The sequence below is a fragment of the Tasmannia lanceolata genome, unplaced genomic scaffold (genome assembly GCF_043159265.1).
Source record: "Tasmannia lanceolata isolate RefF3 unplaced genomic scaffold, GAP_Taslan_0.1 ptg000002l, whole genome shotgun sequence".
Lineage (NCBI taxonomy): Eukaryota > Viridiplantae > Streptophyta > Magnoliopsida > Canellales > Winteraceae > Tasmannia > Tasmannia lanceolata.
In genome coordinates this window covers 24,656,827-24,715,611 of record NW_027518679.1, presented here as the reverse complement: position 1 = coordinate 24,715,611, position 58,785 = coordinate 24,656,827, and the positions used below count along the sequence as shown (strand labels likewise).

Here is a 58,785-nt window from a genome sequence, read left to right as displayed (position 1 = left end):
TTCACTTCCTGGTTCGTATGACAATTTGGTGACGACTTTACTGTATGGCAAGGATACGATAAAGTTAGGAAGTCACAGCATCGCTCTTATCGAATTAGATGAGCAAGAAACATGTTCTTAGTGGAAATGAAGAGCATGGGTTGGTTGTTCATGGTGGGAATAAAAGAGGAAGGTCGTCTGACAGGGGACTTGGTAAAGGCAGGTCAAGATCTAGGATTAGCGGAAAGGGTGCAATGTTACCATTGCAAGGAATATGGCGTCATCAAGCGGGATTGTCCAAAGCGAGCTGACCAGGCGGACAGTGGTGCTATGAATACTGTGGTGGCGACGGATGAGCAGAGCGAAGTGTTTGGAGACGTTCTCACAGTCTCCTCAGGTAATCACACTTCTCATGATGATTGGATTCTAGATTCAGGTTGCTCTGTTCATGTAAGCTCCATGAGGGAATATTTTGATACGTTCCAGGAGACGAGGGCAGGTGTAGTGTCCTTGGGAGACGAGTCTGCTTGTGAGATCACGAGAGTTGGAACGGTAAAGATCAAAATGTTTGATGGAGTGGTTCGTACTTTGGGTGGTGTGGCGTATGTCCCAAAGCTCCGGAAGAATCTAGTGTCTCTTGGCCAGTTGGACTCCAGGGGTTGCAGGTTTTCAGCTGCAAGTGGAGCCATGAAAATTACACGCGGCTGTATGGTTCTGATGAAAGGAGAGAAGTGTGGTGGATTATATCGTCTGGTTGGGGACACGGTGACTAGTGTTCCTAAGATCTCAATAGCTAGATGGAAACAGGGTAATGGCGTGCGCACGCATAGGGTCTCTTTCGCAGTTGGTGCAAAGACGAGTTTCTAGGTTGCAGACGATTGTGAGAGGATGGTAGTACCTGCGTTAGGGAGGATGGATCGAGATTCCTCTCCAAGGTTGACTGTGTGAGTCAACGGGTTGGCAGTTACACATGTGCATTGACCATGTTGATCGAATCAGGAGGAGTTAGAACCAAGGTGATTCAAGGGTGTGTAGCTGGTACTTCAGAAGGCCAATGGTGGTTTGCGGTAATAGTAGACCGGAAATAAGCTAAGGTGGAGATTGTTGGAAAGTTGCCTTATTTCCTACCCACCGTAGCTTGCTTGGGTGGAAAGGCAAGAGGCAAAAAGGAAAGCTACTTTTTTAGGTTTTGGGGAAAACCTAAATACCAAATGAGAGTGGGTTTTCTCTTGTGAGAAGGAAAGCAAGAGAGCACGAGCGAGAGGCTTGGGGTGTGACGGCTACCCTAAGGGAGAGAGAAAAAGAGAGATAAGAAGAAGAAAAGAATTTTTTTCTTGGGTTTCTTCTTGGGTTCCTCTTGGGTTTTCTTTCGGGTTTTCTCGGATTTCTCTTGTGTACGATCTTGGGTTTGAGAAGCGAGGAAAGGGTTGCGGGTTTTGGGTTTTGAGATTAATCCATTGTAATTCTTGTATTTTGTTTTTCTCATAGTGGAAGATCGTGTTTCTCGCCCGTGGAGTAGGCTTGGCCGAACCACGTAAAATCTTGGTGTTCATCTTGTAGCTTGTTTGTTTATTTTACTCTTCCGTTTAATTTATGCACGATCGGATCGGATTGCCCGGCGGATTTTCTCAACAGTAAAATGCTAATTTTGGAGAGTAAAAAGCTAACGTCAACCCCTTTTCTAATTTAGAGCCATGAAACAATCTGTTTAGAGTATTTTCTTGTGGCATGCACATTCTTTGCTTTCACAAGGTAAAAAGCCATTTTAGATGGTAAAAGGCCAATTTAAAGCTGAGAGCCATACAAAGCCCATTTAAAACATAAAATTTGCTCTTTTGCGCCACTGTATATTCATCGATTTTATGATGTAAATAGGCAGTTTAGAGCGATAAAAAGCCAATTTATAATTTAGAGCCGATGCAATTCGCTCTTCATCTTTTTTCCCGTTATTCTTTATTTATGTTATTCTTCATATTTTTTTACACTATTTTGTCAAGGCTTTCACTTTTTTCTTCTTGCTCTATTCTCAATGATATTTAATATAGATTGGCCTTTAATATTTTTATCCTTTCTAGCGAACTCCGAGATGCTTCAGGAAAAAAAAAGAGAGGAGAATGAAAATGAAGGAAAATAAGAAGAAAGAAGAAAAAAATAATCTTCGAGTGGAAGAATAAGAACATGTTTTTTAACCCTTCTCCCGAGCACTTGTACACTTTTTCTTTGGAGAATTAAAAAATAAAAAATTGTGTAGAATGGTATTCCACGATATTCTCCCGTTCCACCCATTTCTCCAATTCTCCCTTAAAAGGGTGCTTGTGGTACTATTTTTTCAAAACAGAGCTGGGTTAGCCTATATGATTATGTTTCACCCGGTTTAGAGAAAGACGAATCAAAAGAGTTGAAGAACATTGCAAAAGGAAGAAAAACAAGAATAAGAGGAATGAGTACTATCTCTTACTTTAGATTTGTCTCAGTTTATGATCTTTGGTTTGGATGGAAGGAGATTTGCCGTGATTCTAAATGGGAGTCTAAAATAGTTCAAGATTGTGAACCACCGCCGGCCGGATTTTTTAAGCTAAACTTTGATGGCTCCAGTTTGCGAAATCCGGGTCCTTCTAATATTGGAGGCTATCTTAAAGATGATCGGGGCTTGGTTGTGTGGGCGTTTTCAAGTCCCACAGACTTAACAGATGCGAGTGAGGCAGAAATGCGGGCGGTCCACCATGGTATAAAATTGATCGAGAACATCGATCTTGATGAAGTGGTGGTAGAAGAAGACTCTTAACGCAATTAGATATTTGAAGGAGTCCCATTCGCATCCTTAGCGGTTTCCGTCACTTTTTTTTATAACATCCAAGATAGACTGTTCGAAGCTAATTTATTTTGCTGTCATGTTCGTAGATCAACTAATGCGGCAACTGACTCTCTAGCTAGGGCTGGGGTTTCAAAGGCGGAGATGGACTTGTTGATTACCTTTCTCGCAGAGCCCCATTTTATCCACATTCTTGTAGTTTTCTCTTGCCCAAGTGGGTTTGTTCTTATTTATTTCTTATTGTTCTTGATCCCTAATATAGACCTCCTCGGTCTTTTCATTGGAATGATATTTATTCTTACCATGCAAAAAAAACAAAACAAAGAGAGGAATGAGATACCGTCGGGAAGAAAAGGAGAAGTGATAAGAGGAAACTGATTGTCACGTACGTCAACATCTTTTGTGTAATTTGGTCTATGCAAAATGGACCGTGATTATTGATAATTTGGTCTTTTCTGTACGACGACCTTGCAAGGTCAATAAGTTGAAAATCGAACCTGGCTGGTAATTTCAAAATATCTAGGATTTAAAGGTCAACATAGCATAATGGTATGAGTAATTCTAATTGGAGGGGTTCGCAAGGATATTTCTCTTTTTTATAGAATTTGCATGGGAATTACGGCTATACAGGCTCACTCTCAATAGAATTTGTCTTATTCATTTAATTCATCCAAGGTAACGGTTCTCTCGTGAAAAAGAGCAGCGAAATGCCTTTTGGCGAAACTCCCCAGCAAGTTCTCTCTTGGGATTTACTACCATCTGTTGCATGATAGAGCAGTAACATAGGCTAAGATTTTGTCTTATTCAAGTAATTCAAGTCATGGTTTTAAATTTCTACCAATTTCAGATTCAAGTGGAGACCGACACCGAAACCACCAAAAACTGAAACGGTCATTTATTTCGGCCGAAATTTCGGTTTTTCCGAAATTTGACCCAAAAAATCTGTTTTTTTTTTTAAAAATTATTTTAATATTTCACCAAAATTTAATATTGAATAAAATATTAGTTTCGATTTTTGTATCAGATTTCGACTGAAATTTCAAGGTCCGAAACCGGCACCGAAACCGAAATTTTAAACCTTGATTCAAGTTAGGTGGTTGCTCTCTCATGTAACAAAACTCCTAGAAATGTCTTGTGCGATGGACGCTACCAAATCTGTCCCTCTTAAGTCATGTCTCAAAGGATCAATGTAGTTTGTACAAACCTCACACAGCTATCATTGGCCGATTAGAAAGGGAGGAGTGCACCAATCAAATGAGACAAAATTTTGATTTTGATTTTGATTTTCATTTTCTTAACACACTATATATTGTTTCTCTCGGTGTATGTACAGACTCATAAGTTCAAAAGACAAGGAGAATTTGGTAATTTCACTCCCCATTCTAAACCCCGAACAAAACAACCTTGTTCCCAACTTCTGGTTGGAATGGCAACTCAACGGTACTACAGAACCCCCGTTAGCGCACGTTACGAGCCGTCCCCTCTGTGGCGTACGTTAGCCACGACCATTGCTTTCCTGTTTACCTTCACCCTCTCTCTCTCTCTCTCTTTCTCTTTCTCTTCTTCCTTTGCTTTTTATTTTTCTTATATACGCGCGTATATACACATGTTCAGTCCTTGCCGTTTTTCTCCCAGACTCTTCTTCTCACGTGCCAATCCCTTTTTTTCTACAATTCATCAGCACTTAGGGTTAGGGTTTCTTTCATTTACTTCTTAGCCTCCTTTCTTCTTTATACTTCTATTTTATAGGGCTTCAAACCCTAAAACATGGAGAAAAAGGGCCATTCAAAGAAGGGGTTTTTCTACTCGAATCTCTTCAATCTTGAGGTTAGTGATGTGGGTTTTTTCTCTTCTGAAATGGGTCTTCTTTGCTTTCCCGATTTGAGGAGTTTTTTTTTTTTTTTTTTGATGTTTAGGGTTGATGGGCTATCATTAAAATAAAAATAAAAATTGAAGGGCTTTGTTAAATTTGTTTTTTTTTTTGTTTTTCCTTTTTTGGGGAGATGGGTTTATGCTTGTTAAGTTATTGTAGTTATTTAATCATGATGTTGTTTTTTTATTTTATTTTTTTGTTCTGTTCTTGGATTGTATGTAGTCTTTGACGAACTTTCAACTCCCTCAACAAGATGATGATTTTGATAATTATGGCAATAGTAGTCAGGATGAGAGCAATGGTAGCCAAGGTAGGCAATAGATTGTTAGATTTTTTTTAAATTTTATTATATTGTTGTTTTCATTCTAAGTAGATATCACAGCCACCCACTTGGATTCTAAGTCTGAAAGCATTCTCTATCTCATAATTTGTTGTTTTCTGTTAGAATTTTGTGGGTTTGATGGGATTAATATCAGTGTGAGCTGCGGAATTTAAGCGGGGTAGGGGAAGATTTGGGGCAGCCAATTTTGTGACCAATTTACCCTCTCTGTGGCTTTGAATTAGGTAGGGGATCGATGGAATACCATGGCAATGGGAATGTTGTAAGGAGGAAGAGAACTCCCATCGAGGCTGAGGCTGGTTCGAATTCTTCTGCGAGGAGAGACGCTGACAGCAACGAAGAAGAAGAAGACAATTATGATACCCACATTTCCGAGGATCGCTATCGTTCAATGCTCGGGGATCACGTTCAGAAGTATCGGAGAGTGAGGTTTAAAGAATCCTCATCTAGTTTAGCTTCTAGTCGAATGGGAATGTCGGTCCCAAAACGTAATCACAGTTCTAAAGGTCGGAAATTGGGGAACGAGTCCTTGATTCCTAAGAAGGAGGAATTTCTTGAAGACATAAAGCCCATTAAGCAGGGGAGTTATTACGAACCGGATTTCACTTCTGAATATGGATTCGATAGGTTTTCGTCCTCTATTGATTCTGCTTTTTTGGATATTGGTGAGGGTATCACATATAGAATTCCTCCGACTTATGATAAACTTGCGGCGTCTTTGAAGTTGCCGAGTTTTTCGGATATTCGGGTGGAGGAATTTTTCTTAAAGGGTACCCTCGATTTGGGGTCGTTGTCTGCAATGATGGGCACTGATAGAAGGTTTGGGTCTCAAAACAGGGCAGGGATGGGTGATCCTCAACCTCAGTACGAGTCACTTCAGGCAAGGTTGAAAGCCTTATCGGCTTGTAATTCAGTTCAAAAATTCAGCCTTCAAGTCTGCGATGTTAGGTTGGATTCGTCCTCCATTCCAGAGGGAGCAGCTGGTGGGATACAAAGGTCAATTATGTCTGATGGGGGTAACTTACAGGTTTACTATGTGAAAGTCCTCGAGAAAGGAGATACATATGAGGTAAGTGTCTTGTTCTCTCCAAGTCATTTTGCTACAATGTCTTTGTTGCTTAGATCCGAACTTGGTATAAATGTCCTTTATGGTACGTTTGCATCTATTATTTTCTTTTTCCTTTCGTTGTTTCTCATTTTGATCTGGCGTTGGTTATAGATTATCGAACGCAGTTTGCCTAAGAAGCAAATAGTGAAGAAAGATCCTTCATTGATTGAGAAGGAGGAGATGGAAAAGATTGGGAAAGTCTGGGTCACCATGGTGCGAAGAGACATTCCCAAGCACCACAAGGTGTTCACTAATTTTCATAAGAAACAATTAGCCGATGCCAAGAGGTTCTCAGAGTCTTGCCAAAGAGAGGCACGTACAGTTTGACTACCGTTTCAAGTTTTACATGTTAATGATGTTCTTCCCATTGTTGCACATATCAGTATTTTATTTTATTTTGTTTAACTCAAAAGCTTGAATGGCCATTGAATATCTTTTCCAGGTGAAGTTGAAGGTCAGCAGGTCGCTCAAATTGATGAGAGGAGCTGCAATTCGCACTAGAAAATTAGCTAGAGACATGCTGGTATTCTGGAAAAGGATAGATAAGGAGCAGGTACTGTTATCGCTTTGGAGTTTGAAATTTTATAGGAATGCATAGTTTTATGAGTTATCAGAGTTTGTATTCTATAAATTTGTTGTTGTTTAATACATCATCTTTCATTACTGATTATATTTCTTCTAGATGAACTTCTTAGCATTATTCGCTGAGTCATTTCACAGACATATGGAAATGGATACAACCCTAACATTTGCTTGCATGTCTTTTCTTACTAAAATAGAACAATAGGAGAAACCAGTGTTCTTTACTATTTCAATTCTCCTCTTCCTAAGACTAAATGGTGCCTTTTTGATTCCGACAGTCCATTGTTGAACTACAAAGACGTGAAACTGTTTTTAATGTTTTTTCAATCTTTCTGTGATTATCCAAATGCTTTCTTTCCTTTTCCTTTAATGAACTGTATTTTTGTTGAAATGAGTTTTGGCATTTTAGTTTGCCCATTCAAGAAATGGTATACACATGTTGGCATTTTAATTTTCCCAGTCAAGAAATGGTATGTATACACATGGAGTGTATTGGTGCAGAATATTGTATTTCCTTCAGTTGGTGTTATGATATAGAAATTGTATATAAATGAGAAATTTAATAACGAAGAAAGACTCCAAAAAAAGGAAAGAAAGAAAGAAATACCATTTACAAAAGGGGTAGATTTTGCTCAATATAACCAATCTACATGCTCTTTTAGCAAAGTCTGTCAGCTATCTCATTAGCCTGAAAAATATATATGAATGTATATCCAAAACCCACTGGGCAAAGCTAAAAAGTTTTCAATGAAACATTCTAATTTCTGCAATTCTATTATTCTCTTCTTTAACTAGTTGCGATAAATAATTTTCTTCAATCCATCAACAACGAACTAACCCAAGAAAAATTGGCAAAATATCTTTGAATACTCCCAAGCCCTGTCTTCATTGGAGTCTGATACCTCTAGAGTCTGGAAAAACTAACTTACATCCATTTGCTCGTCTCTTAGCACCCCTATTTATGTTGTGTTTGAGAGAATCAATTGGGGTTCTTTCCATTTTGCGATGATTCTATTTCTATTTTATTCTCCTTTGACGATCAACTTACATTTTTGATTCGAATCTTGCATGTTGTAGTTCAAAATTCATCTCTGACCAAATATGAAATAAAAAAGTTATGATTTTCTTGAATGATTTGACACGGATTCATCTTTATTTTTTAAGTATTCTTTCATTCCTATCTTTCCAGATGCCAAACATCACGACGTGTGGGAGGATCCTCTGCAAATGTCTCATCTATCGCCATTATGTTTGAAATTAAGTAAAAAATAATGGACAGAAATGGCAAGATCAATTGCATGTTAATCTTATGGGTAAATGGGAGTGGTTGACGGATTTTTTTTTGAACAAATGGGATTCATTAAACTAGAAAGAGGTGGAAGTCAACACAAAAGTTAAAAGAGGAAAAGGAACAAAAGAAAAAAAAAATCAAAAGCATAAAAAAAATAAAATTATAATTGCGGCATCTCTTCCATTTTCACAACATCATTACATTGGGACCTATGGTTGGTTAGTTTATCAGCTATTGAGTTTCCTTCATTAAGAACGTGGGAACAAGAGTTCTCCTCAAAGGAAGAGTACAAGGTCTCAATATCGCGGAATAATCCAAAAAATCTCCATGGGGGTGGACTTCTTTTTCCGGCCAAGCAAAAATAGTCAAGGAGTAGTCGCCTTCCACCCACATTGTAGGACCACCAAACTCTTTCGGCCATTTGATTTCCTTAGCATCATTTGCTCGATCACTTCCACATGGACCTTCATAAGCAAACAACCTTGCCATTATCGAGGACATAAATAATAAACTTCACTGCTATTTGCCATGCATGCGTGTTTATTAGATTTGTCCTTTCACTTTTTTTTTAATGCTGGGATGATTGTCTACATCATCATCACCGTCCTGTCTTTGAACAGGCAGTCGCTTGGAGTTGGGGCACATCGAACAACTAGTGCAAAAACTCCAACAAATCATTCGTTTCCTTGCCAAAATATCCATTACATTGTTGGAACCTCGAAAGTGCTTGAAGGACATGCGAATTCCCTACCAAGATTAAGAATTTCCAAGATAACATTGGCTAGCCTCCACAAGCACAGACTCAATTGCTTGGCCCAACCAATCTCATTCGAATAGTAGCCTTCCACCACAAATTACCCTAATGTTCCATAGCGAAGATGGTCAAGGATTTAAATTTCGGTTTTGGTCTCCACGGAAACCAAAACATGTTGGTTTCGGTTGGAAATTTCGGTGGAAATCCTGTAAAATCACGGAAACATATGAAAACATATGCAAATGACAAAATTTAAAGATGAAACTTTAGGAAATGCTAGAATAAGTACAAATACACACTTAGAAACCATCACATAAACAAGACAATCATCCATAATGGTTTAAAAACATCGAACAACTAGTGACATGCACTGTCGTGACAAGGAAGGGTTTCCATACAAAGAAGGAAGGTTCTCCATTTAAAATCAATAATGTTGATTTCTAAATGAAATTTCTTTGGTCCTTATCTTTCAGAAAAGAAAGAAGAAAGTGTCACAAAATGTTGGTACTAGAAAACCCCAAATGTAGAAGTGTCCAGATAACCATCTCAAACATCTGATAATAATTATCCATAACAAGTAAATATTTTATACTAGTACCTTTTGCACAACCCTTAGGAGAAACCAGCTTAGGAGATGACGTGCTATTCAGACTTTTGTCCTGAACTGAAATGTGTAGTTTTCTAATTTGAATGTATCTGTTGCATCAAATTTTTGGAGTAACTCTTTATGTATTGTTTTGTTTTGACCATTAAGCCATCAAGTGTTTAGGCATTACCTTTTGTTCTTCCATTTTCTTCTATTTTCTGTTTGATAAATAAGAATTTATTAATGAAGAAAGAGGATTACAAGAGGGGCGGAGCTTGCCCACTATATAATGATGATATGCTTCTCTGGGTTGGTTTTGTAGTTTGTTCTCTAGCAATGCCTATATACGCTGTTTCATCTTGGAAACAAGGCACAATTGTATCTGTTAGTTCAGTCTAATTTGCAGAGTGAAATGTTCCTGAAACTGATCCCTAGAATGTATAGAATACCATGTCACAAATATCATTCTCGGGAATTTCTCGGCATGGGAAAATCTCGGGATACATTAACCTTTTTTTTTTTTTTTTTTTTTTTTCGGGTTTTATATTAGGAAAAAACGATAAAATAAAATAATGTATAAATAAAGAAAAAAATAAAAATATATATTTTTTGTAAAAATATCAGAAAAATATTGTGTTTTTTTTCTCAGTAAATGAAAATATCACTATATTTTTTAAAATCTCGGGATTTTTTGAACGGAAATTCTTGGGATTATTACCGGATTTTGTCGTTTTATAAAAACATCGATATAAAATTGCTATATTTTGAAATATCGGAGGTATTTGTGGCATAGATAGAATATCAAAATATGTAGTCTCTCATAATAATATACTTCTTATCATTCAAAATAAAAATAAAAATATGTAGTCTGATGAGTCTTCTTGCAGGCGGAATTGAGGAAGAAAGAGGAAAAAGATGCAGCAGAAGCTTTGAAGCGTGAAGAAGAACTCCGTGAGGCAAAGAGACAACAACAGAGGCTCAACTTTCTACTATCACAAACAGAGCTGTATAGTCATTTCATGCAGAACAAATCAACCTCACAGGCCTCTGAAACTCTGCCCTTACCTGATGGAGAATCTACTGCCTCAGAGGTGCCATTGGGCTCTGCGGATGTTAAACCCGGAGAAGAAGATCCCGAGGAGGCTGAAATGAAAAGAGAAGCTTTGAGGGCAGCCCAACTTGCTGTCTCCCAGCAAAAGATGATAACAAGTGCATTTGATAACGAATGTTTGAAGCTGCGTGAACCTGTTGAATCTGAAGGCCAGGCAAATGACAACTCCATTGCTGGATCTAGTAACATAGACCTACTTAATCCGTGAGTTATACGTTTACTATTAAATATCATACTTTTTATTTAGGCCCTGTTTGGATTGCAGGATTTTCTGGGAAGATTTTGGAATGGAAAAATATTTCTAAAATTTCCTACTTTTTTTACACACAACAAAGATAACTTGAAACAACGTATTTAATTTTTATTCAGAGGGACCATCAATTTATGATGTCATCCTTCCAAATTAACCATAATCATGTTATTCCCTTCAAAGTCGAGGAAAGAAAAAGTTTTCCCTATAAAAAAATTTCATTTAGAAATGTTTTTCTTGCAATCCAAACAAGGCCTCAAGGAATTGGTAATAGAGATTAAATAACACCAACTGTAATAGCTTAAGCTTTTCGAGAAATTGGTTGTTTCACAACTTTTAATATTAAATATCATACTTTTTATTTAAGGAATCGGTAATAGAGATGATGGTGATACAGTTTTCCATTAATATGGTTGGAATTTTGAAATGTTGTTCTTCCATACTTCCAGCTCGACTATGCCCATAACATCATCTGTACAGACACCAGAATTGTTTAAAGGTTGTCTTAAAGAGTACCAACTGAAGGGTCTGCAATGGCTAGTTAATTGTTATGAGCAGGTACTTTGTGAGGGGTCTCTTTATAAACTTCTTTGTTGGTATTCGATTATGACCGCTTTGTTACTATCATAATTATTCCGTTGTCTTTTAGGGTTTGAATGGTATCCTTGCTGATGAGATGGGCCTAGGAAAGACCATCCAAGCCATGGCATTCTTGGCTCATTTAGCTGAGGTGATTGATTCTGCATTCATTTTGAAGTGTTTAATAGCTCTATCTGTTTTCTTCATGGATTGAAATTTCGGTTTTAGCCCCAACCGAAACCCTGGTTTCGGCCGAAATTTGGTAGAAAAAAACAAATTTCGGCCTTTTCCGAAATTCCCTGAAATTTTGGCAAAAAAGTGGAAATTTTGAAAAAAATTAAAAAATTCAATTTGGAAATTTCGGTATGTGAGTGTTTCGGCCGAAATTTAAAACCCTCGTTTTCTTCTTCTTACTTTGATTGAATCTTCTACACAGGAGAAAAATATATGGGGGCCCTTCCTGGTTGTTGCACCTGCCTCTGTCTTGAATAATTGGGCTGATGAAATCAGTCGTTTCTGCCCTGATTTGAAAACACTTCCATATTGGGGTGGACTTCAAGAGAGGACGGTACTTAGGAAAAATATCAATCCAAAGCGTCTATATAGAAGGTAATTTGTGCACACAAGAAATTATTTCTTTGGGCCATCCCTCACAGTATATTTTGCCAATCACCGACGAAGGTTATGAATTGTCTCTTTATTTTCCAGGGAATCTGGATTCCACATACTCATTACAAGCTACCAGCTTCTAGTGTCTGATGAGAAGTACTTCCGGCGTGTTAAATGGCAATATATGGTATTAGATGAAGCCCAGGCAATCAAAAGTTCTAACAGGTAATCAAATGTTGGCCTTCGAAGAGTGAAACCATAGTCAAGCACATTTTCTTCAAATGCAGGTTATATCGGTTTGTTTTTGGATTTATATGTTTACTTATGGGAGTAGTATGCAAGGTTTTAAATGTCGGTTTCGGCCAGCACTGAAACCGAAATATTTCGGTTTCTTTCGGTTTCAGTGGAAATTTCGGCTGAAATCATTTAAAACTTTGACAAGAATTTTGTTTTTTTTTGTCTTTAAATTTCCTCAGAAATGTATGTTTTTAAATTTCCTCAGAAATGTATAAAATTTCGGTCGAAATTTTGGTAATTTTGGTGGACATCTTTAAATTTCAGTGAAAATTTTCAAAATTTCGGTGGAAATCTTTAACATTTTGGTAGAAATTTTTTAAATAAGGGTGAAAAGTGAAATTTCTCTTTCGGTTGAAATTTCAGCGAAATTTTGGAGAAATCCTGTAAAAATCCGATTCAATGTATTTTCGGTTTCGGTGTGGGCTGAAACCGAAATATTTCAGCCAAAATTTTGGATTTTGGCCAAAACTTAAAACTATGGTAATATGCTTATTTAATGCATTTTGTACTTACTGGCTCTCTTTTTCCATTTCTTGTTAATACTGCAAGTCCTTGTACTTAGTAATCACATCTATTTCTTGTCAATCTCTTATTGATTAATTAATTTTTCTCTTGCAGTTTAAGGTGGAAGACATTGCTCAGTTTTAACTGTAGAAACCGCCTGCTTCTGACGGGGACACCCATACAAAATAACATGGCAGAGCTGTGGGCTCTTCTTCATTTCATTATGCCCACCTTGTTTGATAGCCACGAGCAATTCAATGAGTGGTTTTCAAAAGGGTATTCTTTCACCCATCATTATGTATTTATTTATTTTTTGAATGGTTCCATCATTATTTAGTTTTCTCCCACTGATTTGTGCTTTTTGAAAATTTCATCCTTGCTCTACTCAACCTTCTTCCTTGTATATTATCAGCATTGAGAACCATGCTGAACATGGTGGCACTCTAAACGAACATCAGTTGGGCAGATTGGTAATTATGGTTTTTATTTTTCAAATTTTTTCTGATCGTTAAACAGACGAAAGAATTCAAAACTGTGCAATCCAACCCATATCCTGTTGTTGTTCCTTGACAGCATGCGGTTTTAAAGCCTTTTATGTTACGGCGGGTTAAGAAAGATGTGATTACGGAGATGACTGGTAAAACAGAAGTGACAGTGCACTGCAAATTAAGTTCTCGGCAGCAAGCTTTTTATCAAGCTATAAAGAACAAAATATCCCTTTCGGAGTTGTTTGATGGAAGACGTGGGCATCTTAACGAGAAGAAAATTCTTAATTTAATGAACATTGTTATCCAGCTACGGAAGGTATTATGGCTATCTGGTGCTGGTTTCTCTTGGAAGAAACCATTCCTTTTTCTGTGTATTTTCTGGAAAAAAAAATTTATTGGTATTTCATGACATGGATTTTGCTTTTTAAGGCCTCCATGTAAGGTGAATCAGGTGATAGTATGGTGAATGGTCGTTGTAGACTATGTCACAAATATCTCTAATATTTTCAAAATATCATGTTTTTATCGCGACATTATGATAAAACGACAAAATCTCGAAATAATCCTGATTTAAAAAATTTAGTGATATTTTCATTTTTATCAGAAAATATCGTGATAATATAACGATATGTTTCCGATATTTTTACTTTTATATATTTTTTCTTAAATTTATATTTTTAAATATTTTTTTAATAATTTTATTTTTATCATTTTTCTCGATATAAACCCGAGAAAAAATAAAAAAATTAATATATCCCGAGATTTTCCCTTGCCGAGAAATTCCCAAGAACGATATTTGTGACATAGGATGTAGAACATTGATTGGGTGGAGGGTTTTTTTATTACTACTTGATCAATCATTATCTATGAAATGACCTGATTGGTAGAATTTTTCCTTTTGGATTCAATGGTAGGTGTGCAACCATCCAGAGTTATTTGAACGCAATGAAGGCAGCACATATCTGTACTTTGGAGAGATCCCGAATTCTCTTCTTCCACCTCCCTTTGGGGAGTTGGAGGACGTACACTATGCTGGGGATCAGAATACTGTTACGTACAAGGTACTTTCTAATATCTTCTTATTTTTTATGTTGATAATTGCACTCTTTTGTTACTATGTTTTTTCCCTTTAGTTGCGATTGTGGTTTTAAATTTCGGCTGCAATGCTGAAATTTTGGATTTCAGCCAGGGCCAACACCGAAAGTACACATTTCGGTGCCAACCTAGCTTTTGGCCGAAGTTTCCGAAATTTCAGCATTTTTCATTTTTAAATTTTTTTTTTTTTTTGAAATTCCATTTCTTTACCGAAATTTCATTTTTTTAATCCAGGTACCAAAGCTGATCAATCAAGGAATAATAGTCCAAAGTGCCGAGGTGCATTGTCCAGCATTTGGTCAGAATGTTCAAATAGGAACATTTGCAAAGCTTTTTAATATATTTTCTCCAGACAATGTTTATCGATCTATACTGCCTCAAGATACATGCCTAGATGGGTCTTCCGTAAATAGTGGGACATTTGGTTTTGCACGTTTGGTAGATTTATCTCCAGATGAGGTTACTTTTCTGGCAAAGGGTTCTATTTTTGAGAGGCTGTTGTTTTCCGTTTCGAGGTGGGACAGACAATTTTTAGATGAAATCTTGGACTTATTCATGGAAACTGAGGGTGATGATCTGGCATACCTAGAGAAAGGGAAGGTGAGAGCCGTTACACGAATGTTACTATTGCCGACAAAATCTGAGTCTAACTTACTCAGAAGGAAACTTGCTACGGGTCCTCCTCATGCTCCGTATGAGGCATTAGTCATCTCTCATCAGGATAGACTTTTATCCAACATCAGGATGCTGCATTCAGTATATGCTTTCATTCCACCAGCTCGAGCTCCACCGGTAAGCTTGGTTTAATCATGGTTTAAAATTTCGTCCAAAATCCAAAATTTCGGGCTGAAATTTCAGATTTCGGCCGGGATCGACACTGGAAGTACCTTGAAAATCGGTGTTGGTCCAAGATTTCAGCCGAAATTCCGAAATTTCATCCAAAATTCTGGCCAAATTTAATTATTTAATTTTTTCCCGGAATGTAAAATTTAGCTGAAATTTCGCTAAAAATTCGGAATTTTCCGATTGTTTTACTGAAATTTTGGCATTTCGGCCAAAAATTTGATTTCGGCTGAGGCTGAAACCGATACAGAAACCGAAATTTTAAACCTGGGGTTTAATTCTTGCATCCAGATATATCTATAGACTAGCCATAGTGGTCTGTAGTACTTCCTGTCTTGTACTTGTTCTTAGTTTTAACTATTTTTTCATTCTATGCGGCAGATTATTCCTCACTGCTCTAATAGAAGCTTTGCCTACAAAATGCTTGAGGAACTACACGATCCCTGGGTTAAAAAGCTTTTTCTTGGATTTGCTCGCACATCTGAGAGTAATGGCCCCAGAATGCCTAATGGTCCTCATCATTTGATACATGAGATAGACTCAGAATTACATGTTACACAGCCTATTCTTCAACTCACCCACAAGATATTTGGGTCTTCTCCACCGATGCGAAGCTTTGATCCTGCAAAGATGCTCACGGTACATAAACTATTCTTCCTTTCTCCTTACTTTGCAGTTGTTATAATTGATACAGAATACCTTCATATGCTATAGTTATTGGTTTATAATTTTTCATTTATGATTAACGATTATTTGTCTTCTATATCAACTTATTAAAATGGTCATTATCATCTATTTAGGACTCTGGGAAGCTACAAACGCTGGATATATTACTGAAGCGCTTGCGAGCTGAAAATCACCGTGTGCTTTTGTTTGCGCAAATGACAAAAATGCTGAATATTATTGAGGTATTTTTTGTTCTTTGTCTATGGTAATAGGTTGTATCTGTTATGCTTAACAAGCATTCTGCTATGCTATTCCCTCCTCAATCTCAATTATCATCAATAATTTCAATTCAATAATTTTGCTATGCTACTCCCTCCTTAATCTCAATTATAATCAATAATTTCAATATAATGAAGATATGGAAATCTCTTAATTTCAATGTAATGAAGATTATTTTTTTTGAAAGATGATGTAATGAAGATTATGGAAACCTCTGAAAGGAGAAATATAGCAAAGGGCCTCAAGATCTCTGAGAGGGGCCTCAAAATAACGAAAAGAACTAGAGATGATTCCATAGCTACAGTTGAATAAGTTCTATGATCAGAAAATCCCAGAATCTCATCAAATGTTGGAAAATCCTTCATGGAGTAAGGCAGTCATTTCAGCCCATCCAGTAACGTTTGCAGGTGATGGGTTCGTGCCCACAATTTCCAGAATCCAAGTGTGCAGAAAGCAGCACCCTGAGATCTAAAATGTTTACATAACTCCGACCCTGCCAGATGATTTTCATAACATAAAACCACCTAGTCTTTGCCATGATGAAACTCTACAGTCTCCACCATAGTATTAGACTATGTTACCCGGATATGGGTACATGTATCTGGTATGATTAGGGATCGGGTACATGAGTTTCTTACATGGTTTTAAATTTCAGCCGAAATATTTTGATTTAAGCTGCTTACTAAAACGAAATCCACTTGGATTTGGAAAAATATAAGATTTCGTCCGAAATTTCGGGATTCCATTAATGTTGCGGTCAAAATATGCAAAACATGCAACTTTTCAGATAAAAAAATATAGACATTTCGGCAGAAATTCTTACAAAAATCAACTCCACTTGCAGAAAAGAGAAGAACCACAAGATTCCTTTAAGATATTTCTAAAAAAGAACAAAAAATTAAAAGAAAAACCATTGCGGCTGTGATTTCCTACCGAAATATTTCCTTGATTTTACAAGATTTCAGCCGAAATTTTGTACCGAAACCAAACTGTTTCGGTTTCGCTGATAATCGAAACTGAAATTTCGAACCTTGGTTTCTTAAACCCCAAAGTTTTAGGGTATGGGCCCCAAAGTTTTAGGGTATGGGTATGAGAAGGATATGATATGCTTCTGTCGGTATGGGTAAGATTGTTTAGCCTAAAATAGGATACAAATCAGGAGTATCCCCCAGATATGATATGCTTTTGTCGAGGATATGGGTGAGGATCGCTAACTGAGCATATACTTGTCAAAAAAGGAAAGCATAATAGGATATGGATCAGGAGTATCCGAGCCGTTTCCCATACCCTTACCCAAGTATCCTTATCTGATACTTGAAAACTCTAGGTTTCTGAAGGATCCAAGTATCATAGCATTAGACCCAGGTTGTCTTACTCCTATTAAAGTGCATGCTTAAAGATTTTAAGAATCCACATCAGATAACCTTGCCTAGTCATTATTCATTAAAAACAATGCAACTCAAGGTGAAGTGGGTTAAGCTTCCCCTGATGAATTATTAAACCTGAGACGAACCAAGGAAAGATCCTTGATACTTTTGTCAGCGAGTCTGGTTTCCAGTATATTGTATTACTCTAGCGTCTCTTTTTTCTTTTCATATGATTTTCTTGTTTGCAAATTTAACCCTCGCACTTAGTTTTCGTACTGATTTGTCAATTATTTGCAGGACTATATGAATTATAGAAAATACAAATATCTTCGACTTGATGGCTCTTCCACCATTATGCATCGTCGTGACATGGTCAGAGACTTCCAACGTCGGTACGCAATGGAATTTTTCATACGCACCCCTTGATTTGTAATCGCAGTGATGCAAAGCTTTTGTAATTGCTTTGCTCTTTTTTGTTCTTATTATTGTTTAGGACAGGCCAGTCTTCAACTATGTCACAAATATCTCCGATATTTTCAAAATATATCGATTTTATCACGACATTTTGATAAAACGACAAAATCCAGAAGTAATCCCAAGAATTGAAAAAAATATAGCGATATTATTATTTCCCGCAATAATATCATGATATTTTTATGTTTTTTAAAATTTTTAAATATATTATTTAATTTTTTTTCCTGATATTAACCCGAAAATTACAAAAATAATATATCCGTAGATTTCCCTTGCCGAGAAATTTCCTCTTCAACAATGGGTTGCCTGATAATCCTTTTCCTCTTGTTGCAGGAGTGATATTTTCGTTTTCTTGTTGAGCACGAGAGCTGGAGGACTTGGTATCAATTTGACAGCTGCTGACACTGTTATATTTTATGAAAGTGATTGGAATCCAACATTAGATCTGCAGGCAATGGATAGAGCACATCGATTGGGTCAGACAAAGGAGGTTAGTGGGCCCAGTGCTGAAAAGATCAGAAATTGATGATTACTACTTGCTCCATTCTTCTGCCATTTGTTTGTGTTGCTTTATGTGTTCCCTTGCTTGATCATACCCTAAGTAAATGTTTTTGCATTAGCCTAATAGTGCTTAACAGTTCTATCCTTGAATGAAACATGATTTAAGGTGAGTACTTGTTAACCATTTTCCAATTAGTGTAGACAGAGCTCAAGTATGTTCATTTTCAAAACTAATATGCTGCATCACACACACACACATATGTATGTATGTATATGTATATGTATGTATAGAGGTATTCTAAATTGAAGGGCGCCCTTGAAAAAATGGGGTGAAAGGGCACCCCCATTGGCTTGCAAGTGGCAGCTGTGCATTTATGATGGCTGAAAGTCAAAGTGCATTAAATGTACGACCGCCCCTTGCAGCCAATGGGGGCGCCCTTTCACCCCATTTCTGCAAGGACGCCCTTCAGTTTAGAATACCTCTCTCTCTCTCTCTCTCTCTCTCTCACACACACACACACACACATATATGCTGAATTATGCTTGCGGAAGGGTAAAACTATAATTTTATCCACTTATATAGTGTCTATATGGATGGGTTACTCGACTTCTCAATCTCCTCTCTCTCCTTGGGTATCTACATATTCCTCTATAAACTTTCATGGTATGTAGACAGGTTTTGCAATCTCTCTAAAATCAGATCTGTTAAAGAAAGATACTTTAATCTCCTTTCTTCCATTTGTCTCTCCCAAACATCCCTTTTCCATTTACTTCTTCATTTCTTCCAAACCCTCGCATTTCCTTTACCTTTCATCCAAACCCTAAAATCTATCCTCCACTTGAAAACACTAGATCTACTTCCCTTCTGTGTTCACATCCGCTCGAAAGCCCTTTATACACTTCTGTCACATTTAAAACCATCCACTTCCCTTACATTCGGATGCCCTAGATCCACTTCTCCATTTAAAAACCCTAGATGTACTTATACATTTGGAAACCCTTGATCTATTTCTCTTCCATCCAAAAACCATAGATCCGCTTCTCTATTCAGTATTAAAAACCCTATATCTACCAATCATCTAGTTGAAATTCCTAATCCTATTTTTCTTTCATTAAAAAACCCTAGATTCACCTCTCTCTCTCTCTCTCTCTCTCTCTCTCTCTCTCTCTTATTTTAAACCTTTATGTCTCCATTTGGAAAGCTCGACCCTAAAAATGAAATTTGAATCTGAAATTTTTGTCTACAGACAGTGCAGCATGCAATATGGTTCTTTCACCGTTTATAATGTTCTTAACCTGTCTTGTAGCGATTCTTTTCTTTCACTGCTTACACTATTCTAGACATATCTTTTTTTTTTATTGGTAACTTTTCTAGACATATCTCCGAACTCCCTTGTCCCTTTTGTTTTTTTTTGAAGTTTTAGTCTTCTAACAAATTTCTTCATATTCTGAAAATTTCAGAAACCTAAAGCCTTTCAGACGATTCTGCTAAAGATCAAAACATCATAGCATCCTAAAATTCTTTCAAATTGTTAGTCATTCCAATGTCTCCTTATCTTTGAAAATCCATTCATGATATTTATGCTTTGCAATTGTTAAAGTATAAAAGATAAATAACGCCCTTCTCCAACAGCTTAAGCTATTGGAGAAGTTGGTAAGTTAACATGGTATCAGAGCCAAAGGTCTCGAGTTCAAACCTCCCGATAGCAAAATCCCACATGCGATGGTCGGCCCAAAGTGGGACCACATGTGCCATGTGTGCCACGTGTTTGCCAAGTGGGCCACACTTGCGGGGGAGTGTTAAAGTATAAAAGATAAATAACGCCTTTCTCCAACAGCTTAAGCTATTGGAGAAGTTGGTAAGTTAACAGCAATTTGAAGTTCCGGTCATGAAACCTCTTTGCACTAGAGTATCTCAACAGAGTCAAAGGCCTCTTCAATTTTTGCTGGCTTGCTTCAATCCAAAACCCTTTTGTTGACAATTACAAATTCTGCCATGTGTTGAGTGGCCTTGGTAATGATTACAAGGTTTTCATTATGATGACACAAGTTCCCTTTCCTTTCTTCGTTGAGCTCATACCTCTTATTTTGCAGCACAAATGTTTCTTTTTTTAAGGCTCGAGGTCAAGGGGCCAACAGTAGGGTCAGCAAATGAGCCATATCTCTTTGTTCCAATTACTAAGAAACTGCCCTGATTGACCTCTTCAATGACCAAATGAGTGATATCTCTTTTTCCTCACCAAATGAAACTTCTTGCGTCATTGATATGGGTGACAAATCATATCTTCGATGATTTCGATAATTTTTCCTTGTTCCATACAGCGGTTCTTCTCGTATCATCATGGCTGGAAGAACTTCTCTTCCTATCTCTCATTTAGGTTTTGTATCTATTTCTTCTTCGTATTCAAAAGAAATTGTTGTTGATTCCTCAAATCAGTGCTCAGTACATTTGTTATTTATCTTTACACCTACTGTTCTTGTGAAGGATCTTCACTCGGGGAGATATGTTGTCGATGGTTTTCAATTTTGTCACTTAAATTTCTTATCCAGCTTATACAATCTAGCCCTCTCTACATGTCATCTAGGTCATGCTAAATCTTGCATTCTTAATAATCTTATGTCCAGTCAGTTATCTCTAGTGACAGAATGCCGCCAAACCTATAGTTTGTTTTAGTTATCAGCTTGGGAAGCACATAATTACCAGTAATTCATATTAATAAAATTTATTATACCCATGTTTAGAATTACTTATATGTTGTTTGGGCCCTACTCCAGTTTCCTTTCTTTGGATTTCAGTACTTTGTCATCTTTGTTAATGATTTCACTCGCTTCACAGGGATCTTTTTCCATAAAGATAAATCTGACATATTTAGCATTTTTTTCCAATTTCTCTGCATTCATCCAACAAAATTACGACACTCGTATTAAAGTTCCAAGGAGTGATGGTGGTGGAGTATTTATGTCACAAGACTTCTGCTCGCACTATGTTGAAAGAGACCATTTTCATTTGGTCTGGGCTTCCTGCTGTATTAGAGCCAATATTAGACATTTAATGATCATTGTTATTTCTCCATCCTCAACAGCATTGATGATATTCACCTGTTCTTAATGAAGTTGACGGTTTTGCTGTGTAGGTCACTGTGTACCGATTGATTTGCAAGGAAACGGTTGAAGAGAAGATTTTGCAAAGAGCAAGTCAGAAAAATACCGTGCAGCAGTTGGTTATGACAGGTGGCCATGTTCAAGGCGACCTTTTGGCACCAGAGGATGTCGTTTCTTTACTTCTTGATGATGCCCAGCTGGAGCAGAAATTGAGAGAAGCCCCACTGCATATGGTATCTTCCCTTCATATCTTTTCTTTCTGATGGAAGTTTTTTTGTCGGGAATTTTTTTTTCACCACACAGTTTAGAGGGACATGATATGATTATGCTTAATTTAGAGAGATATCATCATAAATTTAGGGTATCTCGAAATAAAAATTAAATAGGGTTGGTTCAAGTTATATTTTTTCATGTGTAAAAAAAGTAAGAAAAGTTAAAATATTTTTCCTTTCCAAACTTTTCTAGAAAATTCTTGCAATCCAAGCAGGGCCTTATTCTACTCCACGCTCATGGACGTTTTCCATTCTTTATTCTTTCTTTGTTTTTGAATTCTGAAATCAATTAAGTGATCATGCAACTGTGGTAGGTGCTTGTGGATGTCGTTGGTGGTTTCAGGGTGCCACAGAGTTGAACCTAATGTTATTATTTTCCTTTTTGTTCTCTAAGGACCGGCAGAAGAAGAAACGCGCGACAAAAGGTATACGGATAGATGCAGAAGGGGATGCATCTCTGGAAGATTTCACAAACCCTGGGTCACAGGGTGCAGGAAATGAACTTGTTCCTGAGGTAGAGAATGGAAATGCTACTAATAAAAAGGTATGCCAAGTATATCTTGATTTTCTGATTTATTTAATGATTCTGGGTATTCTAACAAGGAACAATGCTAATACCATTTGCCCTAAATGGGAGATGGGAAGGAAATCATTACCCCTTTGTTGGTGCAGGTGATGGGATATTGGGACCCTTAGCTTAGCTGTATGTAGGGGACTGTTAGGTGTGTCAGATACAGGTTCCATGCTTGCACCAATTAAGGGTGGTGGTTTATCCTTCGTCCCTTGGGCAAATGGTAGTTGCATTTCTCTCTTAACCAGTATGTGGGTCTGAAGGATTTATGTCGAGGAAAGTAGTCTACAAATTATCTTATTGTGAATGGTAAGATGCTACAATGTGCTTCTAAAACAATCCCCAATTGCTTTTGGGGCCAACGTATGTGTTAAACTATGGCATTTATGTCATCACTCACCAAAATAAAGCCTATCCAAAAAATCCATTTTCAAAGCAGCAACAGGAAATCATGATAAGTTTGGAATAAAGATTACGTCACCTGTCAAGAATAAGTTGTTGAGGTTTGCCCTAAAACTAACGCTCTCCAATAAACAACCTCAAATATCCCTAACACTTGTTTTCATCTTGGCAAACAAGTCTAAGCATCCAAAGGGTCATTATGACCTTTTCTTTTTTTTTTAGCCTAATTGCATTTATGTCATCAATCACCGAAATGAAGCCTATCCAAAAAATTCATTTTCAAATCAACATGAAAGGAGGACAAGTTTGGAATAAAATGCATGTCACCCCTCAAGAACAAGATGTTTAGGTTTTCCCGAAAGTGAGCCCTCTCCCAAGGATCATCACCAAATATCCCAACAATTGTTATTTCCATGTTGCCAAGCACTTCATCTTTAGTTCAAACGGATATATGACAATATCTTTTGGTCCAACTTAATTCATTATTGAAAATAACAACTGTACAAGTAATCAGAAATTTCTTTACAAGTTATTATAGCGAGAATTTTTTTAGTAATGAAAATATTGGAAACTAGTAACTTACACCCAAATTTACGTATATACAGAAGTAACAGAACACTTCTAAGCATCTTTAGTTCAAAAGGATATATGACCATTTCTTTTGCTCCAACTTAATTCATTATTGAAAACAACTGTACAAGTAATCAGAAGTTTCTTTACAAGATATTATAAAGAGAATTTTTTTAGTAATGAAAATATTGAAAACTAGTAACTAACACCCAAATTTGCGTATATACGGAACGCTTCTAAGCATCTTTAGTTCAAAAGGATATATGACCATTTCTTTTGCTCCAACTTAATTCATTATTGAAAAACAACTGTACAAGTAATCAGAAGTTTCTTTACAAGATATTATAAAGAGAATTTTTTTTAGTAATGAAAATATTGAAAACAAGTAACTAACACCCAAATCTACGTATATACTATCTGTATACTAAATATCTTGGCTATTAGAGGGTGTATTGTATAAGTAATGAGTCGGTGCACCTCATTTGCGTTATATTATCCAAGCATCTAATCTTGTTGGATAAAGAGCTTAAATTTAAGAGGGTGTATTGTATAAGTAATGAGTCGGTGCACCTCATTTGCGTTATATTATCCAAATCATCTAATCTTGTTGGATAAAGAGCTTAAATTTAAGAGGGCAAGTAACCCCTTCCTCCCTCCCTATTATTCTCATCCAGGGAAATCTCTTGGCGATATTCTCTCCTTTTTCATATTAGGGAACCTCCGTTATTCTCAATAATTGGAGTGTATCGAGAGTTGGGGAAGACTCTCAGGATTGGGGCAGAATGTCTTTGCTGTGATCCCGTGGATGATCTCCATGAACTCGTGATGTCTCTAGTCGTCGATCACCTTCGGCCCCCTTAGATCTCTCTCTCTCTCTCTCTCTCTCTCTGTGCTAGATCTAACCTGAAGAGTTACGACCACACCGAATGACTGGGCAGATTATTGAAGTTTAGGTCGATATGGCAGGAGATTTGAGAAGCTAGTGGAGGAACGCCACAGGTGAAACCTAGGCGAGTTTGTTTGTAGCAAGCTCTGATTCTCCAACTTCAAGCGGAGAATATCTTGCGGCTGTGGAAAATACTAGTCTAGCATCGATTATAATGTTCCGACAAATTCTGGACAAATGGAAGGTGTCCCTCTTATGTTTTGACTGGAAGCCCAGGCATCCCATGCAAGGAACTCTGCTTTGAAGAGGCTCTTATCCCTCTTCTTGCCCGGATCAGGGGAGCCCCCATCGTTTCCACATCGTTTGGCCAACAATGGCAGATTTTCCGATGACTCTCAGTTGATCCTTCGACAAGGGAAGGTAAAATGTAATTGATGTCTTTGGGGGTTGAATCGAGTATTAACGCTAAAGCAATTTAATATTTTCAATCTAGCCTATGGGCTACCTCTTACAAACACTGGGCGCCAACACAGGGCTTTGAGGAATGGTTTTGGAGATCTGGTGGCTTTAAGAAGAGGCAATGGCTAGATTGGTGGGTCCTATCGATGTGCCCTTAGCTGTTTAACCAGAGGTTTGCTCGGGTGATGTGGTTGCTTGGCTTCTGCGACAACCAAGTTGCCTACTTAGGAGTTTGGAGGTGTGGAACGTGTGGAGCAGTTCTACGATTGTTGAGGTTTTGTGAGATTCGGGGTGTGCCTCCCCACACTTGGATTACTAAAACATTCATAGAGATTAGCAGACGCGTTGGTCAGGTAGTTTCCATTGACAGATCTTGTCAGAGGTGGCGATAATCTAGATTTGGGTCGATGGAGTTTGCCTTGAAACCCGTAACCTTAACCTTGCGGTGGACCACTGCATATTTGAAGTGTTGGTGGAGGAGTCGACAGCAGTTCCCAGAACTCGCTCTGTAGGGGACGGGTGGCTGGAGCAAGGTTGATCAGAGTAGTGCCATCGTCGGCTTAGCTGGAAGTTGCTGCCTAGTAGGTTGAAGTCCTCTATTCAGAGTTTATTTTTGGAAGAGAGGATTGATCTCCGTTGATAAGCACTTGTGTTGTGCAATCTTCAAATTTGGTTCTCTTTCCTCCTTTTGGTTTCTTTAAGCGACTTGGATGAGTGTAGTTTAGGAAATCCGGCTCCGGCTAGCATGAGGTTTTATTGCACGATGCTTAGGGGTGCAACTCGGGTTGGGTCGGGTTTCGTCCAACCCTAACCCAACCCGATATAGCATTTCCTCAACCCTAACCCGACCCAACCCAAGCCTCGGGTTGAGTATTGTCAACCTTAACCCAACTCGCCTCCAAATCGGGTTGGGTTGGGTTCGGGTTCATCTAGGGCCAAACAAAAAAATACAAGGAAAAAAACATAATCCTAAGAAAATCATGAAAAAAATAGAGGGAGGTCGGGTTGGGTTGCCAAGGCCTCAACCCTAACCCAACTCGAAAATAAATCGGCTTTGGCTTTCCCAATCCTAACCCAACCCAAGCCAAAATCGGGTTGAACCCGTCGGGTTCGGGTTGAGCCCAACCCAAGTTGCACCCCTAGCGATGCTAAGAGTGAGGTCAATATGACATTTTCTAGCCCCAACTCGGAGTTTATTTTTGGGAGGGAGGACTGGTCTTTGCCGATAAGCCACTAGTTCAGTGAATCAAACAACATAGTATTCCCTTCGCCCAGTTGAGGGTTGGGAGGTCAGAGGCGAGTTTTCGAGGATGCCTCAAATGTGCGGTCGATTCAATAATAAATATCACACACTATTACCAAGTGGGCAGCGATCCTTCCTGAGTTGTGAGGCTACTCTGATTCATCGTTTCAGAGATATTGCGATGGGATTCTTCTTAGAAGTTAGTGTGGACAAATTGGGCCCTAGGTGGTCCCCTTTATCTTTTGGTTTCTTTGACGAATGTAGTTTATGAAACCAGGGTCCAGCTGACAATGAGGTTTTATTGCTAGATGCTAAGAGTGAGGTCAGTATGACCTTTTCTGGCCCTTTGGGGTTCAAAACAATACGACAGAAGTGTCAGCTCTCCCTACGGGTATTCATCTAATAGATCAGGATCTTGATACCCTTATAAGCCGTTTGGATACTTAGATTTTATAATCCAAATTACTTAATTCTGAAACTTAGTATCTAAAATCTGGATTTTATAGGTTAAATGATAGATTTTAGAAGCTAAAACCCAGATTTTACAATCCTGAAAATGTACAATCTAGGTTTTAGCTTATAAAATCCAGGTTTCAGCTTAGAAAATCTAAGTTTTAGCTTGTAAAATCAAGGAGTTTACAAACTTGGATTATAAAATTTTTGCATCCAAACAGCCCATTATTGTTGAAGGTGATTCTCTCAATTTTATTAGGTGGGTGAAGGGTAGAGCGGAGGGTCATGTGGCAGTCTTTGTGGCACAAGGCTGATTATCTTGCCCGCTCTAGGGTTGCCCGGATGGATTTTTAGACTTTTGACTTCCTCCTTGACAAAGGGTTGTGTTGCTTTGTTCTTTGTTGCCTGTTTTTGCTTTGTTTGTACGAACCATCTCGGCCGCCTTGTTGCTCTTTTTAGCTAATATACTTTGCCATTGAAAATAATAAATCGCGGATGATATTTTTTTCCTCAATTTAGGGAATTACATACAGAGGCAAATGCGAAGAATAGCTTATAGAATTTGATATAAGCCAATTTTGGTCATTGGGAAAGCCCTGCCCCTCTTCTAATTGCCTTTTGTTGTCTCTAATAAAGTTTTTGATATTTATCTAAAAAAAGAGGCTTATAGAATCCCACTATTAAGTACAAATTAATCTGAAAATGGGATGAAATGCTTGAAAGATTTTCCTGAGCCCAATCGAACATAAAAAAAAACTGGATTAGATTTTAACATTAACGCTTTATGGGTTTTGGGATGAAAACATGTTCTTAGTATTGTTCAGTATAAGTAAATTTCACCATTTTATTCCACAAAAACTAAATATGAGCTATGTAGCTAGTTATTAAATGGAATTATTCAATTTTAGTGATGCTACATGAATATTTTGTTGCTCTGTGCAGAGGAAAACAAACTCAGACATGCAAAACCCTCCAAAACAGCAAAATGCCCCGAAAGCTTCCAAGAATGCAGATTCCCGTACAGAGATAAATGAACCCCCCTCATTTGATCACGGCGAAGATCTCGTCAAGAACACAGACCCACAACCGAAACCGAAGAGGCCAAAGAGGCCGAAGAAGAGCGTAAATGAGAATCTTGAACCGGCATTTGATGTTAACACGTCAATGGCCTCAGACCCTGCTGAATACCCACTTCCATATAATTTCAGCACCTTCAGTTTTAGAGAAGAAGCAGAGGAAGAGATCCCATCTGGTAGTCATTCTCCAATCTGATAAAAAAGAGAAGCAAAAACTGAAGAACTCATAATTTGGGTAAGATTAGATGGAGCAAAAAGATGAATCTTTTTTCAGATTTTCAGCAGAGAACTACAAGGCCCAGTGCGCGGTTATGTCTCAACGGGTTGATTCGAATACAATCCAATAAAAAGCCAGGGAAAGCAAGCGTAGAGAGGCCTTTGCAATAATGTGCATATTTTTCTGTTCACTACAGGTTGCAGATCTTTCATGGAGCAGCCAAGAAATGGTAAAAGTGTACAGGGTCGAAGATCGGTTCTCGGGTATCAAGAATTCTCTTTCGGCGGGCCTTTGATATTTTTTAGCAGGCTGTAAAATCTATGTAAATCTAGGTTTTCCATGAACAGCTTCTGCTTCTCAGCACCAATGTGTAGTCAAGACTTACTGTTAGAGTTGAAAAATTGGGTGTTGGAAGCTCTGTATAAAATGGGTGTTAGAGAGGTAACTAATTCAAGGCCTGTTATTTCATCAGCTGATTGATTAATCCTCTTTTTTTCCTTTTGCTGTTACTTTTTTAAGAGATGGAACTAACTAGGCTTAAAGTTTTTTAGAAGCATGATCCGACTTTCCTAACAGATAGCTTCAAATGGACAATTTAAAAATGAAATGCAGATCTCATCTTCAAGACTGAGGCTTAAAAATCAATGGCTTAAGAACATCATAAGGGGATGTCATTTTCATCATGCTTGATCAGAGGTGTAGAATCATTCAGTCACATGGTGTGGATATTCCACCCCCTTCTCTTTTAAATTATTTGAGCCCTGTTTGATTTTGAGAACCGATCGAGTCCAAAACTGATAATTGGACTCAACTAATCACTGGACTGAAAATTTGTTTTGGATTTTGAGAACTGATTGCAAGTCAAAAACTGATTATTGAACTCACAATCGGTTCTCAAAATCGAAAACAAACAGGGCCTAAATGTTATTTTGAGCCCAATAATCAGTTCTGGAGTTCCAATCGGTTGTCAAAATCCAAAACAAACAGGGCTTCAATGTATGATATATCCAATCATGTTTCTAGACCATTAACTTTTTGATAAATCCACCTTTTATTTATTTTTTTGCATATATATTGCCATCTGTAATTGATATAAACCATGTCATTGGTGTCGCTGCCCCTACCATGCTAGAGTCTATGCCTGTTGCGATCACTACAACAAATTCAGTAGGGCTTCGCAGGGGGGTGGGGTGTTCCCTACGCCCTCTCACTTAAGTGAAGTTGCTTGCTGCTCCATAATTGCGCCAGTGGCCCTCTTAGCTCTTATTAGGATTGTAAGTTCCCTTACTGCTTGCTGACGTGGAAGCTGTTGGGTATATAATATAACCCATGTATGTTCTAATATAAGCCCAATAAGATAATGGACCGGTGTAGTGGGCCTATTTGGGCTAGAGCCCACTAATCTATTAAAATCCTAGTGTATCTAATATATATAGGGGCTGGAGGCAACAAACTTGGTATTCCAAATTAGATACCTTGGGTGTAATGCTTCAAGCAACCTCTTGCTTGACCTAATTACTCTAACAATCTCGAAGCAATAATTTTTCAAGCCCTAATTTTGGACGTCTGCTTCTATCTCTCGGCTTTGGTTCTCGTTTTTGAAGGGAAGGGAACTTTTACCATTCGATTAACGTTTGTAGAAGAGTGGGATTTCGACTTTGGATCTCACGTTCAAACCCTCCACAGCGATTTTATTTTGAAGTGGGTTTCTTTCATCGTTATTTGATGTGGGTTTCATACCGGTCAAATCGGTTTTGGGCGTGCTTTGAATCCCTAGAATCGATTTGGGCATGGGATTATTATCTCTCAAATTGAGGTGGGTTTATTCTCACGGTGGATCGTCTGCCTCTCTTAACAAAACAGGGACGTCTGTTGATGTGGTTTCAACAGAATAAAAGAGGGTTATAAGATCGTTTGTTTGCTTGTATTCCACCCAATCGTTGTTTGTATTTCATCCATTGGTGGTTTCAAAAGAAGACATCTGCCATATCTCGCTTTGCCCTTTAGTAATTGGATTTTTATCCTCCGCTTCAGCCACGTACCACTAGAAACCCACGTTTCTTTTGCCATCCAACCATCGTTTTGTTGGGGGTCATACGGGTATGTGCCTCTTCTTTGTCTTCTTCCCCAAAAAGTCTGGTCATATTGGGCCAAGCTGTCGTTTGGATTAGTTTTGGGGCTGATTCTCTTTCTCGTCCAAGAACAACAGATTCTGTTTTGTTGAATGAACTCGCAACCGGATTTCTCATCCTCGTGACAGGCTTACTTAGTGCCCAACTCAATTTCTCACCCAACTCAATCTCTCATCTTAGAGTGTTAGCCGCCAGTTTCAAGTGGCTTTGTTGGCTGATTTTGCAACCAACTTAATTGGTCTGAAAGAAAAATTGCTTTGGGCAATTTTCTTCCAAATCTAGTTTGGCAAATCAGAACTGATTTATGAGATTTTGCAGTTGGTCTGATTTATTGCCGCAGGTAGCGAATTGGTTTGCCTAATCAGTTCACTACCAGTTTTTGGTTAGTTTGCTACTAGTTAGCTTAGCACCTTGCCTCGGTTTTGCCTTGGTTGGTTCTTTGCTTGGTTCACCCCCTATAAATCCCAATAGCTGTTGGTTTTGGGTTTGGGTTATTACCTTGGTGATAATTTTTTTCTGAAGGGTTTCACCTTGGCTGTTGGATTTGGTACGCGACTTGGTTTACCCATTTGGCTTCGGCTTTCGCGATACACAAATCAGGTGCACTCTTTCCATATTTACTTTTGTAGTTGGTCTAAAATGAAAAAAAAACTACTATTCCCTTTGAGATGGTCAAACTTCAATCATTTGGTGGATCTGAGTTTAATTCATGGAAGTGAAAGACTCAATTCGGTCTAAAATATATGAATTGTTTTTACACCGTTTTGAGTACCTTTGCTGACACGAATGAAGAAGTTGATGAATTTCAATGACATTCTTTTTAAAATGAAATGTATAGGAAAAATGTGTAAGTGGGATTTGATGCTCTCAAACGATTCATTCGAATCGAAGATGAGAATCGAGCTAGGAATAACTTGGAGATGGTTAGACAGCAACAGTCAGCTGCTAACACGGTGATATATCCCAAGAACTTTCCTAAGAAATCCAAGTCACCTAATAGTGATATTCCCAAGTTGGAAGCCAAAAAGACTGTCTTTAAGAAAAGAAGGGCAAGTGCTACAATTGTAGGAGATATGGTCACTTTGCTGTAGATTATAGGCAACCTCAGATGGTTAAATCTGACACACCATATAAGGAAGCTACTATGTTGGTAGATAAGGCTGAGCCTAAAAGTTTCACTGCCATGTTGGGAAAAGATAAGGCCAGTAATTCTTCAAATTGGTGGTTAGATACAGCTGCCATCTGTCATACTTGCAACTCAAAGAAACTTTTCACTCGTGTTACCGAAGTAAAGGAGACTGGTACAGTGGCTAGTGGAGCAGACATGGAGGTCACTCACACTGGTACTGCGAACTTGGCCCTTTCTTCAGGTAAACAACTACCTTTATAAGATGTTAAAGTAGTTACTACTATTTTGGTTTATGCACTTCATTTGTGTGGTATAGTAATTTTGACTGTTCACTCAACATATTTTGGTTGTGCATATTTGATAGATGGTATGTATGGTTTGAGTTTAAAAAAATGAGACTGTTAGTCAGGATTGTTCACTGCTAATTGATCCTAAGTTGTTACACAACCGATTGGGACATGTGCACTATCAGAAAATGATCTAACTTACTAATACTCATAAGATACCATTATATATGTCAATTACATTTGACAAGTGTGAGAGTTAGGGGTGATCGAGAAGGAGAAGATACACATTGACAGAGTTCAAGGAATTCTGTGCCTCTCAGGGTGTAATCCTTGAAACTACTGCTCCTCTCTCGCCTCAATCAATTGGCATAGCTGAGTGTAAGAACATGACATTAACTTCAATGTTAAACTCCATGTTAATGTTAGTTGGCATGCCTAGTTGCATTTGGGGAGAGGCAGCTTTGACTGCAAATCACATCCTAAATCTCTATATGCTCCTCCATGTGATAGAGTACCAAAGAATTTGGTGAGGACTTTGTGACCTACCAATTGGAGAATGATCCACCATCCTATCAGGACGTGATGAGATCTAAGGACTTTATGTTGTGGGCAGAAGCCATTCATGATGAAATGAGCTCTCTGTTAGAAAATCTAACTTAGCAGCTAGTTGATTTGCCAAAAGGGGCCAAAACTACGGGCTGCAAGTAGATATTTGCATGTGATTATACAAAGTTTGTTATGGTCTTAATCAAGCACCTAAATTGTGACATTAGAAATTTGGCAAAATAGTCAAGAGCTTTGGGTTTCTGACATATAACTCGGATATATGCCTTTACTATTGTTTTGTGTCGAATAAGGTCATGATTATTTGTTTGTATGTAGATGTTGATTCTTCTTTCCAATCTCTCTCTGTGATGAGAAATGTGAAACTACCATTGGGTAAAGACTTCGACATGAAAAGACCGTGTTGTTAACATCATTCTTGGTATGAAAGTAAGTTTTTTGAAAAGCCGGGAATCACCCTTGGCCTAGCCCATTATATGAAAAACTACTTTCCTTTTTGAGGATGCAGTGAGTGCAAACCGATTGCGACACCATTTTGATTATACCAAGAAGCTGATCTCTAAGGAAGAGACAGTGTGAGAAGAGACAGTGTGAGCCAGTTAGATTATTCTAAACTGATTGGTCGTCTCATATTTGTGTTGCACTAGGCGAGACATAGCCTTTATAGTTGGCATGCTGAGTCATTTTACTAGCACTCCTGGCCATGAGCATAGAAATGCCCTTATGAGGCTGATGAGATACCTTTCGTGTACTCAAGAGTATGCTCTGAACTATGGTGGCCATCCACTTATTGTGGAAGTTTATTCTGATGTATCATGGGGCTCATAATCAGATGACAGCAAATTTATTGTTGTTGTGTGGAAGTTGAATTGGAACTTTATGCCCTAACTTCAGCTATAGATGAAAGCTAAGGGATAAAGAATCTGATTATGGTTATGGCATTCCACTGACCCGATTAAAGATTAGTTCTTTAGTGGGTTAAGGATTAGTTCCTTATGTGTGTTATGTGATAATCAAGCTGCAACAATGGTTGTGAAGAACTCACTCTTTAATGGTAAGAGGAGACATCTTAGGCTGCAACAGGCCATATGCTGAATTATCTCAAGAACACGGGATTATTACTTTGATTGATACGAAATCGAAGGATAATAGGCCGAAGCTCTCACAACAGGGACTGACCAAAGATCAAATATTCAAAATTGTAGGGGAGATGGGGTTAAAGACCGTGTAGACATGTCTTAACCTACATCCATGTTATTTTGAATTTTTCGAATCTTCCTCTGTTTTGGCTAAGATAGGCACTTGATATGTTTCGATGATGTTTACAGTTGTTGTATGTCATTCCACATTTGATGAAATGTCCTTTTTTGGGAAAGATTGTACATTCCAAATTTGATGATACAGCTTAACTCAAATATGGATAAGATGACTGTAACATTCCAAAAAAGAAACATGAAATGGTTCTTTGCAAAAGAAACTATTTGGTTTTGTTCTTTATTGAAACTTGACAATTATGAATGGTTATTTGCAAAAGAAGCTGTTTATGTCTTGTTCTTTATTGAAACTTGACAATGATGCTTATGGTGAGAGTGATACTGATACTTTTTCAGTCATTTTGGAATTGTACTAAGTTCTTCTTCAGGTAGAACTAGATACTTTAATGTTTTACACAAATGATTGGATTTATTTTTATGAAATCTATATTTGGTAATTCACAGGGATTGGCGAAAAAAGGAGGAGCTTGTCTTGATTTGGACTTTGATGAAGATGACTTACTTAAATCTTCTAAAGTCATAAAGACTATGCTTTTATTTCAGTATGTATAGAGTTCACTTTTTTGTGGAACTTTATTTTGGATCTCGATGAGAATCATACCCCATGAATGAATTCCTCTAAGATCAGTGGGGTTCACTTATATGTGAAACTACTTTTTGATTGAGTTTAGCTTGTTGTATATCTAAAACTCTTGGTTTGTCATAAAAAGATTCGTGTTTTCAGTTGGATTACAGATCTTTTATGATATAGACCATATGGTGATGTGGATGATTCAATATTTTGTTGTGAACATTACACTATCTATCTATTGGATTGTGCTATATGTAGAACATAGGAGGAGATTGTTGGGTATATAATATAACCCATGTATGTTCTAATATAAGCCCAATAAGATAATGGACCGGTGTAGTGGGCCTATTTGGGCTAGAGCCCACTAACCTATTAAAACCCTAGTGTATCTAATATATATAGGGGTTGGAGGCAACAAACTTGGTATTCCAAATTAGATACCTTGGGTGTAATGCTTCAAGTAACCTCTTGCTTGACCTAATTACTCTAACAGAAGCTACCCTTAAATACCTACCCACAATATGTGCTTACATTACTTTGAACAAGATTATGGTTAATTTGTGTGTACTGGATTTTTGAATTAATTACTAGAAACGAGAGTATAATTTATCAGCATAGGGACAATGCTGACTAATTGTCTAGCAATAAGATTCATAAAAATTAGAAATTTACAGAGCATTAATTATTATTTGAGCCTCAACTGTATATTGAATCAACAAACTAATTGGATGAGCTTTTTAATAAGGTGACTAGTGCCACTATATTTTCCTTTGAAAATCCCTATAAAATATTAAACTAACAAGGAAAATCTTAAAAAGATGGGCTATTAGACTCCATTCTAATGTCCTTATCGCGCTTGCTTATGCTTCATGTGGGCGATCTGATCCGTTGATACGAAAGGAAACCATAAGTATGGCCAAATGCGGTTGAGAACACCTTGATAGGATGATCTTAAGGCCTTGATCAATCAGGCTTTATTTTGGGTTTCCCCAAGGAAATTTTATCCTTCTATGGACTCACTGAATCCAATTCCTTTGAGTAAATACCCCAGAAGTGAGGTTTTAGCCTGAGAAGGGGACCCAGCTGCAGAGGCAGGTTTGACCCAAAAGTTGACCCCATTTTATGAAAAAAGCTCAACCCAAATTCCAAAAAATGGACCCCAGTTGCACCCCTAATTGACAATGACACAAGTTTTAAAATCATGATCCGAACAGCCTAGACTATAATATTGTCTTAACATTTGGTTTAAAATAGGAAAAATAAGAGATGTAGAGTTGGTTCTTTTTTCTAAGGCACATTGATTATGTGGCATGTGGTTTAAACCCTGGTGCATAATAGAAAACAGTCCTCCCTTTCTCTGCTTGAACAGGCCTTGCATTTTCTTTGCACCCCTGAAAAAAAAAGGTAAAACAAAGATAAGACAATATTCAATTTAATTGATAAAACATGAAAAATTTCCTACAAGAGTTCTACTACTAGGATTGTAGCTGATGGCTTTATCTACTACGCTATCTCCACGATACACGTCACTGGTGGATATGCTGATCTTGACCATCCATCTTGTGTGATGTATCATGGATAGATTACGGTGCGAAATTACAACCATTCGATGTTACCGAGTGTATGGTGGGGATTTGAATCAGGCACTTCTCAGTCAGGCTAGCCAGTTAAAAGATAAGCTCTTTTGAAAATAATTGAAATGGTGTTTTTGTAAGCATTTTTTGGGTGTTAAAAGATCATTTCATGATGGTATTTCACAAGGGAGATAATATCCAAAATAAGGGTGCCTTTAAATTGTTGGAATCATAAAAGCTGAAATGGCATCCTATTCCGATTCTACTCGATTTGATGTTTGGTTTGAATAAATAGAGAGAATAAGGGAGGCCGCGGAATAGATGGGGAAACAAATGCATGGTATTCTGATTCTGCCAGACGGAATTAATTTTTATTGGATTTTTTTTTCATCCCGTTGACAGATGACTCAGAATAGGAATGGAATAGGATGCCGACTTTGTTTCCTGATTCTTCTAATCCATTGGATTGATGGAATCAGGAACTGAAATCGGCATCCTATTCCGACTCTAGGATTTAGATCCAAAAAAAAATGAATGAAATCAGGGGGCAGAAATGACATGAGGTGAGCAGGTTCGATTCCAGAGGTTGCAAGCACTAAAACACGAGTGAAGCAATGAAAATTGCGCGGGTGCATAGTCCTAATGAAGGAAGATGAATGTAATGGAATGAACAGTCTGATGAGGTGGCAGTTTATATTGTGAGAGAGTACATATCAATGTCTCTCTAGAGTTGCTTAGAGGACTTAACTCTGGGCAACTACACATGTGCATTGGCTGTGTTGATAAAGTCATGTGGAATCAAGACCATGATGATTCAATGATGTGTGTGGATGGTTCTTTAGAACAAGTGAGATACTTATATAAGAAATGTAATTCAGGAAAAAAAAAACAGAATAAGAAATCTCGTCTGGAAATTTTTTAAGAGAGATTGTGGAAGGGCTTGAGAGAGGGATTTTCCAGTGTAATCTTTCGCTCTTGTTTTATTTCTGTCATGGAAATCGATTCTTGATATGTGAATTTAGGCATCGATGTTGAACCTCGTATTGTGTGCTTGTGTGTTGAATCTTTCTATTATGTTTGTCTTTAAACTAAATTCACAATATGTTGTATTAATTGTTACGAGAGAAGAAACTTACATCATGAACGGCGTCCCTTAATGCTCTTACTTGCTCCATGGAAACAGTTCGAACCTAAAACAAAATAAAGCAACAAGTAAATGGGTACGTGAATAAAAAAAATCTTGTAAAAAGAAGATATTTCTAGGGAATTGATATCTATCCACACTCACTTCTTAAATAATGACACTTCCCCTTTTTTTTTTTCGATCGGTAAGCTGGGATTGAACCTCCAACCTCAAGGTTGAAAACCAAATCCTTAACCAATTGAGCTACAGGCTCAATCCCTAAAAAAAAGAGAGGGATGCAACACGGGGACTTCCCAGGATGTCAGACGTCGACATCCAAGTACTATTCTCGCCCAAGCACGCTTAACTTCGGAGTTCTGATGGGATCCAGTGCATTTGTGCTTGTATGATCGCATGCGATGGTACTTCCCTTTATTTACATTTTTCTAATGAGATGTTATAATTCCAACAAAGCTATAATCAGCCAGTAAGTTACAAAAGATGGCGATTGAAAAAGGCCGGAAAATGATATTTCCACTCTCTTTCCCAACAGTTTCACCTCCTTTTAAAAAAAAGGATGGAAGTATCATTTCCCAAGCGCGTCCACTTAAAAGGTAAATTTCAAGCTACCTTCTTGGCTATTGTCCAAATTACATCCTCAGTGCATGGGGGAACAGTAAGAGAGCCCATGTATCTGTAATATCTTCTCAATCCAATTTTTATATCCCTTGGATCAATGGTTCCCACCTCTTCACTTGCTCCAATGGACCTGATTTTAGGGATAATCTGCAAAAAAAATACAAAGCCGACTATTATTATTCTGCAACTGGTAAAAGATATACAAACAAATATATCAACTGGAAAAAATTCATGGTTGCCAAACATGGCTTAAGGCGTTTATCTGAATAGTTATACTCATAATTTCAAAAGGGGAAACAGAATTTGTCTAATGAGGTTATCTAAATAAGAGCTAAGATCTAGTTATATCACATACACCCAACACATCTTAGAAGCATGGGCCTACTCGCTGGCACCCACATATTCTTACCAAGTGGTAGCCCCCATTGTCTAATCATATCCATCTTATATGTGATCAATGAGGAGCTGGGGACTGATCGGCCCGTCAAACCCACGGACTGCCTTCCCTGGCTTGGGCATACGGCGATTCGTCGCTCCCGCTCTGATTCATGACTCGCTGATAAGTGAACACTGCCCCCCAGCCAGAACGACCACCATCATTGATACATTGATAGTGGATTAAGTGGAAAACCTATACCATGCCCAAGTGCAGTGATACTTAAGTAATGTTACCCTATTGCTAAACATCTGGCCACCCATATAATGAAGGGGAAGAAAAAGTGCGGGAGGACTCTCTGGAAAAGGAATCAAGCGGTCCCAGCCATTGGAAGAGGAGGCCGCACCTTCATCGTGGAACCTCTTTATTTGGTCCTCAAATTGCCAAACCAAAGTGTCTGCATTTTCCTTGCTCACCTCATGTATTTGCCTGCTACACCTGATCTGTTTACGTACTTACTAGCAACATAAGGAATTCTCTTTTATAAACTGCTTGACTAAACAAAGAAAACTTTGACTAGTAAGGGTGCTAAGCCTTAACTATACATTCCCACCCCATGGCATCCAAGTTGAGAGAGATAAATTGGACAAGTATGGTCGTCCCCTGTCGGGGGATGTATTATGAAACCAAAATTGGGGTAACTGATTCAAAGATGGGAGAAAGCCCTTCAAGGAAAGCAATAAGAAGAAGCCTTAAGTTCTGTTCCACTAAAGCAGCTCTAACTCAAAGCCAACAATAGCAATTAAGGTTTCACTCCTTACTCTTACGCCTTACAAATTGGCTAGAGAGTCGGTAGATCCAAATGAGGATATGAAAGTAAAGTACCATACCAATCAGTACGAATTATTATTTCTTCGAACAATATATTGCATCCTATCCTCTCCATGCCACTCCCTGGGTTGTTTAGGGCGAGCCAATAGCATTTTGGACTCAAAATTAAGAAGCTAATTTAGTATGAGCTTCAACTGGTTTTTTGAAACTTATGCCGGCTTGATCAAAACAGAAAAAATGACCGGTTCAGGTCGGACCGCCCGGTTCAATACAGTTTCTTTGATTCTAACAGTGGTAATTCATGGCCGGTTCAGTCTGGTTTATAAAACATTGATTCTAACAGTGACAATTCAGCTGTCTTTATAGCATTTTATTTGATAAAATAATCTAGTCAACATGAACAGCTTCGACATACAGAAATGTGTGTCAACCAGTTCTTGGTCAATCAATGATAACTAATGATATCAAACCATTTCACCTTTGCAAGGAATGAATCCGGTGCGCCGAATTTGTAGGTAACTGCAACCACTGCTAAGTTTTTATCCTTGCTTGCATGAACCATGTGCAACTCTAATTGATGCCTAACAAAGACCAAACAAATCATTATTCTTACCGCGAATTCGTAAGCTGTTTTGTTTCACTCATATAACTATATGGTTTAGTTCATCGACCCAAATGGTAAATAAAAACAAGAAAGATATCTATTCAATACATTCAACCTCTTTCCTAAAAATAAAGGACATAGGTCAAAGTTCATGTCCAAAAGAATTGCACGTATAGATACTGACAACAAACATGGAGTTAATGGTATTTTATAACTAATAGATTGGGCAGAAGCACCCTTAGACAATTGAAATTTGTCTAGTGTAGGAAAGAAATAAAAGGCCCCAAGTATTCCACAAAATAGCATATAATATAGAAAAGAAATAAGAACCTTGATCCATTGAGTGTGTGCTCAGAAGGTGAATGCCAGTGACACTGTTCTAAGCTGTATTTGGTACCATTTATGTTAATGGACCCTGCCTCTCTTTTCCATTTCAGCTGAAATAGGAAAATAGATCAAATAAAATAAGATGATAAAACACAACCCATCTCAAATACAAAGGCAATCTATGATATGTTTCATTTCATTTTAATTGTTTAATAAATGTTATTTTGAATGATTGGAGAATCTCAATGAAACAAGCAAATGAAGGAAAGTTTACCATGATATCATGTCCCCTGTTATGTAAAACAGCTTGGGCTGGTTTGTAATTTCTTACTAATCTCCCCAAATTTGGCAGAAGATTCACCCTTTCATGGAGGAGATTAATGGGAGATTGCAAATTTCCAATATTGCATACTTTCCAGTCTGGATTCAGCTCCCCCCAATGCTTTGGCCCTGTGCTACTATCTCCCAAATAATTAAAGCCACTCTCATCCTCTTTTTTTTTTGTTTTTAAAAGATTGAAGCCCATTTCAGAATCATAAACAGAACAAAGGGAAAAAAGAAAAAGTTAGATGCCCATAAAAAAAAGAAGAAAAAAGAGCCATTCAAAAAAAAAAAACAAAAAACAAGGAAAAAAAAGGTAGACATTGGAAATGGCACAAATAGCAAAAAAAAGCACAGCTTAGAATGGTTGGAGTAAAAAAAAGAGTATATTTCAGGGCCCCTGATATTGGCACTAGAATGTTTTCATATCTGCACTAAATCAATTTGTCTTTTATTATTTAACCAGCTGTCAAAGTTTAATACAATTCACAAAAAAGCCAGTTAAAATGTCAGAACTCAGAAGCCAGCTTTTTTGTGAATTGTATTAAACTTTGACAGCTGGTTAAATAATAAAAGACAAGTTGATTAACTGCAGATATGAAAACATGGTAGTGCCAATATCAGTTGCCTATTTCAGAAAAAAAAAAAAAACTATCTCTTCTGTGTTCTCTTTACCCGTTAATGGAAGGTCATTTTATAATGTAGAAACCTAAAAAATAGGGCAAAAAAAAAAAAACTGATGAAATCAGAAGACCCATTTGGAGTTCAAATAGGAAACACATTTCAACAAGCTGAAAAGAACAATAAAAAATTTGAAAACTATATTTTATTTTTATTTTTTCTAAGATAAAAGAGATATTAGTAGGAAGAAGAAAACAAAAAAAAAATGTAACAAGTAACAACAGTCTGGTAAGGAAACATAGGTGAGAAGAGAAAAACTTTTTGTTTGTATTTTAAAAAGGCATTGAAATGTGAGGAAGAACAGAGTAGAAAATATAGGGAAAATGGTGGGTTTTATTTTTCTAAAGAGATTACCTGTTTCAGAAGAAGAAGAAGAAGAAGAGAGGCAAAAGGGAAGTAGAGATGGGAGAAGGAGAAAGATGGGGAGAAGGATGTGAGTGCTTTCAGACATGGTTTTGGTTTTGGTTTTGCACTTCTCACACAAGTGTTTAAATAACAACTCTGCAGAAAGTCACTTTCGCCATAATAAGAGATTTTGCCGGGATAGCCAAAAAAAGAACTTAGAGAGGGCCCACCTTTTTTTTTTTGACCTATAATTTACCTAGGACCCGGCCCCCGGGACATATTAATAGACCTGGCAAACGGCCGGGCCGGGTAAAAAAAAATAACCCGGAATTTTATGGGCAACAATTTGGTGAACCCGGACACAGACCCGGACCTCACCCGGGCCAGTTGGACCCGCAGGTCACCTCGATTTTTTTTTTTTTTTTTAATGTTTTTACTCCCACACTATAATAGGATGAACCAAACCGTCCATGTGATGGGACGGAACTTAAATAGGTTGTTCCCAAAAAATCATTTCTATAGATGATTCTAGCCCTATGATCTATTGAGGAATTGCATATGATTATTTATGAAAACCTGTATAGATCAGAGGACAAGGATCATCCTATGAAAATGATTTTTGGTGGGTGACTGTATTGTTCCTTTTTAGGAGCATTTATCGAGTGTTATGGAGCGGATTGATGTGCAAGGGTTGGGCCATGTGGTAACCCATTTTTATGTGTTTGGGCATCATCTGTGGGGCCGGGAACTTATGGAGTCCATGGAGTTGTAGTCTCTTTCTAGTTTGTTGGCCAACAAATCATCTAGCGTTCCAAGGGGCCAAGAGATGGGCATCTACTGCGATTGTCTCTGCCTTGGAGTATAAATGATATCAACACCCTATCTCTTTTGATATATGCAACTGATCTTGAAATGAGGAAGACCACTATCTTGGTTCTAGACCTGGCAAACAGGTGGGTCGGACCGGGTCAACCCGCGGGTGATGCGGGTGCGGGTCACACGGGTCGGGTGAGGAAATGACCCGCATTTTTGCGGGTTAGAATTTAGGTGACCCGGCGGCCCACGGGTGGGCCGAATCAACCCGTGGGTCACCCACAAATTCAAACAGTTGCTTATTTTGGGAAATGTTATCACTGGATTTTGATGAGGGCGGTATGGCCGGCACCGTGGGATGATCCAAACCGTCCATTAGATGGCCCACAGGCTAAATAGGTGTTGCCCCATAAATCATTTCAATTGGTTGATCCTAACCCTCCGATCTATAGAGGGTTAGGATCAAGTGATCAACCCTCTAACATTCAAATCGGAGGGTTGGGATCAACCTATGGTGGTAGCCATAACCTATTCAGGCATCAAGCCCTTAAAAAATAGATTAGCATGACAAAATCACCATCCTTGGCATTAGAAAAAAAAGCCATCTAACTAGATTAGCATAACAAAATCACCACCCTTAAAAAAGTGGGTGCCCGCGGGTTGACCCGACCCGGCCCGTGTTTTTGCGGGTTGGGTCACCCGCAGGTTAGTTTTGACGGGTCACTAAAACTCAGACCCGTGCCCGCAAATTTGCAGGTGGGTCGGGTTGACCCGCGGGCACGGGTCGCGTTTGCCAGGTCTACTTGGTTCTATTTCTTCCTTGGTGCTAAACTGATACGGGCACCCATTTGTGAGTGTGTCCATGTTGGGCAAAAGCCATTCTTTTTTTTCCATTTTCACTAGAGCACTAGAATGATATTGGCACCCCTTTGGCCATTCTCATGGAGGGGCTGAAGTGATATGGACACCCACATGACTTTGGGTTTTGCAAGTTCTATAAGTTATTCTTGGTAGCGGCTGTAGTGTTTTTTTATGCTATCTGAGTTTTATGAAATCTCTGTTCGTAAGAACACCTTTGGGCTAGTGTAGTCAACCAGGTTGTGGATAGTGCATCTCCTACTTGGTGAAGATGCAGTGAGCATCCTCTACCTCCATCCACCGTCCATTCCAAGTGCAGTGTGCCCTTGGATCTGACAATCATCATCCCCACTCTTGCTTATCGTTCTACTTCCCCACTTATTCTCGTCTATCATCTCCACCATTCCCCTCCCCTATCCTATCCTTTTGTAATTGGTAAATGGGAATTGCAAGAAAGTCTATGTGATGAATGAAAATGCTGTTCATTTATGATTTTCCATCTATGTGGTTGTGTTTATGAGTTTTATGGTTGGCTTTATACAAACTTAGAAGGAAGTGGCCCACCAGGTTATGCTTTGCTTATATAATGTAGGGATCGGTGAGAGTTTAAGGCCCTTTGTTGAGGTTGAAGAAAAGGGTTGTTACAGTGACCCATTTACAGTGTGTTCCATCATATGGACAATTTAGATCAACCTATGATATGGTCAGTACAGTACTTTCTGAAAAATATGGTATTATAAGGGCTTACTCAATATAAAATCTCTATCATTTGAGTTTTTACGGGCACCTGTGGGTCCGCCAGGTGGGTCCACCCGTCCTGGCCAGTTTTGCCGTGACCCGTACGGCCTGGGTCAAATTTCTACAGGTCACTAATTTGGTGACCTGGGCCAGCCCGGCCGTTACGGGTGGGCCAGGTGGACCCACTGGTCCGGCTCACTTTTTGTTAGGTCTTACTTTTTTTTTACCTGAAATTTTATTAATAAAATAAAAGAAGTACAACAGGGGACATAACACCTTCCCTCAAAACCAATATAAAGGAAAAATTACTTATAAGTGTCCCTAGCCTTTCTAGGAAGTCCTCCCACTGCTAGCATGTATGGTTCTCTTTTCTTTTACATGCAAAATTAGCTAAAGAGTCAGCGACTCGGTTAGCTTCTAAAACCAAAGATTGAAGCTCCTACCATTAATACTTAATGGTCCATGGGGGATCCTTTTTTTTTTTTTTTTTTTTTTTTTTTTATAAATGATCATATCGATCAATGTTGTAATGTGTGCTTCAAGCCAAATGTTAGATATACCAAATACTTTACAATAAGCCAAATTTTAGAGAATTTCTATTATTCTTGAATTTCTTGGATGCTTTACAATAATCTCAAAGTGTGCTTATATAGAGCACTTACATGATAAACATAGAATGGAATTAAGATAATTATAGAAGGAAATAATCCTAATCAAATCTACTTTCCTAATCTCTCTTGCTTGCCTCTTCTAATCCACTTGGCTAATTTATCTAGTTGCTTCATTTAGCCAACTTACCCAATCTACCTCTAAGATGATCCAACGGTGGGATCTTAACCCAATCCAACCGTTGGATCTCACACACATATTCTAACATGCCCCCTCAAACGTATATGGATTGAAAATCGATATACGTTTGACAATAAATAAATAAAAAAATCCCAATACAATAGAATTCCCCAAATTACAAATTTAATCAAAATCAACCGATTTGATGCACACTTCCAGAAGTCGATGACGAAGATCCTCTGATAAAGACTGATGTTGCTGCCAATGATTATTGATGATGATTGCCAAAGAAGATGCCGCTTGACATTTTGTCACGAAGAGGGCTTAAAAGCCATTAGATCATAGCCTCGATGGGGCTAGAGGATACTCAAGCCTTGGTGGGCGAGTAGATATGGGTCACTATGGACCGATGCCGGAATGGACAAGAAAGGGCCATAATGGGCAAGACAACATGGGTCGGTTTTAGAATACCGATCCTCATGGGAATTCAAAACTACTCTCGGGCACGCACCTCAAACCGAGGCACCTCAACCGAGTAGAGCACTATTTCAGGCACGCACCTTAAGAAAATGTACCTCAACTAAAATTAAAAAAAATAAAGATTTGAGAATTTGGAGAAAAAGAAAATAAGATGAGTGGCAACGAAAGGTTTGCGGCTAGGACAGGGCGAAATACGACAACACGGATATTTCACTTTTAATGACAAAATAGAGGTTTTGCATGACAAATGATTAGACATGCTTTTGCAAGGGAGTGAAAAGCAAGCAAATGGAAATGAAATGGGTTGCTGATATTAAATTTGGGGTGGAATTTAAATGGAAGATACGGAGGGTGTTTTGTATAAAATAAGAGTGTGCCATTACCAGCTCTTAATTTACTTCCTTCTTTCCTCTAAGGCCATGCTTGAACTCTTGTCTCTTTTGCTCTACTTTACCTTTTCCTTCACGGATATCAAGTAGCATCACAGAACAATCTCAATACCCGCACCATCTCCAATATATATTACATGAATACTGTTGTTTATATCAAGAAAAACATCCCTGAAACAAAACAGGGTCACGCATTGCCATGTAAACGGTGTGTATGTCACAATCCAAGCAGCAGTGGATGCAGCGAGAGAGATGATGATGCCATGGATCAAAGCATGGACATAGGAGCCGTTGCAATCGATCGATGGTAATCAGCGTATTCAGCATTGATGAGTTGCTACCGGTAGTCAGACGCAGTACCAAACCGGCATCAAATTGGCACCAAATCGGCAGTCTAGAGGTTTTGCAACCATTTCATCGCCAAAGAAACATCAATGTCTTTCTTTCCTGCTAAAAGAAGCTCTGCAACTGGTGGCTTCCAATGTATTTCTGGCAAGGATGTAGGTTCGAGACAGAGGGAGGAGTCAGGATTGATACAGCAAAGGCAATGCTAGAGGGCTATTGCGTCATCTATGGAGTGCAAGGAATGGGCACAAGAAGGAGCTGATTTGCGGCTATGATGGGGATGGGATACAAGGGTGGTAGAAAGATGGTGGCCGGGCGGACGGCTAGATCTGCCGTCCGCTTGAGGACGGATTCGCTAGCGTTGTGGTCAGCGCAGGATCGTTGGCTCTGATACCATCAAGAGTTTTAGAGAATTTCTATTATTCTTGAATTTCTTGGATGCTTTACAATAATCTCAAGGTGTGCTTATATAGAGCACTTACATGATAAACATAGAATGGAATTAAGATAATTATAGAAGGAAATAATCCTAATCAAATCTACCTAATCAAATCTACTTTCCTAATCTCTCTTGCTTGCCTCTTCTAATCCACTTGGCTAATTTATCTAGTTGCTTCATTTAGCCAACTTACCCAATCTACTTCTAAGATGATCCAACGATGAGATCTTAACCCAATCCAACCGTTGGATCTCACACACATATTCTAACAAAGAATATGTTTCAAGGAGCGTAAACGCTCTCCTTAAGACGATATTCGCCCCCACCAGTAGTGTGCAAAGGGAACCACGAACTCGCCTCCAAGATACAATAAAGCCCGGTTCCAAACCGATTGCTTGACGACGTTCTGCACTGAACGGAATGAAGCCCTGAATCACCTTTGAATTTTGCAAGTATTAGAGACAGAAGTGTCTGTTTCTGCAGAAAACAAACAGAACACTTGAACAAAACCTCTAATAACAGTAAAATAGAACCTTTGTAGGGGATTAGAGAGAGAGAATTGTGCTGGAAATAGTAATTTTGGGTATACCAAAGTAGAAAATTCGAATTCTGTATAGAATGAGTATTTTCTACTGTTTTTATAGAGCTTCTGATGGCTTTTCCCATTGGAAAACACCCTTTCTGGACGTCCTTTCAGCGGGTTTGAATTCTGACCGTTAGATCGTGTCTAATCGCGACTCTACGGTTCAGATCAATCATGGAGTGACCGTTGGCTTATTAAAAAACCCTTCCAACTCCGTAACCGCTATATCTTCCATCCACGGTGCACCCTTTAGGAAGTTAACCATTGTGTAGAAGAGACACAATCCAATAGTCATCATCCACTAGCTGTTACACCACGATCCGACGGTTCGGATCGTGCAAAGTGCACCCATAAAGCGCCACTATGCGCCCTATAGCCCACGCCGCGCGCGCGCGTGCGCGTGCGAACAGTGCATTGCACTGTCCCGCGGTTCAACCCAAGGCTAAGACCATTGTGCACCATAATAAAGAAGAGAAAAAGGTAAAGCTTTATAAGCCCGATTTTTCTTTTCTTATGAGTCGGTACGGGACTATCTTTTCACACTACTTTTGCACTCTTCTCTTTCTCTTGCAAAAAGCAAATCTTTCCAAAGAAAAGTTTTCCCTTTTCCAAAACACACTTAGAAAACATTTTCCAAACACTATTTTTTGACCAAAATTAGGATTTTGAAAATCAAAATCTAACATTAGTTCCATTATCATAAAAATGAAAAACAACAAATAAAATCTCATCTTTATAGTTACTTATGATTCCGCCTCCACTTACAACGGGGTCCACTTATTTGGATGGTCTAAACCATTCATTTTTTGTCCTATCTTAGATAGGCCGTGCCCAAAAATCTTGTCATATGATGATCCTAACCCTTCAGTTTAAGGAGATTTATATATGGTCGTTTTTTCCGACTTTTGAGCCATCTATTTTACGCCAAATCATTGGAGGGTTAGGATCGTCCTATGGAGAAGATTTTTGGGGCTATCTATGATTAGAGATCAGAAAATGAATGGGTTAGACCATCCAAATAGGTGGGGCCCACAATGTTTTTTTGTGTATTTCTGCTGAAATGTCCGCAGTGGGGCCCCAGTTGGTGCAAGTATATATAGTCACGACCATTGATTTTTGTGCATCACATCATGGGGCGGCCTACATGATCATGATCGTGATTTCATAAGATAAATGATTATAAAAATTAAAAAAAGGGAAAAATACATATACACCTCTTAACTTTTCGAATAAATTGTCAAGGGGTGTATCTTTGATGAATTTCAAACTATAGGGTGAAATGTCAGGGGGTCTACTTCATGGACAGTGAAAAGTCAGAGGCTGTCGTTGATGACTTCAAGAAGTCAGGGTTATCGTTGAAAATTTCAGAAAGTTGACAGGGTGTATCTGTAGTTTTCCCTAAAAAAAAATAGCTTTTATTGCTAGAACCCCAAACGAGGTTTGATCATCAAAGGCCTATCAAAATCATGATCCAGCCAAGGTGTTCTCAACGACATTTGGTTGGACTTATGTTTGTAGATTGGATCAATGGATAGTACAAGGTTCAGAAGGGATTTCAATTTTCCAACAAAACAGAAAACACTTTTATTTATTTAGAAAAATATATGAAAATTGAGTCAATCAAACAGTAAAAATGTTCATTTTCAATGAAAAAAAATTTCCATGATAAAATTTCCCTGTATCCAAACAGCCCCTTCATGTAATTTTAGCTGTTCAGTTTTTGGGGCATGGCCTATCTATGATGGCGAGAAAAAAAAATAGAAATTAATCACCCCCCCTCCCTCTTTACACGTTTCCCTGTCACAATACAAGGATGATGATAAGTGTCATTCCATGGTTATAAAGCCTTCCATATAGGTCCCATTTCTTTCCACGTAAAATGGGCGTAAAACAAAATTTACACCCCTTTCCGCTTAAAAAATTGGTGTGAAATAAAATTTACACCCATTTTCACTTGAAAATGGGGTGTAAAATTCTTTTTATACACATTTTACATCGTGGATCCATAGTGATTTTATGGCTATTGAATTATTTTTCAATGGCAGGCGGAGTACCTTCCTAGGGGTGCTACTCAGGTCGGGTTTGAACCCGAATTTGGGTTGGGTCGGGTTAAGTTTTTTTAAAAATCGGGTTGGGTTGGGTTGGGAAAAATCAACCCGAATTGGAAATCGGGTTGGGTTGGGACGGGATGGGGTGTCGGGCAACCTGACCCAACCTGAAACCCGATTTCCAATTCCGATATGTATAAAATTTTAAAACGGTAAACGAGTGAATATTCCAATGTCCGGATTTTCTTTCATCTTTCCCGTAACTATTTTCTAATTTCTATCTTTCCCGTATTTTACTATTTTCTAATTACTATTTTCTAATCACCTAAAAATAAAACATATATGTATAAGAGGTTAAAAAAACCCTAACCCTAAGAACAAAAAACAAATGATATCTACTATCTAGTGCTAGTTTGACTTCCAATATATAAATATTGCAGTTTGGAAGAACTGCTTTTCATTGGTGCATGTTATCCAAAGGTTCCCGACTACAATATTGTAATGTTCTGCTAAATCAACTGAACACATTTCCCATTGAAGCTAGAAATGTGCTTAAATTTCAACATAAATTTAGGGGAGTGATAAATCGACTCCCCATGTGTCTTTCTCTCTCCTCTGGGTTAGAGAGAGAAAGAGGAGAAAGATAGACACATGGGGAGTCGATTTATCATTTGGGGGGGGGGGGGGATTTATCACTGCCCTAAATTTATCCTTCAGTTACAAAGAGTTTTTATATGGTGCCTTTGTAGGAATGTGAGCAAAAAAAAAAAAAAACAGTGGGGCCCACAAAAAAAACAGTGAGGCCTTCTCACAAAAATAACTATCTGCTATCTCTGTTTTGTAAAAACATGTGCATGATGGGCGGGTCAACCCGACCCGACCCAACCCCATTTGAAAATCGGGTTGGGTCGGGTTGAGGAAATTACAAATCGGGTTGAGCCCAGCTGCATTGGAAAAATGGGTTCCTTGGGTTGGGTTGGGTTGGCGTCAACCCGACCCAACCCGAACCCTCTTCTAATGCCATATTTACCGGGATGAAAATTTTTACCCCTGAAATTGCTTTCCCGTTACTAGTTCAAAATGCGGATGCCGGTCAAAACGCGGTCAAAGAAAACCCTAGTCGACTAGGCGCGAATTCTTCGAGTACTCGATTGACACAGTTGAGTACTTGATTGACACAATCATAACTAAGGAGAGCCAAAGGAGTTTTTATTAACTATTTAGGGCAAAATACGAAACACAAAAGCAAAACATAGAACACAGCCAATAGAAAAGGGAGTCGATTTAGGGGAGTCCATGATGAAGCGGGCGAGTTTTAAAACTATGGTATGAAACTCTTTCTTGTCCTACTTGCACACGTCTCACGGTCTCACCCACATACCCATTTTTTTCTAAAATCTCTCAACCTACTAAAAGGAGGCGGTCATGGTAAAAAAAAGGGGTATGTTTATCATCATCCTTCTAGAAAACCACAACAAAATTAAGGGAGGAGTGTCAATATCAAAGGGCGTTTTGATATCAAACTCCCTTATTATGGATGTTATTTTGCAGATCCTCACATGGGTATCTGCTCAAAGACAAGAAAGAAAAAGCAATGGCATTTCCATGTATGTAAAGCTCAAATTGTCCTTAAAGTCTTGTTCTTTATTAAAGAAAAAGGCTTTGTTCCCCACAATTTTTTATATATGAAAATGACCATAAAATCTCAGTTCTCATATTTCTTTTCCACAGCCTTCTGTCATGGACCTTTGGTTTGGGATTGAGGTCTGTGCGGCACTTTCGTTGCCTCACGACAAGCAAGTGAGCCTACCAAAGTTATGAGAATCAAACCTACAAAACAAACACAAATGGAGTGCTAAGTTTCCAAACACACACAAAGCAATAGGGCACGCGAGTAGGCAAATGTTAAGCTTTATTGATGATTCAAAAACAAGTTATAATAGGATCATGCCAAAAGGTCTACAACTCCTAAGGGTCCCCGATCACCCGTTGACTAGAATGGAATCCCTGCTAGGATATGCACTAGCAATGCACCACTCGATGGCCAACCAAGATCTCAGGGTAAAGAGCTTTAGCAACCAACCCACTTAGTGGCTAGTGGCGACCAAAGGTGCTATAAATGACAACTTCCCAAGACGCAACGAGACGAGGTACATTTGGATTTTAATACCAACTACGTCCTCACTACAACATGTACATAGGCATGACTCTTACATATTACATTGATAGACCAAGTCACGGGCCATAGGCCATGCGAACAGCGCTGGACGAAATGGCCATGTGACACTCCCCCACCCAATTATGTCGACGCCCTCGTCGACATTGCGTCCGTGTAGGTACGCATTTCATGTTCAGTGAGGTGGAGCTTTCCCCTTGGTTCCCAGCTGACTTCTGAGTCTAGTAGGCCTTTCCACTTGACGAGGTATTCTAGTGTCGGTCTTCGAGAAGTTCCTCGCGGCATGGTGCGTTCAGCATGATACCCTCAACTTCAGGTGTGAAGGAAGTTGCGTGCGGTTCCTCTCGAACTGATGTGTTTCTGGTGTTGTCTTCCTTATCGGCTCAATAGGGCTTCAAACAACTGCCATGAAAGACATGATGGATTCTGAGCCATGAAGGGAGTTGGACCCGGAAGGAGACTTTACCAACACGCTCAAGGATGGGAAGGGGCCCTTCATACTTTCGAACCAAGCCTTTATGCACTTTGCGGGTGAACTTGAGCTGGCTCGAGTTCAATTTGACTAACACCAAGTCACCAACTTTGAAGTCATCTGGTCTTCTATCCTGATCCGCCCACTTCTTCATCCTCCTTGAAGCTTTCTCCAAATACGCTCTGGTGATGTCTACATTTGTGTGCTACTCTTTTGTCATACGATAAGCAGGGGGCTATTGCCGATATAACCAGCAGCGATGGAATGAGGGGGTGGAAGGTTGCCGGCCAGTCGCTAGCTCGAAGGGGATTTGATTAGATGCAGACCTCTTTTGTAAGTTGTAGAAAACTGCGCTACATCGAGCAGGTGAACCCAATTTCATTGGTTGGCTCTAACAAAGTGCCTCAAGTATTCTTCAAGTAGGGCATTGACCCTTTCTGTCTGTCCGTCAGCTTGGGGGTGTAGGCTAGAGGAGAAGTTTAACTTTGTGCCCAACAGCTTAAACACTTCGGTCCACAAGCGGCCTGTGAATCTTAGGTCCCTATCACTGACAATATTTTGGGGAACGCCCCAATACTTCACAACATGGCGGAAGAATAATCTAGCTGCCTCCTCTGCACTGCAATATAATGGCGCTGGTATGAAGATTGCATACTTTGAAAACCTGTCCACGACCACTATGATAGAGCCAAACTCCCAAACTTTGGGTACGCTCACAATAAATTCAAGGGAGATACTCTCCTAAGGTCCCTTTGGCACTGGCAACGGGTCTAAGAGTTCCAAGGGCTTGTCCCTTTCCACCTTATCTTGCTGGCAAGTGAGGCACGTTCGAACATACTTTTCTACATCATCGCTCATTCGGGACCAGTAGTAACTACGTTCTACCAAGGCCAGAGTGCGATGAATACCAGGGTGCCCTGCCCACAGAATATCATGGCACTCTCTCAAAAGTTCCTTCCTTAGGTCACCTGATCATGGGATGTATATTCGACTCTGCATGGTCAGTAGGAGACCGTTTTGGGTCAAAAAATGTCATGATTTCTCCCCCTTCACAAGTTGCATGATAGTTTGGGCGAATGGATCTTTCTCAAGCCCTTCACGATGTGGACCCCGATCCTGAGGACGGCGCCGAGGGACGCGAGATCCCTCCTGCAATCTTCTAAGATCTCCACAATGTGAAGGAGAGCTCTACCAGGGAACTCTCGAAACGGATGCCACCCTCACAGCATAGCATGAGTGGCGACATAAAAAGAAAGATACATCCTGATCCGGAGCCAGAGCTCGAAACCAAGATATATCTGAAAATATAACTCAGAGTCGCCATCCATGGACACGCCATGGAACCAAAACAAATGCTCTGTTTGCAATGGATAACCAGAGATACAGAAGGTCCGTGCCTGATGACGAATGGAGAAGGTCCGAAGAGCGCCCCCAATTCGCCCGAGTGCGAACACTTGGTCTCTTATGCCATTTACTATTAACCTTGAAGAGTTTCAAGAGAAAATCATATGAAATGGGAACACGCATCTCCGAGAAAACGTCTATCTAATCATGCATGTCTCGGAGATGAAAATGAGCACACACAAAAGAATCAAAATAAATGGCACCTAATGATAACTAGGTTCTGAGTGACATACCTAACTGGTGTCTAAGTTCTGATGTACAAACACATACAAGCTATAACTAAAGGTATAAGATCAGTACAAGAAAGTAAGAAAACACAACAAAATATACAATATAACAACACCACAAATCCTAAGACTCTAAAACGATTTAGCCCGAGTCCTCGGATGGTCTGATATTCATCCAAAGAAGCCTACGTATCCCCGCCTCCACGAGAATCAAGGCAACGTAGTTCTTCGCGTCTATTCTAAGCTAGGATGCCTAAGACACCTAGACCTTTATCTTAGACTCGATCTAAAAGACCGGACTAGTTATTAAAGCTTCTTGAACGATTATTTATATTCCAGTGAATTGTAGATTTTAGGACACCCTATATGCCCTAACTAAATGCAAGTTAGCCTTAAGCTAATGCAAGTGGTTCCTACAACCTACGTGTAACTAGGCTGTATGCCCTAAGGAAAACAATAGGACTGCTAACGTATCCAAGACCTAGTCATCAGTCGGCGATGTGAATCGCCAACTAACCGGACGGAGGCACTCCTAGCTAGGACAAACCCCTAACTCTAAAACAAACACAAACAAGCACACAACAAATCAAAGACGAACTCCTAACTCTAAAACTCTCTATCTAGGACAAACTCCTAACTCTAGAGGAAGATTTTTGTTAAAAAACAAGGTTTTAAAGTTGAAGGGTTAAAGCATTTTTTATTTACAAAGTTTGGCTGGACTTGGGATAAAGATCCCAAGCTGCACTACGTACCTCGTGGAAGAGGATCAAGCCAACGTAGTTCGAAACGAACTCTCGAACTACGCTTCTAAAAGAAACACTCAACACTTTATATTTTTTTAAGGTTTTTTATATTTTTAAATGTTTTTGATATTTTTAAAGTTTTCAAATGTTTTTGAGTTTTAAATTTCTAATGTTTTTGGATTTTAAAGCTTTTCCAATGCTCAGGACCTTTAAATGTTTTCAATCTTAAAGGGAACACGCAAGTAATACCACAAACTAGGGCAAAGCCCTAAAGCAAAAGGGGAAACCCCGGATAAGCAACTAGCGTCTCAAAGAGACAAACCACAACACGTAAAGAAGTGTCCCAAGAACAGAGAAAACAATCTAAGATCCCAAGCAGGGAAGGCTCTATATGACTGAGTTAGTCTCAAACAAGGATGAATGACAACAAATTTAAAGACGAACTACTAGCTAACACACTAAAAAAAAAAGCACAAATGAGTCAGAGACTCACTAAAAACACCACCAAGAAAGGGGTAAAAAAATGAGTCAAAGACTCGCCAGGAGGAAGGGTTATTCTAACATGAGGCTAGGTAAGCCTCCTAAAGGGGAAACTCTCTACAGGAGACAAGGCTTGTCTCCGAGACACAAATGACGTAAAAAGGAATAAGAGACCCTGTGCATATTTGGCAAAGGTAAAACACCCAACCGGGCCGGACAGCTACCTAGCCCTAGGGTGCAACAAATGTGCGACCCAATACCCATAAGGGTAGGGGTATGAAGCCAAGCCGAGTAGGATGTTCTCCCAAAACCAAACGGCGCACAAAGAGGAGGTTTAGCAAGAGAATGAGACCGGGCGGGTCTAAAAGGAATAAGAGACCTTGTGCATATTTGGCAAAGGTGAAACACCCAGCCGGGCCGGACAGCTACCTAGCCGAAGGGTGCAACAAATGTGCAACCCAATACCCATAAGGGTAGGGGTATGCTGCCAAGCCGAGTAGGGTGTTCTCCCAAAACCAAACGACACACAAAGAGGAGGTTAAGCAAGAGAATGAGACTGGACAAGTCTCCTATATACAAAGGAGGGGTATGCTACTTGGACTGAGCAAGTCCCCTAAGGATGGGCTTGGGCTAGCGCCTTCATCGCCCTCGCAATGAGAGGGGATTCCAGTATCTAAAGAAATTTAACAGAAATCTATAAGACTGTGTTAGTCTATCAAAAAGAGAAGAAAAGGCTACCAGATAATCGCAAATTCCATTTTATTCCTATAAAAATAAATCAAGTGCTAAGCAAAGAAGAATTTTCAATAGAAGAAATACACAATCTATAGCAATCATAAAATGATAAACAACATCAATTAGTCCAGACCAGCCGCTGGATAGCCTAATAAAGTAAAAGAAAACAATATCAAACACTTCTATGCCCAACCACAAACACTACCCCAATATGGGGATGAAATCAGATGATGCTAAAGTAATCATCTGATATCATAATACACATGATAATATTCCTACAAACCGCCTTGAAATCAAACAGTACTCATGTCGATAACATCGAATAGAGTAGTCATCTGATTTCCTTCTTCAATTAAACAATTTATTTAAATAAAAAATAATTAGCCCAGACCAGCCGCTGGGTAGCCTAATGAAATAATAAAAAAAATGATAAGCTTTCAAGATAGTCTCACCTGAACAAGTCCATTCATCTTCAGAACCTAACTCAAAACTTAACATAAAAGAAGAATGTTAAATTTTCAACAAATTATACAAATGCATGCAATGATATTTCTGATTTTTATAAATTTTGGTGCATAATTCAAGTGCAAAAACGGTGAGCCACAAAACACAAAGACGGGCTCCAAGTAACCTCATCATTGCCCCGAGAAAGGGCTCTTTTAAAAAAAATGGTTAAAAGAAATTCAAAAGGTTAGGTAGGCCTACTAAACAAAAGAGGGGAGTGCTACTTGGATTGAGCGAGTCCCCTAAAGATGGGCTTGGGCTAGCGCCTTCATCGCCCAACCAGAGAGGAATTTCTCGACAATCGGCGCAAATGACAAACATCTATGACATGGGCATTGGAGAATATGGGGACTCATGATAGTAGCGACAGTATGGCATCCTAACCCGAATCTCCAATAATCAAGACTATAAAAGAAAACATCAATTTAGGGTGCGTAACAATCCCAAGATTTTCACAAGCCAAGCCACTGAACCCCACCATAACATTGAGGAAATAAATGCAGTATACAAGGGTCAGCGAAAGAACACAGGAATAATTCATAAATCAGCTCACCTCAACTCTCCTAAACTTTCCTATCAATCAAACGTAAGTACACAAGCTTATATGCCGGTTCTAGACAGAATTGACTAAAATAACCATGCTAAAATCATTATCTATGACAAAATCAGAACTAATATTTGCTGATCAGGTAAATTCCAAACTAATTGAACTCTGAAATACATTATCATCTAAATGTCTAGCATTCATAAAAAAAAATCCCAACATAGCTTGAAGAGAACATTGAATATATGCACTTACCTCTTCTCCTTCAAGCTATGGGCTTCGATTCCTGACTCTCTTCCAGATATAGAAACGAAAGAGAAATGATCAAATCTGACGACGAAAATGGCAAAAATTAGGTCGGAATCTCACCGGCAGTTGATCGGAAAAGAGAAGGGGCAATTGGGGTTTCGGATTTGGAGATTCTCTCTCTCTCTCTCTCTACTGTAAATTTTTTTTTTAAACAAAATGGAGAAGGGTTAATGGTGGAGGAGATGAGGGAAATGGGTTTGAAGAAGGGGGAATGGCTGTAGCAAAGAAAAGGGTGAGGCTGGTTTGGAAGCAATAGAGGAAAAGGAGGTGGAGAGGTTGGTGGCTGAGAAGAGGAGGATGGTGTTGGGCGGAAATAAAGGGGGTTCGATGGTAGGGGAAGATGAGAATCGGAGATGTTGCTGTGAATAGGGGTTTAAGAAGAGGGTTTCGAGGGTGAAGGTGGGTATGGAATGGGTGTGATGGCCGTGGGTTTCTATGGGGGATTTTGAATAGCAAGGGTTTGAAGAAATAGGGGGCAGAGGTGGTGAGATTCGACCGGAGCTCTGATTTGCCGGAGCTTAGAAATGGCGGTCGGAGATGGTGGCTCGTGGTTGGTATGGGTTTAAGATGGAGAATCTAAAAGGGGTTTTTGGTGGTGGAAAGAGAGGTGGCTGCTGCAAAAATGAAATGGTTTTTTTGGGGTTTTGAGAAGTGCGAACGACGAGATGGGTTTGAAGGTGTGTTTTCGGATTCCGGTGGGGTTCGCCGGAGGTGGAGGTGGCTGGAATTCCGGTGGTTGATGGAGAAGAAGAAGAATAAGAAGAAGAAGAAGGAACCTCTGTGGATGAGAATGAGGAGGTGGTGTTGGTCGGCGGCGAGAAGATGGGGAAGAAAGGTTTCTGCAGAGGTAGTGGCTGTAAAGGAGGAGAAGGTGGCGGTTGGTGGAGAAAAGAGGAATAAGGGTTTGGGAAGAGGGTTCGGGTAAGACTTGCCGGATTTAATGGCGGCCGGTGGCAACAAGGTGGTCGGAGATGGGATTCAATCTCTGCCTCTCCACTTTTCTCTCCTAGCTCTCTGTTTCTGTTATGCGGCCTCCTCTCCCTCTCCCTCTGTCTTTTTTTTTTCTCTTGGTGGCTGTAACGGAATGAGGCGGCCGAGGATGGGAAGCAGGCGGTGGAGAGAACAAAGGGAAGTGGGTTTGGATGTGAGTTTGGATGTGGCAAAAACAGGGGATAGGGTCGGTGGCCGGAGCTCCGGTGACGGAAAGTTGCAGAGATGATTTTGTTGAGATGGAGGTGGCGGCTGAAGAGGTGGAGGATGGGAAATAGGGTTTAGGATAAAACAGAGGAAGGGTTTGAAACGGTGGTGGAGAGAATGGATAACGGGTTTTTGAGGAAATAGATGGGGTGGAACTCGGCTGCCAATGGAAGATGGTTCGGATATGGGTTTTGCCGGATTTCGGTTGGCTTCCGGCTTGGACGGTTGGGGGAGACGACCGGGATGGGTTTGAGAGTGAGGTGGTTTTGGGTGCTGGGTTTAATGGTGGATGGTCGGATTCCGGCGAGAATCCGACCGGAGAAGAAGGTGGTGGCCGATGGTGGGTTTGGACGGAATGGGCTTTGGGGAAGAAGGCAAGGTGGTGGCTGAGTTTGATGGTGGTGGCCAGAGGTGGAGGAGGCGGGTTTGGATATTAGGGGAAGTGGGGATGAGGGTGGTTGCCTCCTTCTTCTTCTTCTTCCTCTCTCTCTCTCTTTTTCTCTCTGGTTTTTTTGCTTCGAACGAAAAAAGAAAAAAAAACCTCCTTCAACCCTAATTCATTAGGTGATTATATAGGGTGATAATAAATTCGACCCTTTTTCCCCCAGGACAACCCTCCTCTATACATATTTATGACTACTCCTTTCTCAACAGGGGGGGCCCAGGAAAGAAATGGTCCGTAAAAAAATGATATATTCTGCCCCCCCCTTCCTCTCCTTTGGACAGCCTCCAATCAATGCATTTTGTACATTTCCTAACCTACAGAGGGGGGGGCTCGGGCAATGGCGGAGGGGGAAAATTTTATGGAAAATATCTCCATCCTTTTGATCCTAGCCCTTCAAATCCACTTTTGTTTAAGGGCTAGGATCAAAGGAAGCCTAATTACCTAGGATTCCTTCCCTGGCTAATTCTAGTCCTTAACCCCCCCCCTTAAGCTAGATTAAGCCCTAAACATTACTTGAAAAGAAAGAAAAGAATCTTTCTTAATTACAGAATTGCCCAACTTCTGGATAATGCACCCCTCAATTAAGCTGTACACTAATCCGCATACCCCTGCTTCTGCCTGGACAACCCTCAACGGCTAATTTGAACTGGTTTTTCAGATTCCAGCACAGCCCCTTTTCTGGCTAAATCGCCACCCTTCTGAATTTGCCTCACGACACTTTCTGAGGTTTGCTCGCTGGGCAAATTAGCTCGGATTCCGACGAAATTTTGCAGGGATCCTGGTGGGACCTTAAGCTAGCCTAAGGCGTATTTTGGGGTCCACACACACACTGATTTGAAAAGGTTATGCACAAAACAAGGAGGTGCAGGGCACGGTCAAAATGGGGTGTCTACAGATGCCCCTCTTTGGCAGAGTGTGCTTGTCACACGAATGGCAAAGCTGACAAGACAACACATTTTGGCCGGCCCGAAAATAAGAAAAAAGCAAATTTTTGGGTTTTGATTTTAAAATGGTATTCACAAGGGTGAAACAACAGAATAACACTACGAGACTCAAAGACTGAAAACAAAAGGGAGATAACCTCTCACCGACTCTTAACTCGGTGCTTGCATGGAAGAATGAAGATTTTGATTGACAATTTAAACCAAGAATCACTTGGCTAATTATCGAGTGCTAAAACGAGTAAAGTATACTTGAGAAGACTCAAAACCGGATTATGAAATTACCAAAACGGGTAAATAAGTATTTTGAGAAAACTCAAACTTTCAATACCGGACTACAAGACGGGGAGAGAACGTTTGAGAAAACTCAAACTATCAAAACCGGAATACAAGACGAGTGGAAAATATTTGAAAAGACTCAAATTATCAATATGGAATACAATACGGGTAGAGAACGTTTGAGGAGACTCAAACTATCAATACCGGATACATCGAGTTTTTATCCTGGAATCGAGAGCCAGATCATTCAAAACGGGTAAAGAATATTTGAGAAGACTCAAACTATCAATACCGGATACATCGAGTTTTTATCCTGGAATCGAGAGCCAGATCATTCAAAACGGGTAAAGATTATTTGAGAAGACTCAAACTTTCGATACCGGATTATAAAACGGGTAGAGAATGTTTGAGAAGACTCAAACTATCAATA

General features: G+C 39.1%; 1 protein-coding gene and 1 pseudogene across 2 annotated transcripts; one reads left to right on the top strand and one right to left on the bottom strand.

The window, feature by feature from the left end:
- The first annotated feature begins 4,217 nt into the window (after window positions 1–4,217).
- On the top strand, window positions 4,218–28,110 carry INO80 (DNA helicase INO80-like protein). Of its 2 annotated transcripts, none has more exons than XM_077396423.1 (22): window positions 4,218–4,618; window positions 4,887–4,974; window positions 5,229–6,073; window positions 6,224–6,424; window positions 6,555–6,665; window positions 10,213–10,640; window positions 11,136–11,244; window positions 11,336–11,416; window positions 11,702–11,874; window positions 11,974–12,099; window positions 12,790–12,951; window positions 13,088–13,145; window positions 13,249–13,479; window positions 14,078–14,224; window positions 14,493–15,050; window positions 15,483–15,740; window positions 15,902–16,009; window positions 17,711–17,805; window positions 18,221–18,377; window positions 21,523–21,723; window positions 22,157–22,306; window positions 27,289–28,110. In XM_077396423.1, the coding sequence occupies exons 1-22, from the start codon at window positions 4,559–4,561 to the stop codon at window positions 27,616–27,618; spliced, it is 4,677 nt and encodes a 1,558-aa protein (XP_077252538.1). In that variant the 5' UTR covers window positions 4,218–4,558; the 3' UTR covers window positions 27,619–28,110. The 2 variants fall into 2 exon arrangements, with proteins under 2 accessions (XP_077252538.1, XP_077252496.1); XM_077396381.1 differs by having other exon boundaries at window positions 4,218–4,627.
- Window positions 28,111–36,586: 8,476 nt separating this feature from the next.
- LOC143846133 (5S ribosomal RNA) lies at window positions 36,587–36,711 on the bottom strand (annotated as a pseudogene).
- Between the last annotated feature and the right edge of the window lie 22,074 nt (window positions 36,712–58,785).

Excerpts from the sequence above, each read along its gene's own strand:
- INO80 (XM_077396381.1), top strand. The coding sequence starts at position 4,559 with ATGGAGAAAAAGGGCCATTCAAAGAAGGGGTTTTTCTACTCGAATCTC. Across the intron at positions 6,074-6,223 it reads AGAAAGGAGATACATATGAG|ATTATCGAACGCAGTTTGCC; the intron begins GTAAGTGTCTTG and ends CGTTGGTTATAG. Across the intron at positions 22,307-27,288 it reads GAAATGCTACTAATAAAAAG|AGGAAAACAAACTCAGACAT; the intron begins GTATGCCAAGTA and ends TGCTCTGTGCAG.